The sequence below is a fragment of the Akebia trifoliata genome, chromosome 13, assembly GCF_017979445.1.
Source record: "Akebia trifoliata isolate Shusen 1 chromosome 13, ASM1797944v1, whole genome shotgun sequence".
Lineage (NCBI taxonomy): Eukaryota > Viridiplantae > Streptophyta > Magnoliopsida > Ranunculales > Lardizabalaceae > Akebia > Akebia trifoliata.
In genome coordinates, this window is record NC_141387.1 from 19,484,039 (window position 1) to 19,556,127 (window position 72,089).

The window sequence follows — 72,089 nt, forward strand, 5'->3', positions numbered from 1 at the left end:
ACTATGTGTTCTAAGTCATTCACCTAGCCTCGATTTGGCACTTATGTCTCTAAGATGCATTTAATGAAAATACACTTGAAATTTAATCATTCATTTAATTATGTCATTCAATGACACATTCATATACGATTTACCTATTTGGCATTTTATGATATCGCATGACATTCAAAACATTCAAGTGTAAATTGCGGAATTATAAACACATGCACAAAACATACGTCATCTAATGGATCGACAATGTGCTTACATCCATTCTTATGGCAAGTCTCTAGTTTGTAATGCAATTGAAATTTTCTTAGAATATAAACATTCATCGTATGACATACTTAGCATAGTATTCATTCATAGCATACATTCATCTAAGTATAAACTAATAGAAGCATTTTCACAAACACGAGACAAGCGTTTTATAGTGGTTCGGCAACTTGCCTACATCCACTCCCAAGGTTCCTACCTAGGAACTTGGTGTTCACTATCAAAGGGGTTTATGGTTCACCTCAAACCTTTTACATAGAATTTTTATACATAGGCTAAATTCTAAAACCTTAAGATCGAGAGAACGCATTCTCTCAAAATTGTGAGTTTTGTTCCTCGGAAACTCACAAACCTCTACTCTTGTCAAGAATCCTCGATTCTAATCAAAAGCTTGGTTTTTGAGGGCTGAACCAAATAACCACATACATATATTTTTAAAATTAAATAAGATTTGTCAATGGAGATCTTGAGTTCTTGGAGTCCTTGAGCTTACAAGTACGTCTCGACGGTTGGATCTTCCAATCAAGCTTTCGAGTTCGTCGGCTACTTGTAATTACTCCTACCATCATCTCCTTTTTGGTCCTTGCTCCATGAATGTACCAATGTGTGTGCAAGGTGACGTTTAATGGGCGAAGAGGGATCAAATGAGAAGTCTAGGAATGTTGAAGGGTTCACCTAAGTTAGACTCTCATGAAAGTAGAGAAGACTCTCAAAATGCGGAGAGAGTAGAGGCAATGTTCTCTAGGATTGATCCAAAGGAAGGGCTAAGGGTCAAAAGGATTTTCAATGAAGTTTGAGCCCTTCCATGGCTAGAGAGAGGGTTAAAAGTATGTAGAAATGGAGGGTTTACTTCTCTCAAGCTTCAACCAACCCAAATGAATGAGTTGGAGTTGTTATATATGAGAAGAGAGCAAATTCGTGGCTCAACGGTCATAAATATGACCGTTTGAGCGCTTGCTGTCGGTGGCACCGTCAGCCACAAGTGAGGCACATCAGTAAATTACCAAAATGCCCCCACAGAGTGTTTTGACCATAACTTTCAAACGGTAGCTCTCCGTTTGTATGCTGTTCGGGGAGCTGATAGATATTACTATTTAGAATATCCCCAAACTCCACCAAGGGGTGGGTCATGATAAAAATGGGTAAAATGACCAAAATACCCTTTTTATCATTTTTGGTCAAAACGAGCTTTCGGGAAGTCCGATGTCGAAACGGTTCGAAGGTGTGCTAGATTTTACCTATATAATAACACCTATAAAACACCAAGGACAGAAAATGGTTTTAGGATGGTCAAATCTTTAATGTCCCCTCTATGTCCATATTCGATTCTCAAAAGGTCCGATGAGCGAACGGGTCGAGGAAAGAGTTTTCCTAGTTACAACGGGTCGACCTATCAATCATCTAAGTGTTGGAAAATGGTATTAGGTAGTCTCATTACCTCTTAGGCTTTGTGCACACACATGGAAGCTTTTTGTCGAGGTATGTACGGTTGAGCAGCTTTAACGGAGTCTTCATATGTCTTCAATGGTAAATCGATCCGACACTCAACATGTGTCTCGGGATTGACAAAATATGGAACTTACAATCTCCCCCTTTGTCAATTACGAGACAAAATCCTAACTAGACCAAAAAGGCTGGGAAACATTCCCGGAATGACCAACACAACTTACATCAGATTAGAATCTTACAAAAGTGTTTAAAATTAAAAACCTAAGATTCTAACTGTTTCGCTCCCCCTTTGGTACTGCTCCCCTGCTAATGATTTACCTATAAAATTCAATTGAGACAGGACACAAGGGTGGAAAGTACATTCTCCCCCTTTTTGTCAGTATTTGACAAAGGGCGTAATCAACCCAATGTCGATACAGATTATATACCAATAAACACAGGGGAATAGTACACATGCACGCAATTAATATGACTATCAGAGCGAAATGCATGATGGAAGCAAACAAGGACATGCCAAATAAAAATATAACTATGAGGCATAGGCATGGCATGTTGATTGGCACAAAGAAAATATAACTAAATAAAGCAATGTCAACCTTGAATATAAGCGTGCATAATTTAAATGATATGCCAATAATCAATCAAATGCACACAAAACATAACAAAATGTTTTACTATTAAGCATTGGCATGGCATGATAAACGACACATAAAGATATTACTCAATGACTCATGGTCGTAACATGCCAACATGTGCAAAATAATATAAGATATGCAAATGAGCGATCGAATGCACACATGACAGTTGTAACTGATGTTACTATTAAGGAACAACTGTATGAAAAATAAATGCCAAAATGATTTAACTATTGAAATATTGGCATAGTATGCTAGCAAGATAATAAAGTATGCAAATAAAAGTATAGGAGTTGTAGCATAATAAACGTGTGAGCAGATTTAAAGAATTACCAATTTGAATACTCACACGAGGCAGTTAAATGCATGAATTGTGCCACGTGACCACATTTGATTATTATGCTCACCAAATAATTAAAATATGAGGAATATATGTAAGAGAATTAAGTTTGGGAGCCCAAGAGTGGAACAAAATATATTTGCCAGTTTTGGCTCAAATTTGGTGGACCAACGGAGTTCCGTGGTGCACACAAGCATCCAATCAATGTTTGATGCGAAACAAGGAGGCTTGAAATCCTCAAATATACTAATAGACACACGAAAGTGGTTTTCACTCAAGATTTACAAGGTTGATGTAAAAATTGAGAGTCAAAAATTGTCCATCATATGTATGTTCACTAGGGCAATGGTTGACGGGAAGCAATGAGGCTCCATCATCCTTAAATAGTCTCATTTTAAGAACAATATGAGGATACATGTATCCAAATTTACCAATAAACAACACATGTTCTTGAAATAAGATGGATTTCTGGATAATGTGGCCACACTGACTCCAACAATGTGAAAATTTCTAAAAAGAAGAAATTCACGGAAATAAGGTTTGAACCTCAGATATACCAATAAAAGTACACATACTCGAGAGTCTCGAACTGAAACCAAGTTTAATGTTAGGGAGAAAAAAGTCTTTTCAATCATTGAATGAGTCTATTTTAGAACAAATATGGGTCTATGATCCCAAATTTTCTTAAAAGAACTCGTTCGAACAATAGAACATAAGTTTGGAAGAATAACACACACTACTCACTCAAATTTACCAATTTGGATCAACTTGTGAGTTTTTGGACTCAAGAGTGAATGTCTCCAATAACTATGAGATTTTGGCACGAGAGATGGGGATGACGACAGGAAAGAGATCGAAAATATCTTCTCATCATTTATCGTCGAATCAGTAGAACATGTCCTTCATTGGTTGATCGTCAACCACAACATCTATTGACTATTGAATGGAGTAAGTTCTCTGATTGGAGATTCAATAAAGACCACTATGAATATATCAACATATAGTCTTGTCATTTCTCAAGTCAATATTTGACACCATAACTGGACCTCGTCAACTTGAGCCACATTACTCACACACAGAATGGTGGTTTTTCTGGTGTCTTCAATAACATAACAGTCATCGGATGTGCAGAGATCTCTCATGATCAGTTTTCAATTATCTGAGATCTTACACACCTGGCAGTTGAAACTCACCGATTGTTCTCTGTCGCACATTTGAGATGTGCTGAGGAAGTTATATGTCAAACCATCCACACAGAAAACAATTTCAACCTTGGGCATTGCTGATCCATTGACCATATCACCCAACAATCCTACCGATACAACAATCACCAAAGGTGACAGAACCTCCATTAAAATTTGCCAAGAGACTGAATCAACTTTGGCATTGGTCTTGTGTTTGGAGTCACCACTATCCAAATACCATTTTGTGAAATATCTTACCTTAAGAAGGGTGTGAATCACGTGGTACTGGTTATCCATTGATTTAACTTTTCAGTTTAAAACACATTCTTTGGGATGGAGGATTGATTTTAGGAAGAGAAAGGATTTACCTATAAAGTTCAGATTTCAACTTCCTTAGTGAGTATTAAGTGGGGGACCTACTTTTCTTTGGTGATCTTAAACTTGAATAAGTCCCTCATAAAATTGTTCACTTTAGGAGGTGAAGAATACCACACTCTCGTAGACATGGATGACTTTTCTTATTCTACAGATGATCCAACTTTCTGTAAGGGAGTTATCCTAACCCATGCAACTTTTACTCTACCACTGAAGATATACCAATAGAGATTAGGGTGGTTCTGGAGTAAATGGTCTTGAATTCAATTTTAATGTGACCAATTTATCTAGAGAAATTGCAGGTGCCTTTCTCGACTTCTTCATCAGAAAAAGAGGCTACTTGAGGACAAGATTGATTTACCAATATCTGTTCATCCCCAACTTCATCCAGAAAAAGGATGGAGACTGTGGTAGATGCCATATGGATCCTGATGTGTTACAGTCTTCAAATTTTGAAGATGCTTGTTCAACACCCTCTGACTCATTTGAGTCAACCCACATAGTTTGTGTAGCCAGTTGTTCAGTTGAACCTAGATATTTGGAAATCGATTGTTCTAGGCTACGAGAAAGAAACTGTGGAAAATTAGCCAATACCTCCACAGTGATAGCATTCAGTATCATCCTTTGACATATATGGAGGTCTACCAATGGATCGCCTTCCGTTATCAGAATAACTCATTTTATTGAAACTATGTGAACCTCTCTTCATATGGACAAAATTTGTCCCCATCAAAGTCATGACCTCAACATCTAGATTACTCTCACTATTTTCCTCAAGGATGGGAGAAGGAATGAGATGACATGAAATTTACCTATTTAGAGGATAGCTTGTTAAGGAGTTGTTGATCAAGAGCAAAGAAGCCAAGTGCTTCTAATTTATAGAAATTGCATTTCAACTTGCTTCTTGTCGGTGGCACCTGAATCCCGTCGGTGGCACCGACCAAAAATAACGGTCGAAAATCTTACCGTTGAACACTATCGGAAGTACTGTCGGTGGAACCTCCAAGGGTCATCGGTGGGACCGATGAGCATTATAACGGTGGAACCGGCAGAACTATGCTTCTGCTACCGAAGGATGATTTCTCAATTAGTTTTGGCGGTGGATGGCGGTGGGACCGACAAGTTATTCATTGGTGGAACCGATGACTATTCTGTCGGTGGAACCGACGAGTTAGAGCTTCTGCCACCGATAAAGGTTTACCCATTCTGATCTGTCGGTAGATGACGGTTGGACCGATAAGTTGTTCATCGGTGGAACCGATGACCATTCTGTCGGTGGGACTGACAGTGTTAAGCTTCTGCTACCGACAAGCTGACTTCCAGTTTGTGCTATCGGTGGCTAACGGTGGATCCTCCACTTCTGCCGACAGCCTCAATTTCACTTGAAATCGAGCCATTCTGGGGTGAGCTTTGAACACAAAGTGATGTACAATACTGGCATGTTCTAAAGCTCCACTTATATGTATAAGTGATTTCGATGATGGTCCATGTCTTTGATTGGGTTTGACACACGAATGATTTGTCGCTAGGTTGTTTCGTGACGATGTGTCTCTATGTGACTTGAACATGGTTTACCAATGATTGCAACTCGACAACATACGACTAACTCGGGATTGACAAAACGAGGTACTAACAAGGACCACCGTCTACCCCTTTTAGGGAGGACTTCAAGATGGAGCTTAACCATGGTGAGCAAACCAATGAGTTCTTCAATACTCATGGTTCACATCTCGGAACTATATTCGAGGTCGCAATAGGACCAAACCTCCTAGGAAGGGACCTAAGAATTTTCATATAAATTCTTCCTTCCGGAACAAGTTATCTTAGGAAGTACATGGAAATACAACAGTCTTTAAGTTTTACATAAAGTTCTCAGACAAAATTGTTTTATTCCATCCTAATGTTCTCAAAACAATTTGTAAACATTTGAAGTTTGAAGTTTTGACAACGTAGGTTTCTAAGGAAGCCAAGTTTGTTTAGCCGGTCGATATGTGACAATATGTTTGAGTTTACTTGGGGCAATGCCAACGTGTATAGAATTTAGTATTCACATATCATGACAAATATCGATTTTTAATTGTTTGGGTGGCTCATACCCTTCCTCTATTAAGAATCAAAAATCACAACTCAAGGGAATTGATGAAGATCATCATCCTCATTTACATATATGCATAACGGAGCTGATGGATGGATAGAGGTCTAGAGAATGACCATTGACAGACTTAGACATGGTTCAAAGACTTGGGATCAACTCTAGGATGTTAAGCCTATTAAGAGTAACCCGCTCTGATACCAATTGAAAATACGTGCTTCGTACCATATCTAGTCCTAGAGGGGGGGTGAATAGGATAATTAAAATTTCTTTCGATTTATCCAATTTTAACTTAGATTGATAATTTGACTATGTGTTCTAAGTCATTCACCTAGCCTCGATTTGGCACTTATGTCTCTAAGATGCATTTAATGAAAATACACTTGAAATTTAATCATTCATTTAATTTTGTCATTCAATGACACATTCATATACGATTTACCTATTTGGCATTTTATGATATCGCATGACATTCAAAACATTCAAGTGTAAATTGCGGAATTATAAACACATGCACAAAATATACGTCATCTAATGGATCGACAATGTGCTTACATCCATTCTTATGGCAAGTCTCTAGTTTGTAATGCAATTGAAATTTTCTTAGAATATAAACATTCATCGTATGACATACTTAGCATAGTATTCATTCATCTAAGTATAGACTAATAGAAGCATTTTCACAAACACGAGACAAGCATTTCATAGTGGTTCGGCAACTTGCCTACATCCACTCCCAAGGTTCCTACCTAGGAACTCGGTGTTCACTATCAAAGGGGTTTATGGTTCACCTCAAACCTTTTACATAGAATTTTTATACATAGGCTAAATTATAAAACCTTAAGATCGAGAGAACGCATTCTCTCGAAATTGTGAGTTTGTTCCTCGGAAACTCACAAACCTCTACTCTTGTCAAGAATCCTCGATTCTAATCAAGAGCTTCGTTTTTGAAGGCTGAACCAAGTAACCACATACATATATTTTTAAAATAAAAAACAAAGTCAAAGACTCACTCAACTTCATAAGATTTGTCAATGGAGATCTTGAGTTCTTGGAGTCCTTGAGCTTACAAGTACGTCTCGACGGTTGGATCTTCCAATCAAGCTTTCGAGTTCGTCGGCTACTTGTAATTACTCCTACCATCATCTCCTTTTTGGTCTTTGCTCCATGAATGTACCAATGTGTGTGCAAAGTGACGTTTGATGGGCGGAGAGGGATCAAATGAGAAGTCTAGGAATGTTGAAGGGTTCACCTAAGTTAGACTCTCATGAAAGTAGAGAAGACTCTCAAAATGTGGAGAGAGGAGAGGCAATCTTCTCTAGGATTGATCCAAAGGAAGGGCTAAGGGTCAAAAGGATTTTCAATGAAGTTTGAGCCCTTCCATGGCTAGAGAGAGGGTTAAAAGTATGTAGAAATGGAGGGTTTACTTCTCTCAAGCTTCAACCAACAAATGAATATGAATGTTGGAGTTGTTATATATGAGAAGAGAGCAAATTCGTGGCTCAACGGTCATAAATATGACCGTTTGAGCGCTTGCTGTGTCGGTGGCACCGTCAGCCACAAGTGAGGCACATCAGTAAATTACCAAAATGCCCCCACAGAGTGTTTTGACCATAACTTTCAAACGGTAGCTCCGTTTTGTATGCTGTTCGGGGAGCTGATAGATATTACTATTTAGAATATCCCCAAACTGCCACCAAGGGGTGGGTCATGATAAAAATGGGTAAAATGACCAAAATACCCTTTTTATCATTTTTGGTCAAAACGAGCTTTCGGGAAGTCCGATGTCGAAACGGTTCGAAGGTGTGCTAGATTTTACCTATATAATAACACCTATAAAACACCAAGGACAGAAAATGGTTTTAGGGTGGTCAAATCTTTAATGTCCCCTCTATGTCCATATTCGATTCCCAAAAGGTCCGATGAGCGAACGGGTCGAGGAAAGAGTTTTCCTAGTTACAACGGGTCGACCTATCAATCATCTAAGTGTTGGAAAATGGTATTAGGTAGTCTCATTACCTCTTAGGCTTTGTGCACACACATGGAAGCTTTTTGTCGAGGTATGTACGGTTGAGCAGCTTTAACGGAGTCTTCATATGTCTTCAATGGTAAATCGATCCGACACTCAACATGTGTCTCGGGATTGACAAAATATGGAACTTACATACACACCAAATGGTATCAGAGCCTAGGCAATCTAGGGTGTTTGCAATGACGAAAAAAGGTACAACGGTGATCAAAAGTTCCGATGGAATGAAGTTTGAGGTGAAGCCAATTGATAGAAAATCAAACATTATATTGTGGGAAAGGAAGATGAAGAATATTTTTATCCAACAAAGGCTTCATAATTGCATTTGAGACATTAAAACGAAGATGGAGAGCATGCCCAATGAAACATGGAAGGAATTGGATTTAAAGGTTCTTAATTCCACTAAGTTGCATGTTTCCAATGTTGACATGTACAACGTCATTGAAGAAAATACCTCAAAGGGAACATGGGACAAACTTGAGAAAGATTTTGTCCAACAAATTATTTCTTAAGGACCAACTCTATAGTCTAAGGATGGAGAAGGAACTAGATATTATGGAGCACTTAAACACATTCAATCAGTGTTTTACTGATTTATTAAAGGTAGAAGTGAAGTTTGAAGAAGAAGACAAAACAATGCTTTTTTTGAAAATACTTCATAACTCCTTCAAACTCTTTTGGACTACATTTATGTTTGGCAATGAAATCTTTAAGTTTGAAGAGGTGGTTCAAGACCTTATCTCTCACGTGACCATAAACAAGTGAAGTAAAAAAGATGATCAAGGGAAAAGACTCATTGCAAAGGGTTCTAGTGAGTAAGGCCAAACAAAAGAGAAAGAAAAATCCAAATAAAAGAACTCTAGATCCAAATTTAAAAGTAATAATGAAATGGAGTACTATTATTGCGGGAAGAATGGACATTGTAAAAGATATTATAAAAAGTAGAAAACATAGGTAAGAGAGGGAAGAAAACCGGATCAAGTTCCACGACAAGCATAGTTTCAAAAAGTCATGGAGAGTTCTTAGCGGCATTTTGGATTTTAGATTCCGGGTGTACTTTTCGTGTGTGTTCCAATCATGATTGATTTGACTCTTATAAATCTCATCATGATGAAGATGTTCTAATGGGTAATAATGCGACATATAAAGTCATTGGAACGGGTACCGTGAAAATAAAAATGTATGATGGGGGTTGTTAGAACCTTGGGTAATGTGAGGCACCTGCCGGCATTCAAGAAGAATTTGATATCCTGGGCATATTTGACTCAAATGGATGTTCTTTCCTAGCAAAGGATGGAGCACTCAAGGTGTCTAAGGGAGCCATAGTGATTTTGAGAGGTGTGAAGTTTGCAAATAACCTATACAAGTTATTGGGGAACATAATTATAGGTGGAGTTGCAATATCCAAGGAGAAATTTTCTAGCAAGAATAAAACTCAACTTTGGCACTTAAGACTTGACCATATGAGTGAATGAGCAATGCAAGAGTTACACCGACAACAATTGTTGAAAGGTATTAGATCATGCAAACTAGAGTTTAGCAAGTTTTGTGTGATGGGAAAGTAAAGAAAGGTGTCATTGCCAAAATTTATGAAGGAGAAATCCGATGCCTTTGCCAAAATTTTGGAATGGAAAATCGGGGTAGTAAATCAAATGGGAATAAAAACAAATACTTGAGAAGTGACAAGGGGGTGAATACAAAGATGGCAAGTTCTTGAAGTTTTACAAAAAACAAGGCATTTTACTGTGAAGAAAAATCTTCAACAAAATAACACGACCTAGAGGATGAATAGAACTCTCATAAAGATAGAGAGATACATGAGGCTACTGAAAGCGCCCTCGATCCGTGGGGTTCGCGGATCCGATTTTGACCTTTGAAGTTTGGGAGTCGCTACCTAGTTATTACGGTCTAGGAACCAAATATTGACTTTAAACGGATAAAAATAACTAATCTACTAAAAGAATAATTGAGTCTGGGGATCACATTACAATGTTGGAAGGTGTTAGGCACCAACCCCGCCAGGCAAACACCGGTTTCTACTAATTCCCAAAAACTATTACATTGCTAAAAAGACCTAAATAAAAAAAAATAGTTACATTTTCCGAATGCAATGGTTTTGTTCCCTCAGATCTGATAGAACAACTCATTATACAGTATTCCTCACTTTGTTCTATTGTCGGATCTGATTTCTGATCTCTAAGTTGAAGTATCTCTTTCTTAGATCTGAATTCTTCAAATTTTTTTATGAATTTATGGATGTTTTTAAAGTGTTTTTAGGTATTTTTTGAGCTAAATTTGAGGTATGGGTGTTAGGTAAGGAGTTAGGATTTCAAAATTAGGGTTTATGGGAGGCTAGGGAAGCTTTTTGACCTACTTCTCTTAGAGTTTATTCTTGGATACGAAAATAGGGTGTAGAGACCCCTATTTATAGATTTTTTTAAGTGCCTTTTAGATGGAGTTAATGTTTAATTATAATTCTTTTAGAGAGAATTATTGTTTAAATATAATTCTTTTAGAAATAGTTATTATTTAGTTAGAATTCTATTAAATAGAGTTATTATTTAATTAGAATTCTATTAAATAGAGTTATTATTTAATTAGGATTGTTTTAAATAGAATTGTTACTTAATTAGAACTCTATTAGGGTTTTGACTTTTAGTCTCATTAGATTGACTTTAGTTTTACTTGGTTGACGTTTAATATCTTGACTTTAGTCTTACTTGAGTGACTTTAAGATCTTGACTTTAGTCTTACTTTAGTGACTTTAAGATTGACTTTAGTCTTACTTGATTGACTTTAATTTTTAGGAAAATCCCCTTTATTATATCTTTAATTCTTTGGGCCCCAAGATAGAGGGGTCATTGAATAAATATCTTGGCAACCATCAACAATTTTGTGTGAGAGCCTGATTGATCAATTTTTTTGATTCAAAATTTTAAATTAATTTTATTAATGTCTCATTTTACATTATTTAATATTTTATTTATTAATTTCAGAATTTTTAATTATTAAAATTGTAAAATTACCGTTTTGCCCTCTAAGAGGACTTTTTGTGTTTTAAGCCATTTTTCAATATTCCAGGATGTTTTGGAATCGATTTTTCGTAAGAAATTTAATAGGAATGTTGGTTTTTATCATTTATGAAGTTTTTTATGTAAAATGATCGTGAACTTTATGTGGGGCATTTTAGTAATTTTGTCAAATTTTGTGAAAATTGGCAAAATGATTTATTTGATTTTGATTTGTTGTTTTATGTGTTTGAAAGGATTTTCTCAAGCGTAATGTAGGCTCTAGGAATATTTTAAGGTTAGGAGTATTTTGGTAATTTGATTATTTTTTAGTGATTTTTATCGTGAAGCTTCTTTTTGTCTGCAAAATGATAATTTCTATGTTTTTGGGGTCATATTTTCCTAGCGTAGTGTGGTTTCTACAGTTTTATTAGTTTGAGATACCTCATCCGAATTTCTGAAACATATCTAGCAACAAAATATAGCAATAGAATAATCATCCATCATTGGGAACCGTTGCAATCGGGTTAACGAGTTAATTAATCAAGCGAATGTAAAAATGGGGTGTCTACAGCTACATGCGAGGTTACCCGAACCATTTTGGGCGGAATCGGTTAACCATGCTTGCTAATTGATCATCATTTAAGCCACTCGAATTTAAATGTGCCGAAGAGGTTTGTACGTGAAAGAAATTGACTACTTTATATTGAAGGTATTCGGATGCAAGGCACATGTTCTCATTCCTAGTAATGAAAGAAACAAGTTGCAATCAAAATCGCTCATGTACATCTTCCTCAAATTTCAAAAAGGAGTAAAGTGATTCAAGTTTTGGGATCCAATAAAGAAAAAGAAAATCTTTAGTAGATATTTGGTCTTTGATGAAAGTTCCATGGCAAAGAAAGAATTTAAGGAAAGTGATATTGAGAAGTCGATTGTTAGTGACAAGGTAATTGTTATTGAAGTTCCTACTAGGATAGAAAAGATTACAAGGGAAGAACTTCAATTTCAATTTAAGGAGGGTAGCACATCCAGTGGCGAAGAACAAGAACAATAGAGAGTTCATGATGAGACTTCTAGCTTAGCACAAGGAGGCCAATAAGAATTATCATACCACCTCGAAGCTATGGATTGGCAAATGAAGTGCAATATGCACTAGTAGTAAGTGGGGAAGATCTCATTAAATCGGTCACAAGAGACAAGTTTGAGCATTGCTTGAACTTTCTTAATTTGATTGCTTGTTGAGATTGGAGGGCACCTCCCCACTTGTGGTGCATGGAGATGAGAGGTTTCTCATCAAGGTGAAGGTGTTATAAACACATTGAGGTTACAACATATCTAAGGGTCGAAGAGTTTTTGGCCAAGATGAAAATCGCTGAAGTATGACTCAAAAATCAATTAGGCCTGGTCCAAGAGTGTGTATTGTTGGGTTGGTCTAAGGTAATTTGGGTTGGACTTGTAATTTATGTACGTGGTCCGCTTTTGTTGTGCTTCTAAAAAGGGTTTTGTTCTTTTATTATAAGAGTCTAACTTCAAGTCTATGTTTTTTCTAGAAAAGAGAATAAAAGAAAGAAAGAAAGAAATCCAAGAAAGGAAAGGTTGAAAGGTTTGGGAAGATTAAGATCAAGAAAAAGGTGAATCTAAGTGATAAAGGGAGTCCTTGTATCGATTTGCCCCATTTTCTTCATAGTGAAATCAAGTTCCAACGCTCATACCTCCACGGTTGTAGAATTTGAGTGAACCACGTAAAATTTCATGTTATGGGTATTGTGTTCTTACTTTTTTTCTTTGTGTGATTATTTATTTTCTTTGCATTTGCTACTATTAGTTGGGTTACCCTTCATTACTATTATCAAACAAGGTCTTGAAAGGTATATCATATAAGGTGTTTGGTTAAGTACCCAATAGGTATTTGATCAAATTACTAAATGAACTTCACAAAAGTGTTCACATAAACAACAGGAGGATGGTTTCAATACTCTACTTAGGGTGCATACAATCTGGATTTGTGAATTATATGTAGTGCAACACTAGAGATCGAATACCGGAGATCCCACATTCTCATTGGTCCACTTGTACTCTTATTCCACCCGTTGAGTTGCCTTCAATACACATGGACCAATGAAAATATGAAAGCTCCTGGAGGTCTCCGAAACATAAGTCTCCATAAATGAACTCAATTATATGATATCCTTTTTGTTCCAAATATTAAAAAAAAATAAAAAAATTCTATCAATAATCCTATAAATTATGAATTAAATATTTTTTAAAGATCTTCCAAATCTTTTTTCTTCATCTATTTGCATTAGTTGTCTATTTGAGAAGTACATCGAATCCCTCTTGGTCTCAATCATAAACGTTTTAGATATCTTGAAAGCTGTAAGATATATTATCGAAATGAACATGCGAAGTATTTTATTTTATTTTATTTGAAAGATATAAGATGTATTATATTGATTAGGTGAAATGGTTAGTTGAGCTGACTATCACAAAGAAATAAATTTTCCCATTAATATTAATGATTCATTTTGATTTTTGGTGCCCATTATAAGTATATTCATTTTTTATTTTCAACCTTATCTCCTTCACCCATAAATTTCACCAAAGCTCTACCACATATATGCACCTCAGGAGCAATTTGAGAGATATCCGAAGATAATGGCATATAAATTTGAGATCAAATTAGATGTCAAGTGGCCTGCAGACAAGTACTATCGGTTGATTAAGCACAATCTCATGGACCTCACAAAGATCCATCCGGAGATTTAAAAGAGTGTTGAAATAATTCAAGGTCTACCCTACTTAAGTGATCGAATAGACCAACAATTTATTTGTCTTCTCTCTTTTTTTTTCTTTTTTTTTTATTATAATTTGTTTGAGTATGTAAAGGTAAAGTTGTGGCCAGATTTATTGTACTCATAAAAAAACAGATTTATCAATAAAAAATAATTTGGGGATAAGAAAAAAAATTTACTCATAAGTACCAATTAAAAATACCTTGGAACTCAAATTAATAGTTATTTTTTCATATTATTTTTGTTGATTATAATATATTTCTGACCACCGGTAGTTCACTTTGATGACTACTTATCTAGAATGATCATAATGCTAGATAAGTAATATATTACAATGTCTCATAAATTCACTTGGATCTGTACTATCACGTCACCATAATGCTTATAAAGAGATTTTATTAACATGCCACTTTTTTGCTTATTACACACCAAATTATATGGAAACAACCATTTAATTTCAAAGGATAGGTGTATTATAAGTAAAAGTTGACGTAATAAGTTCTTCCGAGATTTTTTTTTATTAGATTTTAAACTTCTATGGTTTGGCTTTGGTTATTTGATCGCAGGAGATAAACTTTTGTTTGTCAAGGAGAAGACCACATCCATTGATGACGAAAAAAGGTCAATTGCTTAAAGTGTCATGGAAGGAGATCTCAAGATTCATTATAACTGTTTCAATGTCGAAATTCATGTGACTGCAAAGGGTGACGGGTGGGCTGTGGAATTTGATAACGTACAAAACGAGGTCCCGACTCTACATCACTATATGGATTTGTTCACTAAGGTCTGCAAGGGCATCGGTGCTCATGTTGTCAAGGAATAAAAATAAGTCGCAACCAATGACAATGACGATGACGATGTTGGCGCTTATATGTAGGTCCTTTCATGCTCCTAAATGGAGTGGTTGTAGTGTGTTCTTCTCTATGGTGGGGATGCCCTTCGATAAATGAAACTTGTGTTTGAGATATGATAGGGATCTCTGGGATTCAGGTTATGTATTCCAAGGGAGGTATGGCCCCTTTGCAATGTGAATTATTTTATTTTACAATATTTCCTTGTTTGTTTTAAAAAATAATAATAAATAAATAAAAACGAAAATATGTAGTTAATAGGAAATTCCTAGTATGAAGAGGCATTAAAAATACAACTGATATGGGGGTATATTTCTAGGGATTCCAAAGAAATTGGATGTTCTTATAGATGAAATTTGTACATCATTTGAGTTCAATTAGAAAAGTTTGAGACCATTCCCTACGTGAGAAAATGGGTAAATTCGACGCGATCCTTTTAAACATTATGTGAAAAAATGAATAAATTTGATGTCAAGGTCCATCGAATTAACTCCTTTTTCCAAGTGCTGTCCCTTTATGTTCAACCTTTGATATCCTTCTTTTGGAGTTCACGAGCGAGGTGCTCACTCTTCTTGGGCCGTTAGGTAGCCCATTACCATGGCCTCCTCTTTTAATGTTAAACCCTAGATGTGGTAATAACTTTGAAGTACCAACACGCCAAAAGCACTAGGTGTCATTAGAAGTGCAACTTGGTCCAATTCAAACCGAGAATCGAATCAAACCGATACTTTGGGGTGTTGTTGTACGGTTTGGAACAAGTTGTGATTCTATTCCGAGTTACGAAAATGGAGAACCAATCAATTTTGTTCAGGTCATGGATCAAGCTTGTTTAGAACCGAACCAAACCAAAAACTGAATCCTTGAGCAATAAATAAACATATATATATATATATATATATATATATAATTCTTATGAGTTATTTTAGGACTTAGGACATATGCTAGTGATTTTTATGGATAAACTAATGAACTTTTATGGAAAGATTAGTGATTATTGATTATCTTAGGTTTTTGTAGATTTTCTTATTTCTGGACTTCGCGTTTTATTGTTTGAGAAGATTTTCTTGACTTCTGAATAATGGCTTTGAGTTTGATCTTCTATATAGGTTTTTGTAGATTTTTTTCTCCTCGAGTTTCACGTTTTATCAATTGAGAAGGATTTCTTAGATTCTAAAAAAGATTTTTGAGTTTGTTCTTTTGTAGAGATTTATGTAGATTTTCTTCTTTTTGAGCTTCACGCTTTATCGATTGGGGGAGATTTTAGTATTTATAGACTTAAAAATAATTTAACTTTCCAATTATACCCTAACTTAAAGAGATGTGATTGGCTTGTTTAAAAGCTAAACTTGTCCAAATCCAATTTTAGGGATTCTATGAACTGTTGGTGGCCTTAAACTCATTTATTTGAGCATAAGGCCCAATATTTTATATGGATCAACTGGAACTATTGGATCATGAGCTTTATCTACAAAAACTCAAAACCAAGAAATTTGTAAGAAGCACGTTCCAAGTGAAAGAACTCAATTTGGATGCGAGGCCCATTTATAACTTTAGGGACTTCATTTTTATTTATAATATTTGCAAAGGCCTCCTCAAAATTTTGATGCCTACAATTGTGTTAGTAAGGGTTTTCACATTCCCAGTAATTAAAATTGATTGAGACATAATCAAGCCTATAAGAGGATTAAGCACACTTGTTTTATTGTATTCTATTAATACCGATTAATCAGGTTTAATCTCTTTCAATAATTCTAGAAACTACATGTGAAGTCTTTTGTTCCTAATATTAAAACAACACCCTAATCTTGTAAGTCAAATTTTCATTGATTTTGATTTTATATTGAATTCTCAACTACTAATTTTGTGATCGAGGAAACACAATGCTGAGATGCTAATGTAGAAAATAAAACAAAACTTTCTACATTAGGGTGAATTATGTAACATGCTCATAGTTGACACTTCTATTCTATGTTTATTTATGTTAATTATTCATCTTGAGTGCATTTTGATGAAGATATTAGATCTTAATAAATCTAGTGTGAAAGATCTTCCAAATCTCACCTCTTCGTCAACATGCTTTAGTTATCACCTTGAGAATGACGTATGTTTCCTTTCGGCCACAATGATTAATTACTAATTAATATTTAATGATAATCTTTTTTTTTTAAACTTGGGGTTGTTCACCCGCCTCATTCATTGTTTTTTCCCGAATACACATACATTTAAAACACCACCATGCACTGAAGTTGACATCGCTTGCAAACCTTCTTTGTAGTAGATTTCACTACACTTTGGGGGCAACAATTACTCTTGTACCCTTCTTTTTGGGTCTCTAGGTAGTCTTCTTCCCATATCGTTCCTCATGAAATTTGAAATGAGTCATGGAGCTAGTTCTGATTAAGTACACGAACCCAGCCAATACACCAAACTAAAAACCCCTAAGTGTAATTAATGTCACCCACCCACCAATTTAGTGTTTGTTGATAGACACAAAATGTATGCACATAAAACATTTATCATCCTACTCATTTCATAGTGAATTAAAATTCACATAAATTTTTTTCAATGACTTCAATTGGGGTTGGACCTATAGCTTTTGGTTGATAGTCTACGTATTGCAACGTAAATGTGGGTTCGTGAGCACAAATCCATCTAATACCACTTAAAAAAGATTATTAAAAGTATTGTTGTTATTGTTATCTACTCAGTACTGATTTCTTATGAACAGAGAGAGAAAAAGTGAAGAATTCTGATTTTAAAATTGAATGTAATAGAAGAAATTTTACTTAAATAATGGTTGAGGCGTGAACAAAACACTATCCTAAAACGAAATTCGCCTCTGCTACGGTACCACAGTTTGTAGGCATTCATTCTGCAGGATTCAACAACCCACGTATCCAAAAGGGTACTTTAAATTGGAACGTAACTTCGAACTCGACGATGTTGTTTGCTCTCATAACGAATAATAAATTATTGATAGTTAAGAAAATAAAAATCAGAGATCAAGTGGTTTAAATCGACTAAACATTTGATATAAATAAAAGAGAAAGTGATTGTTTAGAACAATCACAAACTTATTGAATGTGCTGGTTCCGAACAGACACATTGTGCTGGTTTAGAATAAACACACTGGTTTAAAACAAAATTTAAATTTAAAAAAAGTGGGCCTTGAAAATTAAAGCAAAAACGGACCTTTGCGCGCACCCACATTAGGCGTAAATCCGAGATTTTGCACCCCCCTGCATGCACGCATTAAGGTTTTCGGACCGGTGAATCCAAATTCCAATTAGAACCTTGGATTTTTCTCTTGAGCCCCCATGTACGTGCGTGAGCCCGCCCACTACTTCTATCCACTTTAAAGTTATTAGAAGCACAACTATTTAAGAATTACAAATCAATCTTCTGCTAGTCGATGTGGGACTAAAATTACTCAAGCCAAAAACAAAACTATCAACTAAATAAAAAGTAATAAAGTAAAAGCATAGAGCATAAAGCAAACATGGGATTGAATTATCCTATGGTTAAAAGATTGAGTTACCATATGGTTACTAATTGAATATTAAAGGATTTTCAAATTTAACCCTCTAAATTCCAACAATCCCCCACATGAATGCAGAAAACTCAAATAGAAAATATATATAAAATATATAAAGAGAGAGCATTTTGAAAAATCGTGTTTCAATATAGGTGTCTTTTAGACTTGAACCTTACCTAGTATAAGTCTATCGGATTTACAAGTCGATCAGTGGACTTTAAGCCTTGAACTGTCAACCTTTAGTGTAAACCAAAACAGTGGACTATACACATAGGTTATTCAATCAACTATCAAGTTCTATCGATGGTGTTCATTTTGGCCCTGAACATAACTTGGTATCATGAGTGCTTTAGAGAGCTTAGCCTAACCTTTCATAGAATCGGTCCAATTCTACACCAATTTAGGTGTGCCTATGAGAAGTATCCTATTATACTCCACTTTTACAAGTATAGGCAACATTAAGAATTATAATTCAACATTTCTGCTTTATAGGCAACATTAAACACTTCATAGGAATGGACTTGGAACTCTCTATTCCATTAGTGTTTTATTTTCAATTACATTCAACTGGTTTTTCCATTGAACCTATTTTTTGGGATCTCCAATCAATTAGGTTGGGTTTCCATTGAAGTAATTTTTAATCAATAGGCTTTAGGCCCATTCCCCTCGAAATCGATGCAACTAACTCTCTAGATAATCATTTTGTTAAAAGATCCGTCAAATTTTCCTTAGACTTTACAAAATCAATGGAAATAATTCCATTAGAAAGTAGTTGTTTTACAGAGTTATGTCTCCGTTTAATATGCCTTGACTTGCCATTATATACATTATTTTTTGGCTCTTACAATGGCAGCTTGGTTGTCACAATGAATAGATATAGTAGATACTGGTTTAGGCCAAATAGGAATGTTTACAAGAAAATTCCTTAGCCACTCAGCTTCTTCACCAGTCTTGTCCATGGCAATAAACTCAGATTCCATAGTGGAACGAGCTATGCACGTTTGTTTGGTGGATTTCCATGAGATTGTTGCACCTCCAAGTGTAAAAATATAGCCACTAGTGGATTTCGACTCTTTCGAGTCTGATATCCAATTGGCATCACTATATCCTTCTAATACGATAGAATACCTATTATAATGCAATATGTAACTCATAGTATACCTTAAGTATCTCATGATTCTCACCAGAGCTTCCCAGTGATCATGTCCTGGGTTGCTAATGTATCTGCTTAATCTATTTATTGAATACGCAATATCTGGCCTAGTACAGTTTATAATATACATTAAACAACCAATAACTTGAGAATATTCTAATTGAGAAACACCTTTACCAATATTTTTCATCAATTTACAATTTGGAACAAAAGGTGTTTTTGCAGGAATACAATAAAACTGATTAAAACGTTTCAGAACATTTTCAATATAGTGAGATTGTAATAAATCAAATCCATTATTATTTCTAAAAATTTTAATTTCAAGAATTACATCAGCTTGACCTAAGTCTTTCATGTCAAAATTTCTAGACAATAATTTCTTAATTTGATTTACAACATTTATATTAGATCCAAAAATTAGCATATCATCTACATATAGGCAGATAATCACATAAGAATCAAATATGATTTTATAATAAATACACTTATCAGGTTCATTGATTCTAAATCCATTTGATATCATTATATTATCAAATTTTTCATGCCACTATTTTGAAGCTTGTTTTAAACCATATAAGGATTTAATTAATCTACAAACTTTATTTTTATGTCATTTAATTATAAATCCTTCCGTTTGGTCCATATATATTTCTTCATCAAGTTCTCCATTTAAAAATGCAGTTTTTACATCCATTTGATGAATTTCTAATTTATAAATAGAAGTTATAGCAATAAGAATTCTAATAGATGTGATCCTAGTAACAGGAGAGTAAGTGTCAAAAAAGTCAATGCCTTTTTTTGTTTATACCCTTTAACCACTAATTTGGCCTTTATATTTATTTATAGTTCCATTGAATTTTAATTTTCTTTTAAAAATTCATTTACAATCAATTATTTTATTACCAGGAGGTAGATTAACTAATTTTCAAGTGTTGTTACTCATAATTGAATCCATTTCACTATTTATAGTCTCTTTCCAAAATGAAGCCTCAGGTATTGAAATTACATCTTTAAAAGTTTGAGGATCTCCTTCTAAGAGAAAACTAATAAAATCAAGTCCAGAGGATGTTGTTCTAGTTCTCTTGCTTCTCCTAGATTCTTAATCAGATTCTTGTTCTCTAGGTTCATTATTAGATAATTCAACGTGAGATCTTTTTAATGATTTTTCCATTTTATCCTTACAAGGATACGCATCCTCAAAAAATTTAACATCTCTGGATTCAATTATAGTGTTAGGATTAATATCATTTATATCAGATTTAAATACAAGAAATCTGTACGCACTACTATTAATTGCATATCCAATAAAAATACAATCTATAGTTTTAGAACCTAATTTTGTTCTCTTAGGTAAAGGGACAGTCACTTTGGATAAACACCCCTATACTTTCATGTATTTAAAAGTTGGTGTTCTACCTTTCCAAAGTTCATAAGGTAATTTATCATAATTCTTTAATGAAATTTTATTTAAAATATAACAAGATGTTAAAAAAGCTTCTGCCCATAAATTTAAAGGTACACCTAAACTAACAAGTAATGAGTTAACCATGTCTTTTAAAGTTCTATTTTTCCTCTCTGCTACACCACTCAGTTGGGGAGAATAAGGAGCAGTAGTTTGGTGTATTATACAATTTTCTTAACAAAATAAAGTTAGAGGATTAGATTCATATTCTCCTCCTCGATCAGATCTTAAAATTTTAATTTTCTTTTCAAGTTGATTTTCAACTTCAGATTTATAAATTTTAAACATTTCTAATGCTTCATTTTTACTACTTAAAAGATATATCATAAAAAATCTAGTGCAATTGTCAATAAAAGTTATGAAATATTTTTAACTGATAAAGGGAGTCCTTGTATTGATTTACCCCGTTTTCTTCAAAGTGAAATTAAGCTCTAACGCTCATACCTCCGTGGACATAGCATTTGAGTGAACCATGTAAAATCTCGTGTTGTGGGTATTGTACTCTTACTCTTTTCTTTGTGTGGTTGTTTATCTTCTTTGCATTTGCTACTATTAGTTGGATTACCCTTCATTGCTATTATCAAACAAAGTTTTGGAAAGTGTAGCATATAAGGTGTTTGGTTAAGTAACTAATAGGTATTTGATCAAATTACTAAATGAGCTTCACAAGGGTATTCACATATACAACAGGAGGATGGTTTCAATACTCCACTCAAGGTGCATACGATCTGGATTCGTGAATTATAAAATGTGCGACTCTTGAAATCGAATATCGGAGACCCCACATTCTCATTGGTCCACGTGTACCCTTATTCTACCCGTTGAGTTGCCTTCAATACACATAGACCAATGAAAATCTGAGGGCTTTTGGAGGTCTCCAAAACAAAAGTCTCCATAAATGAACTCAATTATATGATATCTTTTTGGTTCTTGATATTAAAAAAAAAAAATCTATCAATAATCCTATAAATTATGAATTAAATATTTTTGAAAGATCTTCCAAATCTTTTTTCTTCATCTGTTTGAGAAGGACATCTGAATCCTCATGGTCTCAATGATAAACGTTATAGGTTTCATGAAAGCTTTAAGATATATATTACAAATTGAGCACGTGAAATATTTTAATTTATTTGAAAGATATAAGATGTATTACATTGATTAGGTGAAATGGATAGTTGAGCTAATCATCACAAAGAAACAAATTTTCCACTTAAGAGTAATGATTCATTTTGATATTTGGGGTCCATTATAATAATATTCATTTTTTATTTTCAACCTTATCTCCTTCACCCATAAATTTAACTAAAGCTCTATTATATATATGCACCTCAGGAACAATTTGATAGATATCCAAAGATAATGGCTCATAAATTTGAGATCAAATTAGATGTCAACTGCCCTGCAGACAAGTACTATCGGTTTATTAAGCACAATCTCTTGGACCTCACAAAGATCCATCCGGAGATTTACAAGAGTATTCAAATAATTGAAGGAGATGGAAAGAGTTTGGGCACTGTCAGGCTGTGGAAATATGTCCTAGGTAAGATGACACTAAATCAAGGTCTACCCTACTTAAGTGATCAAATAAACCAACAATTTATTTTTCTTCTGTTTTGTTTTTTTTTTTTTTAAATTTATTTGAGTATGTAAAGGTAATATTGTGGCCAGGTGCTAACTAGCTTAGTTGATAAAAGTTGACGTGCCAAGTTCTTCCATAATTTTTATTAGATTTTAAACTTCTATGGCTTGACTTTGGTTATTTGATCACAGGAGATGAACTTTTGTTTGTCAAAGAGAAGACCACATCCATTGATGACGAAAAAAGGTCAATGGTTTTTAGTGCCATGGAAGGAGATCTCAAGAATCATTACGACTGTTTCAATTTAGAAATTCATGTGACTCCAAAAGGTGACGGGTGCATTGTCGGGTGGGCTGTGGAATTTGATAATGTACATGATGAGGTCCCGACTCCTCATCACTATATGGATTTGTTCGCTAAGGTCTGCAAGGGCATCGGCGCTCATGCTGCAAAGAAATAAAAATAAGTCTCAACCAATGACAATGACGATGTGGGTTTTGTAATAAAAAGATGTGGTGCTTTCATATATAATTAATCTATGTTTGTAGAAGCTTATATGTAGGAGCTTTCATGCTCCTAAATGGAGTGGTTGTAGTGTGTTCTTCTCTATGGTGGTGATGCCCTTCTATAAATAAGGCTTGTGTTTAAGATATGATAGGGATTTCTGGGATTCAAGTTATGTATTCCAAGGGTGGTATGCTCCCTTTGCAATGTAAATTATTTTATTTTATAATATTTCCTTGTTTGCTTTAAAAAATAATAATCAATAAATAAAAATGAAAATATGTAGTTAATAAGAAACTCCTAGTATGAAGAGGCATAAAAAATACAACTGAGATGGGGGTATATTTCTAGGGATTACAAAGAAATTGGATGTTCTTATAGATGAAATTTGTACTTCATTTGAGTTCAATTAGAAAAGTTTGAGACCATTCCCTATGTGAGAACAGGGGTAAATTCGACGCAACCCTTTTAAATACTACGTGTAAAAATGGATAAATTTTACGGCAAGGTCCATCGAATTTACCACCTTTTTCAAGTACTGTCCGTTTCTGTTCAACCTTTGTGCTGATCCGCTTTGCAGTGACTTTCATTTTGATACACTTCTTTTGGAGTTCACAAGTGGGTGCGGGCTGTTAAAATTAGGTCCGCTTGCCTAGGACTCGATCTTGGTACCAGTCCATAACGATCAAAGTCGAATCGAGAGCCTATTAATGAAGCAAATTCAATGAAGCAACAACTGGTACCATAGAGAAGCGGCCATAAACTGGAGAGTCTTGACCAATTCGAAAGATCATTTGATGTAGTTGAAATAACGGAATTGTGGGTTGTTCGATCAAGTAACGGAAACTCACTCTTCTCGGGCTGTTAGATAGCCCATTACCATGGCCTCCTCTTTTAATATTAAACCCTAGATGTGGAAATAACTTTGAAGTACCAACACGCCAAAAGTACTAGGTGTCACTTGGTAGGTACAAACAAAGAATCGAATCAAACTGATACTTTGGGGTGGTTTTGTTCGGTTTGGGACAAGTCGCGATTTAGTTCCGGGTTACGAAAATGGACAACTGATCAATTTGGTTCGGTTCATGGATTAAGCTTGTATATAACCAAACCAAACCGAGAATTAAATCCCTGTGCAATAACTATATATATATATATATATATAGGCACTATGTGAAAAAGGCTCATATTTGACGGTCTTAGCCCGTCAAATTTTGAGAAATTTGACGGACCCTCCTGTCAAATATGCCCGTCAAATATTCTCTTGTAGAATTTTTTTTTTGACGGCCCTGAACTATCAAATTATTGGAGAATGGACTTTAAAAAAACAAAAAAAAATCCATAGAGTATGACCGTCAAATTTGGAGGTTTAACAAACAATAACACGGTCCTCTAATTCACCAATCACAATGAACAAAATAATATAAAAAAAAAATCAGAAAAAGAAAAAACAAAAGATCGAAAATTAATATACATGTAAACCTCTTTATTAAGATCGAAAATTCTGTCGAAGCTACAAATAACTGACAATAAAACAGTATATGATATGTATACAACTATTTATGTCACACTCCTGATTTAATTTAGAACACAAAACACAAACAATTGACGATACCAAGAACAAGGATGGAGTATCCAACAATATGGTGGTAAAATTTCCAGTAAATCCTGTACTTGTGCTCCTTCTTTGGCCCAAGGAACAATGCGAAAATTTGCACAACACAAAGAATGATAAACTCGTTATGATTGATTAAGAAAATGTGCCTAAAATAAGAAACAATGAACAAATTTGGAACGTCTCATTAAAGCAAATCTATGTGCTACAGTAAAGGTCTCTGTCCTGAAGATAAGGGTATCTACCTGATGATGATTGCCTCCAACATTATAAAGCAATGTTGATTCAGCAAAGCTTAGCATCTCCATTGCTATTCTCACAAAGGAAACCCCCCAAGAGCTAAAGACCATTTTCTTTCTTTCTTCAAAAAAATGCAGGCACCAACATTACTCACTCAGAAAGACAGCATGTTGGCTAATTATGTCCCTGTATTTGTCATGTTACCAGTAAGTATCATTTAAACTTTGGAACATAAGCATTTAATATTTACTATATGCTAAGGTTGGTCATGAACATATATCATCAAATACTAATGTTGTCATGTTTTTTTGTTTTGTTTTGGTTATGTTATTGGGTGTTGTGGAATAGTTGGGTGTGGTGACAGTTGATAATGTTTTTGAAAACAAAGACGAAATTGAGAAACAACTCAAGCAACTTAGAGGGGTAGATGTTGATGGGGTCATGGAAGATGTGTGGTGGGGTGTAATAGAAGCTAAGGGTCCTAAGCAATATGATTGGAGTGCTTACAGGGACTTATTTCAAGTAGTTCAAGAATGTGGGCTGAAATTACAAGTGATGGACATGCAGAGAAGTGGAACCCATTACCAAAAAGAGTAAAACAAAAGGATCTTCCAGAGTAAAAGTGGTAGCTTATATTTGGAGGGGAAAGCTCACTTCAACACAATCTCCTGCCTTGGCTACAATTCTTTTGATCAACACATCAAAACCATTTTCCTGCACAAAGTAACTGAATGATGTCATTTCGAAGGGCTTTATCACATATATCGCACGAATAAGGCTGCATAGTAAAGTTGCATATTGTACCTGCAGGCCTGGGGGAGCCTTGAAGATCACTATATCTGTAACATCACGGTTTTTGAAAAAATATGACACCTGAAACATTAATAACAGAAGAAAAAAAATCGGCTTCAACATTTACACTCTCTGGTCAAATTGTTGCTGTGAACAAGCAAGAAATAATGATACTTATTTAAACTAGGACAGGATTTGAGAACAGACATTAATGACTATTACATGAAAAGCATTCCCACTAAAGCAGGAAAAAAAAATTTAACGAAAAAGTGATGTATGCAAATAGCTCTATGAAATAGGTAATTCATATGCTGGCCCAAAAACCAATGATATAGGAACACTGTAACCAACTAATCTCCTTTGCGTAAAAAATTGGGAACCCGTGTTGCTTGCTTTAGAACAATAAATATTAAAAAAATATATGGACAGCAAGCACTACTTGAACTTTGACTACGTGTGCGTGCGACTTTGGGTGACTCCCGATCCACAACACTGTCCCGTTCCTATGATGACAACGATTGGAATTAAAAGACATCGGGGATTGACAATCCGATTAGGAATTCGGAAAGTTAGGTTTTAAAACCATACGATTCAGATTTCAGAAGTTTAAGAACTAAGAAAAAGAGAATCATCACACGAAGTTTAAGTTTTAAGATGTGTACCTGAGGCAGGACAAGTCGTTAAATAAGCTTCATCGTTGCAAAAACAAATCGGTTCATTTGAAGTCCAATTGTAGCCACAATGTCCTCCAGATTCGATGCAATCCCTAGAAAATGTTTTGTTCATGAACCACTGCACATCAAACCCTTGGTTTAGAACCTCACCCAGACTAGATTCATTGCTCCTAAGTGCCTCAAAAGATGATAGAAGAACTGGAACCAAAACACTAACATTACACTTCCCTAAGCCATCAATTACTGGAATTGGACCAAACCCAATCACATAAACATCACTAATAACACCATTAATTGAACAAGTAAAATTGGGGGCTGGTGGTGCAGCTATAGCTATAATCAAGCACCCATAGAACAGAGAGTAAAATTGAGACTAGTGTTTAAGGATTTTTGACTCATAAAAATCAACTTAAAAACAAAGCTTACAATTATTTGACTCATAAAAATCAACTTGTGACTTTACTCAATTTAGATCGATGAGTTTTAAAACATGTACAACGATCTATGCATATACTTACCACTAGCTTGTCGTTTCTTCAGGTTTCAGTCCGTTAGGCTCAAGGTGAAATCCACAAGCAGTTTTCTACCAACAGAATGTCTTGATGAATCAACCAAAGCTGAAAACATAGAAACACTATTTCCATTTCCCTCACCATGTCCATTTGGATAGAGCTCAATCTTCCTACAAAATATATACCAATTAATTGCAAACAAATTAAATTAAATAGTACTAATATGTATGTATGTATACCATTCGTGATTTCCAGCCATGAATGCTTCAGACTCCAAATGGCGTTGCTTAAATCTTTTTTCATCTAAAAGGTTATCAATCTTCCAAGTGTGCTTACTAGTTCTAGCTCCCTTTATCATCGAGAGACACTCTCCTACGCCTCTACTTCTTTCCTTGCAGACAAAAACCTCTACTCCAAACACACACACATCATCTACAAGGTATCCATTAGAAGGATCATTGAAAGTTCTTAGTGTGATGGATTGAAAGCTGATATTGTAACTTACGACATCATTATAGATAATTTATGCAAAACTGGGAACATAAATGCGGCAAAGGAATTCTTTTGCAATCTTTCAACCAAAGATCTTCGACCTAACACTATAACATATACCACAATGCTCAACGGTTTTCTTAAGGGAGGAATGTTGAAAGAAGCTGAAGATTTGTTCATGACAATGGAAAAGAAGGGTTCTATTCCAAATGATGTTACATTCAATATCATGGTTCAAGGATTGATCCAAAATAATGCTATCCCTAAGGCAACACATTTTCTCAATGAAATGGTTGAGAGAGGCTTCTCAGCAAAGGTTAAGCCTAGCGTGCAAAAATCTTAGCCCACATTTCTTTGGGGAAACTGGGAAGGGGTGGTCAGTAGCAGTTAATTTCCCAGAAGAAAGATACTAATCCAATTTCTCTTCTTGTATCATCTACATTGGTATTTACCAGTCCTAATTTATCCATGCAAAGCCGACTGTGGTACATCCATGGGAAATGGTTTCATGGATTTTGAAGTGTATATAAATGGGGAGATTTGGTTCCATGTTTCAGAATTAGAGACCTATTGATGTATTTGACTGATAAAAGACACCATCAATGCGTCCCCATTGTTTTGCTCAGAGTATGTCTAAAAAGCATATTTTAGATTCTTTCAAAATTGAATGGCCAGTGCCCTGTTAATAGGACTCACTTTCCACCCAATGAGACAAGGCAACAAAGAGCACTGAGGATATGTCTGATTCCTCAAGGTTGTACTTGTGAGTTCTGAAAAATTAATAAAAATTGTACTACTCTGAGTTCTGAAAATTGAACTGGTTTAATTACAAATCCAATGTAAATTGGAGTTGTAGAGAACTCTTAAAACTCCATGACTTTGGTCAATTTAGACTCATTGGATTATTACTCTCAAAGACGTTGGAGAGCTACAACTATATTAAGTGGTGCATTCCAAACATGAATAGATATAGCAACTTCTGTAAATTGCCAAGTTTGGCTTTCAACTCTGCTTCCAAAGACAGGTACCACTTGGTGCCACAAAAACAAAAACAAAAAACCTTTTCCACACGTTTTGGTAATTGGGCTAGAAGTTGTGTTAAGGGCAAGCAGGATAGCATACACCTGCGTTCATTTCCCATCATACTTTTTCTATCATTAAAAACATGCTTACACACACACAAAAGAAAAAATAGTGCCTATTGTATTTGTAGGGGGAAGAAATGATAAGTACACGGGGGCTAGCAAATAATTAACTGCAACTATAGACACCACAGAAGTAGCAAATAATTAATGTTATGTTACCAATGCCATGCTGCCTATGATAATCAAACATCAAAGTTTTCAGCTACACGCTTCCCCTCATCATAGCAACTCCTAACTCCTGCAACACATCATAGTATCCTTCAATGTCAAGACAACACATCATTATACCTGAATTTGATCATTTCTGTCAAAATTTACTGTTCACCTAGATATTTCATGAATAATAGTGATTGCCATTGAAATGTATACAAAAATAAACTATCAGCTAAATTTGATATTGGCCCTTGTGGAAGTGGAAATAGTTCAGAATATTTTGTGGAAATATGTCGAAATTCAATACTATGATCCTTATAAATGGGTGAAGTAACATGTCAACAACATTATCAAAATTGGATGATACACTACACAGGCACAAAGATGCTTGCAAAAGACAGAAATTTACATTTATCATAAAAGTGGTAAAGGAAGGCAGAATTCACCACCATGCAAAAAATTAAATAAAATAAAAAATAAAAACAAATAGTCTACTGCAAGTAAGAATCAATATTGCAGCAAAAGATGTATGCACTGACAGAGCTGTGAAATAGAATCATGTGGCTTAAATTTGGAAACTAGAGAGGGTTAGCATTTCGTGTACAAGAGAAAATACATAAATGCGTACCTTTACAGCATTATATTTGTAGAAAATTGGGGAAACAGGGCAAGCAAGATGGTATATCTTATCAACTTCTATTAACAGTGGCTCTGTGATGTCTACAAGAAGAGTAAATACAAAATTATCAAGGGATGAGCAAAAATTAAGAAAATAATCATTCACCTTAAGAAAAATTCCTGAAACTCGAGACATAAGGATGAAAAAAAACCCCTTACAATGACACGAATTTGGGTGAAGACAGTAGAGGATATAAGTAAACCATTTTGAGCGAAACATAATAACAAGAAGCAGGAAGTACAAAACATTAATAAATCCAGAGAAAATAGCTCTAGAGAATTGCTAGATCCAACCTAGATGATTTATCCCTCAAAACCATTTACGAAAGTTAAAACGTAGTGGGAACATGTATCTTCTTATTCACCAGCTAAGTTTAATTTAATCTTTTTGAAGTGAATCTAAATAAAACTGAATTTTAAATGCACTTTTATTCCTCTGCATCATTCTACCAATAGAAGAAAAAGAAGAATATGATGATGGAATGTTTGTATTTGTAAGATAAGATTGGCACCACAACTAAAGCATATACTCTAACTGGATGTGATATGCTATTTTGTACAGTGAAATATAAGTTAAGAGAAGGAAGTACCATGCCGAATAAGCTCAAATCTTGGATGACCAATCCATTTTTTGAGGTTGTCCTTTGAGCCAGTGAAGTAGTTATCAGCAACAATAACCTGCGAAAGAAGACAGACCCCTACTATAAATCTTATGGAAGAAAGATACTCCATTTGTCTAAAAGATTAGACACATATCAACTCATCTACCTACTTTTTTGGCATTAGTATTTGCATACTACAAGTTTTATTTTTTATTTACCTAAATATTTTATGCGGGAGTGATATCACCCAACACTTGGGTGATATATAACAATCAAACAAAGAAAATAATTATGAAAATAAAGAAAATTAAGAGTATCTCATTTTTTCATTTTCCATCAATCTATCCACTAGGTGAGAACCAATGAATCCGGCGCCCCCAGTAACCAAAATTCGCATATTGGACTATCATCACAATTAGAGTACTCATTAGATCATGTAAATAACTAAAAATAATTCAACGAAACATTTTATGTTTCAAAAAGCACCAAATACCCATGATCCATTTTCCCAAACTATGACATCTCACTTGAGCATATAAGTTAGTAAATGTTGTGCACAAGAAACAAAACAATAACAACCAATTTAAACTTAAAAGAGGAAACCTGAGGAAAATTCAAAAACATTCCAATGTATGGAGTCATGGAAAACAAGTGACACACTTAGAGGCTAGGAAGAATCATCTGGTGTCGTTTTCCCTGAAAATCTCATAGGGTACTACAGACTGGTTCACAAGGCTGATTTTTAGTGAGAATATTCTCCTCACTAAGAAGGTCACTTCCATCACAAATATCAGCTCATTCTTAAACTTATCAACCTCATCAATTGTGAACTTAAAGTAGATTAGGATTTCAATAGTCCAGATTCTTTTAAATTATATGTTTGATATGTTACAATGAGCTATTTTAAAAAATTGAAGGTGAAATAGGCAGTCACAAGGTTAGAAGTGTTGGGTTTTTTTTTCGAGAGGATGGTTTCCTCTCCAAAAATCAACAAACAGAACTCCTAGTCCTATGAGAAATGAACTCAAGGTTAAGGGTGAAATGTGCAATACAAAATGTTCAATTTGTGCTGATATATATGTTGTGATATATATATATATAGAATACATAGAAAACAAATAGATAAAGAGCAGAGAAAGATACCCCTTTGACATTGTTGATGTCAAAATGTCTATCCAAGGGGAGCTGTTTGATCTTGTTAGGAAAATTTCTCTCAAAGTTGTTTAACTATCAGTTGAAAAAAGTGTGAAAGATTTAAAGTGAAGCTTAACAACATAATAACTACTCGTATGACTAAATTGAATTTTTTTCAAGAACAAATGCTGGTTTCCTATGACTAATCCACTTGTAAAGGAAATATATAAGAGATCAGGGACTGCAGAATCCCACATCACAAAGTCCATTGGGACAACTTGTATCAAATGGGAGACACAAAAAAGGACAAGAGAGAGAGAGAGAGGCAAGTTACCTTAGCTCCAGGCAGAATATATATAGTTCTTCCTAGTAGAAGGCAATTACATACAGAAAACATAGTGAACTGAATTTTGAAAACTACATCAACATCATCCATACTCTATACAATATTGGGTGAACAATGGCATTTGCTTATTGGGAATTAATCTCATATCAACCACCACCCATTTGCTTGCTTTATGTGTTAAGTCAAAATACAAAGCAATTCAAGTTTGCACTGCAATGAAGGCCACAAGTCTCTTAAACTCAAATAGAGAAAAAGAAAAAAAATTCAAGGAACAAAAAGTGATCAATTGGATTTTTTTTCCGGTCAAGAGGATCAAATCTTAATCTCCTAACAAACCAAGAGCTTTCACTCAAAATAAAAAACTTACAATATCAATTAACAAGGATAATTACATCCTTATTTGAAAAATGATTTCATTTAATCCATACCTTCAATTATAAAATCAATATGTGTGTGTGTGTACGTGTGTCCATTAAAGAAGACTAACAAGGGAATAAAAAATTATATATTTTTACCCCCAACAGTTCTTTTTATTCTCTTTTATCCATGAAATCAGGCAGATTATACACTTTGATGAAACCTATAGCAAAATTCCAATCTACAATCTACATGGCTATAATTTCTCAAGAATCTGACCATCTAATTCAACATTTGGAAACCAATTTCACAGAAACAAAAAATAGAATCAAACCAATTGCTTTAGAAGATCAACAAACACCTGAAAACACTAAAAGATGTTCATTGTACGACAAAAATTAACCAAAAACCCAACTTTCCACTTCATATACCTTCAAAACCTCAACAAAACAGAATAATCTCACAATTTCATATCCAAACTCTCATAATCCTCATAGAATCCACCATTAAAACCATCAAAATAATACAAAATGAATCACTAAAATAATCGAAGATAGATTTAATCGTAAGACGCACTAGTAAACCAACAAATCATCATCGAATTTACAGTCGATCATACCTAGAAAAGTGAGAATACCTTAGCAGAAACTCAGCTTCCAATCTAAGACAACGGATTGTGACAAAATCGAAACCTTAGAGAGTTCAATCCGACTGCGTGAGAGAAATCGAAACCCTAGAGACTTCAAATCTAATTGCGATTACGTCAGAAAGATATGGAAGTGAGAGAGATCTATCGAGGGAGACAGATCGAAAGAGAAATCGATCGAGGGAGAAACTGTGAGAGAGAGAGAGATGGAGAGGTGGATCGATCAAGAGAGCGACTGTGAGAAAGAGATGAAGAGGTCGATCGATGGAGATAGAGAGATATAAAGAGCAAGGTCGATCGATCGAGAGAAACTGTGAGACAAAGACAGAGAGAGACTGAGAGAGAGAGAGAGTGAGATGAGATCGAGAGAGACTGTGAGAGAGAGTGAGATGAGATCGAGAGAGTGAGAGAGAGAGACTGTGAGAGAGACAGAGACAGAGAAAGAGATGAGATCGAGAGACAGACAATGAGAGAGTGAGATCGAGCGAGGATGGGAAACGTGGTCCGAGGGCCGCGGAATTTTGGTATTAAAATTTGACAGGCCAGGCCCATCGATTTTTTTGGTTAAAATTTCGTTTTTTCACGTAGTGAGGGTACGTTCAAGGCCAACTTTTTGCAAAACATTTTTCAAAAACATGAGTTAGAACTTTGCAAATGGGCTGATTTTGGTGAGGATGATCTCTACGGTGAGGAGATCGTCCTCGCCAAAAATCAGGCCCATCCAAAACTTCCAACCCATGTTTACAAGTTGAAAAATCGGTGGACCGTCCATTTTTTGTAAACTATTTTTGATGGGGTTAGAAGTTTTGGAATGGGATGATTTTGGTGATGATGATCTCCTCACCAAAAATCAGCCCATTCCAAAACTTCTAACTCATGTTTTTTGAAAAATGTTTTGCCAAAAAGTTGGCCCTTGAACGTGACCCTATACATATATTTATGAATTGTTTTAGGAGTTAGGACTTATATTAGTGATTTTTATGTATAAACTAATTAATTTTTATAGAAAGATTAGTGATTATTGTATGAAATTTTATGTTTTTGTGTTTGATTTTCTTAGGCATCTGTAGATTTTTTTCACTCCGGGCTTTGCTCTTTATTGGTGGAGAAGAATTGATTGGCTTATTTAAATGTTAACCTTGTCCAAATCCAATTTTAGGGATTATATGGATTGTTAGTGGGCTTAAACTCATTTATTTGTGTGTAAGGCCCAATATTTTATATGGATCACTTGGAACTATTTGATTATGAGTTTTATCTGCAAAAATTGAAAACCCAGGAATTTGTAGGAGGCACGTTCATAGTTAGAGGACTCAATTTGGATGCGAGGCCCATTTATAACTTTAGGGACTTCATTTTTATTAATAAAATTTGTAAAGGGCTCCCCAAACTTTTGATGCCTACAACAATGTTAGTAAGGGGTTTGACATTCCCAATAATTAAAATTGATTAAGACATAATCAAGCTTATAACAGGATTAAGCACATGCGTTTTATCGTATTCTATTGTTACCAATTAATCAGATTCCATCTCTTTCAATAGTTCTAGAAATTACATATGCAGTCTTTTGTTCCTAATATTTAAAACAACACTCTAATCTTGTAAGTCAATTTTTCATTGACTTTGATTTTATATTTAATTCTCAACTACTTATTTTATGATCAAGGAAACACAATGCTGAGATGCTAATGTAGAAAATAAAACAAAACTTTCTACCTTAGGGTGAATTATGTAACATGCTCATAGTTGACACTCCTATTCTATGTTTTTATCAAAAGAACATTTGTGTTAATTAATCATCTTGAGCGCATTTCGTTGAAAATATTAGATCTTAATAAATCTAGTGTGAAAGATATTCCAATTCTCACGTCTTCATCAATATGCATTAGTTATCACCTTGAGAAAGACGTATGTTTCCTTTCGACCCCAATGATTAATTACTAATTAATATTTAATGATATATTTCTTTTAATATTTGGGGTTGTTCACCCCCTACATTCATTGTTTTTTCCCAAATGCATATAGGTGTAAAACACCAACATGCACTGAAGTTGACATCGCTTGCAGACCTTCTTTGTGGTAGATTTCACTACACTTTGGGGCAACAATTACTCTTGTAACCTTCTTTTTAGGTCATTAGATAGTCTTCCTCCCATATCGTTCCACGTGAAATTTGAAATGAGCCGTGGTGCTAGTTCTGATTAAATATATGAACTCGCCCATACACCAAATTTAAAATCCCTTAGTGTAATTAATGTCACCCACCCACCAATTTAGAGTTTGTCAATAGACTCAAAATGTATGCACATAAAATATTTGTCGTCCTGCTCATTACATGGTGAATTTAAATTAACATAAAAAATTTTCTATGATTCCTATTGGGGTTGGACCCAAAGCTTATGGTCGATAGTCTATGTATTGAAACATAACTGTTGGTTTGTCGGCACAAATCCATCTAATACCACTTAAAAAAAAGATTATTAAAAGTATTGTTGTTATGTTATCACATCTATATATTTTATAATTACAGACCACTCTTGTAATGTTTCATCCTTTTCCAAGTTTTAATTTCTTACCGAGGTAAAATTAAATAAAAATACAAAATTAGAATAATGACCCCTCTAGATTTAGATTTGGTGAAAATTAGAAATATATTATCGTGGCTAAATCCCTAGCCACACATGAAAATTTGATTATTTGAATTAATCCCTTCTAACAACAAGTCAATCAATTCTAACAACCAAACTCCAAGAATGTTTTGCAAGGATATTACAAGTAACAATAAAGAAAGAAAATAAAATAACACAACCACAAAGCAAGATATACATGGTTCACTTACAATAGTGTTACATCCATGAGCAAGTCGACAAGTAGAAATCCACTAATAAAATAAGAAATTATAAGTATAGAGGTTGATGCTTACCACCAACTCTCTAGTGAAAGTCACCAAATCTTTACACCAAATTCTAATCAGAATCCAAACAAGAAATCAATCTCACACTTGTTGTCACAAGCTCGTGATTGCAATGTGAAAATCACCCTCAAGAGCATTGGCCATCTAGATTTTACAAGAAGAAAGATATATACATAGAGACTTAATGTTTTCTCACATACTTTCTTTGCAAAGAGAAAATCCCTTTTTATGAACAATAACAATCATCTAGGGACCATCTTTTATTTTTCATAAGCTGATGAAAGGACATTACCCAAAATACATGTAAAACCCCGAGTTTTTGATTCGTATCTCAAGGAAAAATAAATAATAGAATTTTGAGAAAATCTTGAAAGTGAAACTTAGGGGTAAAATTTTAGGATGTTTCTGATCAATTTTAATGGAATCTAACCTCACCATTAGATTCAAAATTATCGAAAAGCATGCTTTAGCCTATAAGCACGCTCAAATGCAAATTCGAACAAAAAAATTATAAAAATCCTCGATTACCGAGTCGGACCATACGAAAATAATGACTTTTTTCTAGATCTAGAATTGTTAAGATTCGATTATACCATTAGATTCGTAACGAAAAAATTATAAAAAATAGACTATTTACTTGTTATTTTTGGAGATCAAAAAGTTGAATTATCGTCAAAAACGAAAACGACATCAATTTTAGGATCCCATTGGGCCAAAAATGTAAATTTTTGTTAGAGATAAAATTTATAAAAATTAATCACACCATTAAATTTGAAATGAAAAATTATACAGAATAGAGTATTCATTCGTCACTTTTGGAGTCCGGATGGTTAAGTTATCGTCGATCGAAACAATAGGCAAAATACCGATTTCTTCCCAAGACTTTATATAAATAAATTTTTTAATTTTTTTTTTACTATTCATCATCATTCTCATGTGTAAAAAATCAGCCGACTTGTTTTTAAAAAAAATTATTTTTTCTCTAATTTTCAACCTCGGATTCATCGTAAACAGGTTGCCGTTGACTTCCGGTACAAAAGGGAAAAAGGTCCGTAGCCTCGTTCTCTACAAAATTCACTCAAGTTCCTTCTGTTTTCTCTCAATTTTCATCCCGTATCGTCAAAAATCAGTCGTATATATATATACGGGGGTTTCATAACTTCGACTTCAGATTTCATCTATTTCGAAGTAAAATCGTCATCCGTCGTAGAAAGGAGAAAGGACGACGGTGTCAAGATCTTCGAAACCACCGGGTCAAATTGAAAGCGCCCTCAATCCGTGGGGTGCACGGATCCGCTTTTGACCCTTGAGGTTTGGGAGTCGCCACCTAGTTATAAAGGTCTAGGAACCAAACTGACTCTAAGAAAGGTAAACTTTACTAATCTACGAAAGAGAAAAAAAAGGTTTGGGGATCAAGTTACGGGGTTGGAAGGTGTTAGGCACCAACCCCGCCCAGCCAAAGCCGATCTCTACTAACTTTCCAAATAAATTACATTGCTAAAAAAAACCTAGAAAATAAAAAAAAAGTAAGAAGTTATACCTTTCCGATAGCAAAGACCTTGTTTCCTCAGATCTGACAAAAATTGCTCCTTGTACCGTACTCCTTGCTTCGTTCTGTCTCCGGATTTGATTTCTGATCTTCGAGGCAAGGTATTTTTTTTTTTCTGATCTGGATTCTTCGAGTTTGTTATGAATTTTGGGGTATTTTTGAAGGGCGTTTAGGTGTTTTTTAGGCTAAAATCGAAGAAGGGATGTTAGGTAAGGAGTTGGGGCTTCAAAACTAGGGTTTATGGGAGGCTAAGGGGCTTTTTGACCTACTTTTCTTAGGGTTTATGATTTGATACGAAAATAGGGTGTGAGGACCCCTATTTATAGATGTTTTTAAGGGTTGATTTAGATAGAATTAGTGTTTAATTAGAGTTTTTTTAGTTAGAGTTGTATTTTAGTTAGAATTGTTTTAGGTAGAATTGTATTTTAATTAAACTTGTTTTAGGTAGAGTTATATTTTAGTTAGAACTCTATAGAGTTATTATTTAATTAGAACTCTATTAGGATTTTGACTTTTGATCTTATTTGATTGACTTTAATACCTTGACTTTAGTCTTAATTGATTGACTTTAAGATTTTGACTTTAGTCTTATTTGATTGACTTTAATACCTTGATTTTAGTCTTGCTTGGTTGACTTTAATTTTTTGGAGAACCCCCCTCTATTATATTTTTAATTCTTTGGACCCCCAAATGGAGGGGTCCTTAAAGAAATATCTTGCGAACCCTCAACAATTTTGTCTGATTGATCGATTTTTTAGTTCAAAATTTTAAATTAATTTCATTAATGTTTCACTTTAATTACCCCAAGAGAGGATTTTTCGCGTTTTAAGTCGGTTTTTAATGTTCTAAGATGTTTTAGAAATAATTTTTCATAAAGAATTCAATGGAAATATTGGTTTGTGTCATTTATAAAGTTTTTTGTGTGAAATGATTGTGAACTTTATGAGGGGTATTTTCATAATTTTGTCAAATTCTATGAAAATTAGTGAAATGATTTATTTGATTTCGATTTGTTGTTTTATGTGTTTGAATGGGTTTTCCTAAGCGTAATGTAGGCTCTAGGGATATTTTAAGGTTAGGGGTATTTTGATAATTTGGTAATTTTTTAGTGACTTTTATCGTGAAGCTTCTTTTTGTCTGAAAAATGATGATTTCTAAGCTTTTAGAGTTATATTTTCCTAGTGTAGCGTGGTTTCTGCAGTTTTGTCAGTTCGAGATACCTCATCCGGATTTCTGAAATATTTCTGGTAACAAAATAAAGTAATGGAATAAATATCCATCATTGGGAATCATTGCGATCGGGTTGACGGGTTGATTAATCAGGCGAGTGCAAAAATGGGGTGTCTACACAAATTCAAAAATCAGTCGTTTCGAAGTTTTGATCCACCAGAATTTTCGTGCTAATCGTCTAGATTTTCGCACACGCGCTTCGATCCTTTCGCACAGAGATTGTAATGACTCTTAATCTCTATCGGTAACCGTAGATTTATGAAAATTGCAGTTTGGATTTTATCGAAAATTTGTTATATATTTCTAAAATATATAATTCTTTTTCGTTATTTCAAATTCACGCTAGAATTTGCATATTTGATATGTTAATTATATTTTGTAACAAATTATATGTGGGTAGGATATTTCACCAGGTTATTCCTATCAATTGGGTTCTGTGCACTCCTCGGACCTCGTTTTAATCTAAATTGTGTTTTTTTAATGTTATTGATAAAAATGAATTTCATAGTTGGAAAAATTATTTAATATTCAATGAACTCATATTAAGTTGATGAATATCAGAAAGTGGATATTTTATTTGAGAAATTGAAAACTGTAAAAATCAAAAAAAGGGAAAAAGGGTATGAAACGATAAAATGTCAGAGTCACATCTGAAGGGTGATATCTGCATTTACATTATTGTGTTGTGTGTAGGTTGGTGAACGAATATCAAGGGATAATATTACTGTTGCAAGTTTATTTACTTTCTGTTAGCGCGAGGCGTTGTTTACTTTTCCGTTCCGTTATTTATTTAGGCCGGGTGGCCATAGTTGCATGGTAGGAAACTGGATATCCATTTTCAACCTTGTATTGTTAATTTTTTTTTTGTTTTCAAATGAAAATATTATATATATATATATATATATATATGTAGCTATTTTGTGAGTTGTTAAATTGTTTGTGAATGCTTGAAGGGATGGTGCGTCATATCATCCGGAGTGGTGTACTATCCTGGGATGTACGATAGGGACTACCAAGCTCATACGTGGTATGAGACACCTATGAGAGCGAAGTCACAACTAAAATCCAGGTTTATTCCTCTCTATCTTTATTAGTGAACTTGTAATGTAAAGGTGGGTCGTATACGAATGGTTTGTATATTTAGAAATCACATACACGCCTGATAGGCATAGACGAAGATGATTAGTGAGTGATTACTAATAATCTATAGTAGTCGAACGTTCTCATACATCGAAAAGAGACCAATTACTTACGGTTAAGTCAAACGACCAGCCTGAGTTGGATAAATAGTCAACCAAGTGTGGTAAGTGCAGTGATCGGCCACAAAATCAGGAACTAAAAGCTAATAAAGAATAGGAAATATCATGTCCCGACTTGGAGCGATTCAGTCATGAATCCCAACTCTCTAATTCCACTAGTCCACCAGTATGTGTTATGTATTTGTTACCTTATTTTGATATATAAAATGAAATGCATGTTTAATGTTTTCATTTGGTCAATTAGATTTGTATAAAAAGAAAATGTTATAGTGAGTACTGCTGATGAATGTAATGTGAGTTTTAAAATGTTTAGTTGCTCATCCCCGATTATATGTACCCGTTAATCGTAGATTTTTCTGTAAAACTTTATATTGTTAAAATAATTTAGTATGGCTATTCATTCATGTTAGGAGATGTTATTGACAGAAATTGTTTGTTTTCCTACTGGGTAACCATTGTTACTCACCCTTTCCTTCTCCATTTTTTTAGTTTCAGATTCAGAACGTGACGAGACAGGTATAGAACACAAATGAGAATCATCTGGTGGGTCAGATAGACAATCAGAGTCCGTCACCTAGTAAGTATTGAGGTAATACTTGTAGACACCCCATTTTTGCACTCGCCTGATTAATCAACTCGTCAATCCGATCGCAACGGTTCCCAATGATGGATGTTCATTCCAATACTTTATTTTGTTACCAGATATGTTTCAGAAATCCGGATGAGGTATCTCGAACTGACAAAACCTTAGAAACCACGCTACGCTAGAAAAATAAGATCCCAAAAACATAGAAATCATCATCTTGTAGACAAAAAGAAGCTTTACGATAAAAATCACTAAAAAATGACTAAATTATCAAAATACCCCTAACCTTAAAACATCCCTAGAGCCCATGCTACGTTAGGAAAACCCATTCAAACACAAAAAATAACAAATCGAAACCAAATAAATCATTTCGCCAATTTTTACAGAATTTGACAAAATTACGAAAATGCCCCTCATAAAATTCATGACCATTTCGCACAAAAAATTTCATAAATGACACAAACCAATATTCCCATTGAATTTCTTACAAAAAATTAATTCTAAAACATCCTGGAACATTGAAAAATGACTTAAAACGCAAAAAATCCTCTCCGAGGGCAAAATGGTAGTTTTACAATTTTAATAATTAAAATTTGTGAAATTAATAAATAAACCATTAAATAATGTAAAGTGAAACATTAATAAAATTAATTTAAAATTTTGAATCAAAAAAATCGATCAATCAAGCTTTCGGGCAAAATTATTGATAGTTGCTAGGATATTTATTCAAGGACCCCTCCATCTTGGGGCCCAAAGAATTAAAGATATAATAAAAGGGGTTCTCTAAAAATTAAAGTCAATCAAGTAAGACTAAAGTCAAGATATTAAAAGTCAACCAAGAAAGACTAAAGTCAAAGTATTAAAGTCAATCTCATAAGACTAAAGTCAAAACCCTAATCTAAACTAATCAAGTCAATCTTATAAGACTAAAGTCAAAACCCTAAATTAAAACCCTAATGACTAAGTCAATCTCATAAGACTAAAGTCAAAACCCTAATTGAAACCCTAAAAGAAATCCTATTCAAACCCTAATTCTTCTAAAAAACTTTATAAATAGGAGCCTCCACACCCTATTTTCGTGTCCAAGAAAAAATCCTAAGAGAAGTAGGTCAAAAAGCCTCCCTAGCCTCCCCATAAACCCCAATTTTGAAGCCCCAACTCCTTACCTAACACCCATACTTCGATTTTAGCTTGAAAAACACTTAAAAGTCCTTCAAAAACACCTCAAAATCCATGACAAATTCGAAGAATCCAGATCGAAGAAAGAGATACCTTGCCTCGGAGATCAGAAATCAGATCTGGAGACAAAACGGAGCAAGGAGTACGGTACAAGGAGCAGTTTTATCAGATCTGAGGGAATAGAATCTTTGCGTATTGAAGGTAAAATTTCTGTTATTTTTTTTATCTAGGTTTTGTTGTTAGCAATGTAGTCTTATTTGGGATAAGTAAAGACCGAAGTTGCTCGGGCGGGGTTGGTGCCTAACACCTTCCAACCCCGTAATGTGATCACCGGATTCAGTTTCTCTTTAGTAGATTAATTTTTTATCCGTTTAGAGTCATTATTCGGTTCCTAAACTGTAATAACTAGGTGGCGACTCCCAAACCTCAAAGGTCAAAAACGGATCCGCGCATCCCGCGGATCGAGGGCACTTTCAGTGGCGACTCCATTGAGGATTATTGAGGATCAAACTTAAAAAACCCCAAGTATGGGAACATTGCCAATGACCTAGTTTTTTTATTTTATTTTATGTTTTTTAGTTAGTTTCTTTTTATTGATTGTTTATCAGTTTTTTATTTATTATTCGTGTTGGCCCAATCATTAATCATTCGGTTCTACTTGGAGTACCGTGATCGAATGTATTGTTTTTTATGGTTTAATCAAGGGCCATTCAGAATGACCCTAAATAATGTGAGATTTTAAAGGGATAGTTTTATTGTAGATGGGATGACAATGGTTGGACAACGAATTTTTTTATTTTCTTTTATTTGTTCCTTAAGAAACGTGTGTAGTTTCTTTTAGAAAAAAAAATAAAAAGAATTTTAGGTGGGTGTGATCTATGTTTCAGCAACATTTATTGATTTATTTATTTAAAAAAAATAAAAAAAAGGGAAGAATTTGTTTTTCTTTAATAAGTGTTTGATTCGTTGGTAGGTTTGTTTTCTTTTTAGTCGTGCTGTCCATTGACAGCAAGAAGAAAGGAAAACAAAAACAAAAAAAAACAAAAAAAAATATGTGGTTCTTTAGGTTCTGTTAGCAGCAACTCGTGGTTTTAAATTTTTGTTTTTAGGGTGGTGTACCCCCAGTAAAAATCGGTTTTTTACGGTTAAACCCTTAATGTTTGAAATTGGTATGTGGTGTGCCATTAAAAGAAGATAGGTTTTATTATTTTATCTTCTTCTCAACTTGAGAAAGAAGAAGCAACAGAAAATAAGAGACATCTCCCATCCTCTCTCTCTCTCTCTCTCTCTCGTTCGAGTTTTCAGCCATGGCGAACTCTGTTATTTCCCTCCAGGAAGTAAAGGAGTTCTGCTACACCCAGGTCAACGACAAAGAGAAGTAGGCCTTAAGCTGTTAAGGTCGGTTGGACTGTTTGCTGGTTCAATCATTCTGATGTGCAATTTCGACAATCTTATGGCCATTTGGAGATAGAAGAAAGGGTTCATGGGCATCATCAGTTTTGAGTCTGATTACCTTGTTTGACAGTGGGTAGCTATTTCTTTCCAAGAAGATCACATACTTTGTGCATGATTGTTGGCCTTAATATGGGGTCTTATTTTGATATTTGATTATATGATAAAACAATGAGAATAGGACCTCTAGTATGGTAATCGTAATACCATAATTCTCAACGTATGATCCAGGGTACATGTCCACTAATGCAACGTATCTGTAGCATTGTACTTGATTGGTTTAAACATTGAAATAGGTCGAATATTGGAGATTGCCTGTGTGGTTACAGATGGAAATTTGACCAAATCAGTGGAAGGTCCTGATGAAGTTATTCGTCAACCTAAGGTGTTTAGTGTGTTATGTGAGTAAAAAAAAAAAAACAGCAAAAGGTGTGTGCTGTTAAGTAATAGTAACAATGGTAAAAAAGAAAAGAGGGGGGGGGGGGGGTTTTTATGTGAGAGAACTTAATATGGTTTGTATGTGTGAGTGTGCGTATGCTGCCAGCAACATAAAAGAGGAAAAAATGATTGTGTGTGGCAGCAACATTGAAAAAAAAATGTGAAGTTTGGGTGGTGTGAGTTGCATGTGCTGGCAGCAACATATAGTCATGATTTGTGTGTTGTGTGGCAGCAAGAAAAGAAAAAAAATAAACTTAAAAGGGCTGAGTACTACTTGGCAGCGGTACATTTTTATTTTTATTTTTTTTACTCAATTTCTATGTTGTAAGTGTGGTGTGCTGGGTGTGCGTTGGCAGCAATACAAATTTTTTTGTGGTGGCAGCAGAAAAAAACAAATAAAAAAGGGGCTAGTCATACTAACTTAGTAAGATTTCTTATTAAGAGTCATTGATCTTACCACGTGGCATTCAAGAGGATGATCCAACGCCATGTGGCAGACGAAATTCTGAAAAATTTTAAAGGAAAATTTTCAAGAAATTTTTTTAAATTAACTCTCATTCAAACTTAGATTTTTAAATTTGAAATTCAATGCCATCCACTTTCAAAACCTTGGATCTAAAAAAAATTGAATTTTAATTTCCGATCCAAATTTTTTCCAATCAAAATTGTAAAGGCCATGGAATTTGATTATCAATGCAACGAACCACGTTGGCCTAATGACTCTTAGTTAAATTTGAAATCTTATAAGTTTGCCAAGTTAGCCTATGTCCTCAAAGGATCTGTCTTGCATGTTAAAAATAAAAATAAAAAAATTTATTGTGCCTGCTTCAATGTTGGATATGATTGATTATTGATATCTTGATTGATTGCCAGTCTGATCTGCCATGATCTTAATTGATATATGTGTCTGATGTGCATGCCTTAATCATGATCTTGATGCTTTGGATATTTATGTTATATGATCATATATTTTATAATATCTATGTTTCAGTGATCTGATTAGGCCCATGTGTTTGAAAAGGCCCCGGGCACACCCCATCCTATTTTGCATACACCACTAGCACGTTTATATTATTGCATTGCACGTTGCATGTCCCTTATAGCCAACGTGGCACTAGAGAGTGGCCCGATCTCTTCGGAGACGCGACATCATTCATGAAAACCACAACTCCAGTCACGTACCTTAGGGTATATCAAATTGGGGCAGCAATACCGTCTGATCAGGTGATTCTGAGAGGTATATTGATGCACCCAGGCTGGAGCGACCTTAGCCTTTGACCTATTGTGAGCCACACAGTCACATGTCCCAATTGCCAACATAGTACTAGTACGTGGTCGGTCCCCTCGTGCGATGCCAAACCATTTATGAAAGTTACAACTCTTGACTCGTACCCATAGGTATGTAAAAGATAATCTAAGTATATCAATTGCACTTCTTGGTCAAAATCGGTGCCTAAGCGAGATCTTGCCCCGCTGTACCCTACTGTACGAGGGGGATAGACTATGTCTATTCTAGACGAGAGGTATTTAAGTGGGCCTTTGCTCAGCATCATACGACACCTCTCAACTGGAGATCAAACTGACTGTTTTTGGCTTCAGAGAAGTGAGTTGAGGTTTTAGATTATCACCTATACGGTATATCAAACCTAGTCACCACGTATCGAGAGGTATATAGGTGTATTTGGGCAAGGGTGGCCAGATAAAATGCATTGCACGTAGTAAGCTTAGAGTCTAAAAACCTTCCTTGTAGGTCACGATTCGAACTTATCGTGGGTGTTCCCAGGTTGTTTATTGAATGGAACCTTTTGATTGATGAGTGTATGTGAATGATATGAATGATGAGATCAGAGTGTAGGATTGTCCTTAAGAATAAAAAATGTTGTTTTTGGAAATTAAAATGGGTGCACCAACCCAATAAAGAATCCATTTCTTGCAATAATTCATAATGACCCAGTCTATCTTGATCCAACAATCATAATGTGCCAGGCCATTTAGATCAAAATGGAAATCAAATTTTTTTCTAAATTCGGGTTCCCACCCATTTTAAAAGAAGAAAAATGTTTTTCAGAAAAAAAATATTTTCCAAAAAAATATTTTCCAAAAGAATAGAGAAGGAAGGAAAAATGATTTACAAAATATATATTTTTGCATGAACCTTGAAAATTTTCTTTTTTGCATGGACTTTGAAAAATTACTAAAATATATTTTTCTAAAAATAAAATGATTTGCCAAAAAAAATAAAAAATCAAATTTGTGAAAATTGTTATTCAATAAAAACATTATCTTTCAATAATTTTCAAGAGTGCAATAAAATTATTTTCCTTCTGAGTAATCATTGAATGGATGAATTGTTTAATGGATTGGTGCACAGAATTTAATAAAATCTCAAGGTTCATTTAAAATGTTATCAAGGGGGTGACACTGAAATTGGTTAAATTCACCTTCAAAGAGGTTTAAGGGTTATCATTGTAGCTAAGCTCAATCGTCTATCATCTAGCTAGGATTGTAAATCCTGTTAATTGGAACAAACGTCAATATCAGGTCAATAGTTAGAAATGACCTCAAAATTTCTCAACATCGCCCAATTGTTCCTTAAAGATTCCTACTGGTTGTAAGTAATATCTCGAGTCCACCGTCCGTAATCAAGTCTGTTGTGGGTACTTGTCTCAAGTTTTCATGAATCATGTAGTGTAGCTTGAGTTCAATTCTTTTTATCAATCCATCAAGGTAATGTCTTCTTTAGATTGAGTCTATTTTTTTTCTATGAGTCGAGTTCGTTTGCTAAGTCTAGAACGACGTCTGTCGCCCCATTTGAATAAAGGAAAATTTTGAATACCTCGAGCGCATTAACGAATTAACCAATAATCTAACTTTAAGGATAGATTTCTTTCGTGAACAAGAAGATAAGGGTCGGGCTCAACAACTTTCAACCAGAAAGCAAAGGTCATTGACCTTGGAACAGAAAATAATTCCTAAAGAGATTCAAATAGAAACCCTCCTATCCCTAGAGGAACACGAGGGGATAATGAATTTACTCAGAAATTTCAAAAGACTTGTTCGCGTGATCCAATGAGGATGTGTTAGGTGCAAGCTTGGGTGCTGTTCAACACAGAATAGATACTCGCTTGATGAGATGAAAATATCGATAGAGATGTTATAAAATGTATCAGTGCTATCCTCCCTACATCTTGAGTTGCAAATCACATATTATCAATCGATATGGGGGTACCATTTGAATTGATCCTTGATAATGGGTCGTGCTTCAAAGCTTAAGTCATTATTCTGTGTACAAAGTTCAAGATCCGGTATCATAGATCATCCCCCTACCGTCCTCAAATTAATGGAGCGGTCGAAGCAGCTCGTAAGAATCTCAAGATAATTATCGTGAAAATGTGTCAATCGCACCAAAATTAGTCAGAAAAGTTACCATTCACACTAGGGGCACATCATATTTCAATACAGTCTTCTACTGGAGCTATTCCCTATTTTCTAGTGTATGATATGGAAACAATCTTACTAGTTAAAATGGAAATCCCGTATCTCAAGACCTTCAAGGAAAGTCAATTGTTAGAAATAGATTGGGTTAGTCAATGGTATAAAGAATTAAACTTGATCGGAGAAAAATGACTAAGAGCTTTGTACCACTTGCAAGTTTATCAAAGAAGAATCGCCCGTGCGTTTGACAAAAAGATCAAGACCCGTCACTTACAAGTCGGGGATTTCGTACTCAAAGATAATCGGGCACCTATCTTTGATCCTAGAGGGAAGTTCAAACCAAATTAGAGAGGTCTGTTCATCATCAAGGAAATATTACCAGGAAAAGCTGTCAGACTTCGAGACCATGATGAAATTGAATTATCAGAGTCAACCAACTTTGACCAGATCAAGCGATACTACATTTAAGGAGGCCATCTTTGGTCGAATCAATTTTTCTACTACTCAGTTCAATATCTCCTTTCTCAGCCCTTTGCAACATTTTTCAAAAAAAATATAAATTATGCCTTTTTATTTCTCAGCTTGATTACCTAACCTAAGGGAGGGAAAAATTCGAACTACGTCTTTATCTGATCCCAAAATTCTAGGGTATGTAGGCAACCTGAGAAATTACTTCAGGCCCGACCACATCAAAATAAAAAAATAGATTCCTTGATAAAAAAAATCTAAAAAGAAAAAAATTCAAAAGAAAAAGAAATATTGTCAGAGTGGGGAAGAACATTCAAGGAAAAAGAAAATAATTTAAAAGGAAATGCCACACAAGGGGCATTTGGGTTTTTGAGCCTCAAGATTCCTCTCTTTTTATACCTAGTCCTAGGCCTACCCATAAAAGTCCTCCTAAGTACTGTGCGAAAAAGTTAAGGAAGATAGTAAAGCTGATGAGACAGTAACTCCAGAAGTTTATAATGAAAAAAAAAAAGTAAAAAGCCTTCTAAGTTGAAAACCCGAAAAGGACGGCTTAGGCAAAAATTAAGGCAAGCTCGTAAGGTTGAAAATCTGAAAGGACGACCTTGGCAACAATCAGAGCAAAGAAAAGAGACAAAATTGTAAGCTCGCTAGATCGAAAATCTAAAAAGGCGATCGAGGCAAAAGTTAGAGCATGCTCACTAGATTGAAAACTTGAAAAGGTAATCTAGGCAAAACTTAGAGCAATCAAAAAAATAAAAGAAAATCTCAGTTGACTTGAGAAGCTGAAAAGACAGTCCGAACAGAAACATCAGAAGTCCGAATGATCAAGTTTCAGTATCCAGTTTGAACCAAATATAGACTCAGTGGATACAAGTGTCTCGTCTATGATTGATTTGAAGAGTTTCATGTCCCTAAGTGAACCGACGGGGAGAAAGAACAAATTCTGTGATGAATTTTAGAAAGAAATATTTTGTTCCAATTTCTTTAAGCCTGACTTAAAATCTTCAATATAAAAAGTCAAAATTAAAAGTTAAACCTTTATTGCGCTTGCGGTAATCAAGGATTTCAAATTTTCATAACAAGGGCACTTCCTTTTTCTAAAGAGTACAGTTTCCCCCCTTACACTAGGGGCATTCGTTTTCAGATTATGTTCAATTATCCCCAGTGCAATGTTCCCTATCAAACTAGGGGCATTTTGGTTATGAAATCTGGTCAATTCCATCCCCAAAGGATAAGGTTAACTTTGAATTAAAAGTTACCCTCTTGATAGTAATTTTGAAAACTCCTAAGATTCAAATAGAGTTAAATTGTTTGCCGAACCTTCATAAAATCCAGCTTTTTATTTAAAAAAAAAATCAAATGCAAGGTTAATCCCCTGTTTGTTCCCTCAAAAATTAGTTCATTACTCTTTCACCCTGGGCAGGTAAAGTAGAACTCCCAAAAAACTTAATTCATTACTCTTTCACTCCTAGAACTTCCCAAAAAAATTAGTTCATTACTCTTTCACCCTGGGCAGGTAGAGTAGGACTCCCAAAAAGCTTAGTTCATTACTCTTTCACTCCGAGTAGGTAGAGTAGAACTTCCCAAAAATTAGTTCATTACTCTTTCACCCTGGGCAGGTAGAGTAGGACTCTCAAAAAGCTTAGTTCATTACTCTTTCACTCCGAGTAGGTAGAGTAGAACTTCCCAAAAAATTAGTTCATTACTCTTTCACCCTGGGCAGATAGAGTAGGACTCCTAAAAAGCTTAGTTCATTACTCTTTCACTCCGAGTAGGTCGAGTAAAACTTCCCAAAAAAAAATAAAAAATTAGTTCATTACTCTTTCACCCTGGGCAGGTAGAGTAGGACTCCTAAAAAATTAGTTCATTACTCTTTCACTCCGAGTAGGTAGAGTAGAACTTCTCAAAAAAATTAGTTCATTACTTTTTCACCCTGGGCAGGTAGAGTAAGACTTCCCAAAAAAAAATTAGTTCATTATTCTTTCACTCCGAGTAGGTAGATAGAACTTCCCAAAAAAAATTAGTTCATTACTCTTTTACCCTGGGTAGGTAGAGTAGGACTCCTAGAAAAATAAGTTCATTGCTCTTTCACCCAGGGTAGGTAGAGTATAACATTAAACTTTTTCTCAACTTTTGTTTTACTCAGATTTTACTCAGTTTCACACAGTGCACACACTTGCACACTTGTTCTTTTAGTCAGGGAGAATTCTTTAAAATTCAAGGATCTGATGCCGTCAGTGAGAGCTCTCGCTCGAGGACCTGACAACCTTTTAGTTCGGGAAGAGTTTAACCCTCAAGGATCCGAACGCCCCAACGAATTGCTAAATCAGGCTGTAAAATGAACTGTCACTAGCTTTGGCATTCGGATATCGCATTATCTACCAAAATAGATTTGCTATCTAGTTTGCTTCAACCCTCTGTCAAAGAGGGGCATCTGTAGACACCCCATTTTTACACTCGCCTGATTAATCAACTCGTCAACCCGATCGCAACGGTTCCCAATGATGGATGTTTATTCCAATGCTTTATTTTGTTACTAGATATGTTTCAGAAATCTGGATGAGGTATCTCGAACTAACAAAACCTTAGAAACCACGCTACGCTAGGAAAATACGACCCCAAAACATAGAAATCATCATCTTGTATACAAAAATAAGCTTTACGATAAAAATCACTAAAAAATGACCAAATTACCAAAATACCCCTAACCTTAAAACATCCCTAGAGCCCATGCTACGCTTAGAAAAACCCATTCAAACACATAAAATAACAAATTGAAATCAAATAAATTATTTCGCCAATTTTCACAAAATTTGACAAAATTATGAAAATACCCCTCATACAATTCACGATCATTTCGCACAAAAAATTTCATAAATGACACAAACCAATATTTTCATTAAATTCCTTATGAAAAACTGATTCCAAAACATCTTGGAACATTGAAAAATGACTTAAAACGCAAAAAATCCTCTCCGAGGGTAAAACGATAATTTTATAATTTTAATAATTAAAATTTGTGAAATTAATAAATAAACCATTAAATAATGTAAAGTGAAACATTAATAAAATTAATTTAAAATTTTGAACCAAAAAATCGATCAATCAGGCTTTCTAACAAAATTGTTGATGGTTGCCAAGATATTTATTCAAGGACCCCTCCATCTGGGGGCCCAAAGAATTAAAGATATAATAAAAGGGGGTTCTTAAAAAATTAAAGTCAATCAAGTAAGACTAAAGTCAAGATATTAAAAGTCAACCAAGAAAGACTAAAGTCAAAGTATTAAAGTCAATCTCATAAGACTAAAGTCAAAATCCTAATCTAAACTAGTCAAGTCAATCTCATAAGACTACAGTCAAAATCCTAAATTAAAACCCTAAAGACTAAGTCAATCTCATAAGACTAAAGTCAAAACCCTAATTGAAACCCTAATTGAAACCCTAAAAGAAACCCTAATCAAACCCTAATTCTTCTAAAAAACTTTATAAATAGGAGCCTCCACACCCTATTTTCGTATCCAAGAAAAAACCCTAAGAGAAGTAGGTCAAAAAGCCTCCCTAACCTCCTATAAACCCCAATTTTGAAGCCCTAACACCCATACTTTGATTTTAGCTTAAAAAAAAAACTTAGAAACCCTTAAAAAATACCCCAAAATTCATAACAAATTTGAAGAATCCAGATCTAAGAAAGAGATACCTTGCCTCGGAGATCAGAAATCAGATCCGGAGACAGAACGGAGCAAGGAGTACGGTACAAGGAGCAGTTTTATCAGATCTGAGGGAATAGAATCTTTGCGTATTGAAGGTAAAATTTATGTTATTTTTTTTATCTAGGTTTTGTTGTTAGCAATGTAGTCTTATATGGGATAAGTAGAGACCGGCATTGGCCAGGCGGGGTTGGTGCCTAACACCCCCGTAATGTGATCCCCGGATTCAGTTTCTCTTTAGTAGATTAGTTTTTTATCCGTTTAGAGTCAGTATTCGGTTCCTAGACTGTAATAACTAGGTGGCGACTCTCAAACCTCAAAGGTCAAAAGCGGATCCGCGCACCCCGCGGATCGAGGGCACTTTCAATACTCGATTTGTCCAAGAGTATTATAAATTTGTGCTGAGCGTTAGGACTTTTGTTGGAGTCAGAAATTTTTGTATAATCCTGTATATAAATATTTTTTGTACTCTGACCTATCATACGTTATTAGATGTATATAGGCTTCCACTTGTATTATATTTTGTATGTATATATACAGGATAATGTATGTCATTTATCAGGTGCAGGTTGAACACTTTTAAATGCTAACATAAACAGAAGAGACCATGCCGAAATTTTGAGGCGCCACCTAGTACCTCGAGATCTGACATGGGATTTTGTGTTAGCATTTGGTGGGACGCCACAATACCCACATAAGTGGAAAAGCCAATCGACATATAAAACTAAATAATGTGGTGATTTTATATCACCAAACCTAACAAAGGCCATGGATATTTTGGGAAACATCAAAGAATTTTGGCAATGGAAGGCAAGGGGATTTCAGTCATTATATGGCAATCCCTTATGTAAGTTTAGAGTCAATTGGGTAAATTTGAAATTATTTATTAATCTACAGATATATTTAAATAGTCATAATTTTTCTTCTTATTATAATATTGATTAGATTCTGAATTAAAATTCTTTTTTTGTTCATAAATAACAAATATTTAAATCACAACAAAATTATTACTCTGAAGTCAAAAGCACAAAACCTAGTTGACTCTCCCGAGTTTCCATTTACTCTAGTGATATTTTCAAACGAGTCATTTACATTGACTGTCTTGGATGGGTAGTCTGCGAAAAATGATGACTTGAGTAAGTCACCCTTGTAGCTGAGTTTTAAGTTTTAAAACCATGCACACGCTTGAATTGTTCTTAGTGTAATATTGGATCACTATTCACCAATATAATTGTCAAAAATATATATATATATATATCGAAAGAGCTTTATGTAGCTTATAGTGAGTTGTGCAACTTTCCTTCTTAAATTTATTAAAAATTATTTTCTAAATTATAAGTCACTAAGAACATTAATTAATAAGGTAGGTTTCCATTAATTAATAACCCTCATGAAGTTTTTCTGTCCATACAATTGACACTTGTGAATTAGATTCAATTTCTATTACCTATAGTTCAAGGAAATTTTGAAAGAGAGAGATTTTAGGCATTAATTCCTTGGATTATGACCTACGTGGCACGTGTTGAGGTGTGGGAGGTGTTGAAGTATAGCTCAAAAATCAATTAAATCCGGTCCAAGTGTGTATATTGTTGGGTCGATCCAATTAATTTGGGTTGGCATTGTAACTTATGTAAGTGGCCCACTTATGTGGTGCTTCTAAAAATGATTTTGTTCTTTTGTTGTAAGAAGTCTAATTTTAAGTTTATATCTTTTCTAGAGAAAAGAGTAGTGAAAAAAAGAAACACAAGAGAGGAAAGGTTGAGAGGTTTGGGAAGATTAAGATCCAGAAGAAAGTAAATCTAAGTGACAAAAGGATTCTTCGTATTGATTTGCCCCATTTTCTTTAATGTGAAATCGAGTTCCAACGCTCATACCTTCGTGGACGTAGCCTTTGGGTGACCCATGTAAGATCTCGTATTGTGGGTATTATGTTCTTACTATTTTCTTTGTGTGCTTATTTATCTTCTTTGCATTTGCTATTATTAGTTTGGTTACCCTTCATTGCCATTATCAAACAATGCCTTTGAAGGTGTAGCATATAAGATATTTGGTTAAGTATGCTATTGGTGTTTGATCAAATTAGTGAGTGAGTTTCACAAGGGTGCTCACATACACAACAAGTGGTATCAAATCCTAGGTAATCTATGATATTTGCAATGTCGAAAAAGGGGATAACGATGATCAAAAGTTCCGGTGGGGTGTAGTTTGAGATGAAACCATTTGATGGAAAATCAAATTTTATAAAGTAGCAAATGAAGATGAAGAATATTCTTATCCAACAAGGGTTTCAAATTGCATTCAAGACATTGAAATGAAGCTGGAGAGCATGTCCAATGATACATAGGTGGAGTTAGATTTAAAGGTTCTTAGTTCCATTGTGTTGCTTGTTTCCAATGAAGTCATGTACAACGTCATGGAAGAAAATACCGTAAAGGGAACATAGGACAAATTTGAGAAGTTTTACATAGGAAAGACTTTATTCAACAAATTATTCTTTAAGGACCAATTCTATGGCCTTAAGGATGGAGGAGGAACAAGATATCATAGAGAACTTAAACACGTTCAATTAGTATTTTACTTATTTGTTTAATGTAGAACTGGTGTTTGAAGAAGAAGATAGAACATTGCCTTTGTTGAGATCATTTCCTAATTCCTGCAAACACTTTTGAACTACACTTACCCTTAAGTTTAAGGAAGTGGTTCAAGACCTTATCTCTCACGTGACCATAAACAAGTTAAGTGAAAAAGATGCTAAAGGGGAAGGACTCATTGCAAAGGGTTCTAGTTAGCAAGGTCAAAAAAAGAGAGAAAAATCTGAATGAAAGAATTCTAGATCCAAATCTAGAAATAAGAAAAAAATTGAGTGTTACTATTGCGGGATGAATGGATATTACAAAAGAGATTATAGAAAGTACAAGATGGAGGTAAGAAAATGGAGGAAAACCGAGTCAAGTTCCACAATAAGCATAGCATCGAAAAGCGATGGAGAGCTCTTAGTGACATCTTTGGGTAATTTCATCTCCAACTTTTGAATTTTAGATTCCGGGTATACTTTTCATATGCGTTCCAATCGTAATAGATTTGACTCATACAAACTTCATAACGATAGAGATGTTCTAATGGGTAAGAATGTAGTATACAAAGTCATTAGAACGGATACCATGAAGATAAAAATGTATGATGGGATTGTTAGAACCTTCGGTAGTGTGAGGCATGTGCCAACATTCAAGAAATATTTGATATCTTTGGGCATACTTTACTCAAATGGGTATTTTTCTCCGCAAAAGATGGAGCACTCAAGCTGTCTAAGGGAGCCATGAGGATTATGAGAGGTTTGAACCTTGTAAATAACCTCTACAAGCTTTCGGGGAACACAATTATAGGTAGAGTTACAATATCCACGGAGAAAAATTCTATCAAGGATGAACTCAACTTTGGCACTTAAGACTTGGCCATATGGGTGAAGGAGAAATGCAAGAGTTACACTGAGGACAATTGTTGAAATGTATTAGAACATGCAATCTAGAGTTTTGCAAGTTTTGTGTGATGGGAAAGTAAAATAAGGTGTCATTTAAGGTTGCAAACAAAGAAATCAAGTGTAAGGGATTGAAAAACTACATTCATTCCGATGTGTGGGGGTAAGAAAGATTTGAGTCTACTTTATAAAGGAGAAATCCGGTGTCTTTTCCAAATTTGTGGAATGAAAAATTGAGGTAGAAAATCAAATAAGAAAAAAATTAAATACTTGAGAAGCAACAATGGGGGTGAGTACAAAGATGACAAATTCTTGAAGTTTTGCAAAAAACAAGACATCACAAGACATTTTACTATGAAGAAAAATCTTCAATAAAATGGCGCGATCGAGAGGATGAATAGACTCTCATAGAGATGGAGAGATGCATGAGGCTACATGCGGTGTTACCCAAACCATTGTGGGAAAAATTGGTTAACCATGTATGTTATTTGGTTAATCGATCAAAATCAAAGCTACTTGAATTTAAATGTGTCGAAGATGTTTGGACGGGAAAGAAATTGACTACTCTACATTGAAAGTATTCGGATGCAAGGCACGTGCTCTCATTCCTAATGATGAGATAAACAAGTTGCAATAAAAATTGCTCGAGTGCATCTTCCTCAAATTTGAGAAAGGAGTGAAGGGATTCAAAGCTTTGTGACCCTGTAAAGAAGAAGAAAATCTTTAGTAGAGATGTGGTCCTTGATGAAGGGTCCATGGCAAAGGAAAAATTTAAGAAAAATGATGATGGGAAGTCGGTTCTTGGTGACAAAGTAATTGTTACTGAAATTCTTTTTAGGACGGAAAAGACTAGGAAGAACTTCAAATTCAATTTAATTAGGGTAGCACATCCAGTAGGGAAGAACAACAACAATAGAGAATTCATGATGAGTCTTCTAACATAGCACAAGGAAGCCAAGAAGAACCCTCATGCCACCTTAAAGGTATGGATTGGCAAATGAAGTGTATTTTGCACTAGTGGCAAGTGATTGTACTAGACATCATTAGGGTTCAAATCCCGCGGGTACAATTTACTGTACTCATTAAAAAAACTGATTTATCAATAAAAAATAAGTTGGGGATACTTTTTGAGAATTGACCTATACCAATCAAGATCAGAGCTAAAATTACTCATAAGTACCAATTTAAAATACCTCGGAACTCAAATTAATAGTTAGTTTAATGATTTTTCATTAGTAAAAATAAATTAATTGACTATATTCGTATTAGTAGAATATTTCTTTATCTTACAACTCAAATAAAGGGAAAGTTTCCTTATATATATATATAGAGAGAGAGAGAGAGGGTTGGGTTCCATGTACACATATATCCATTCATACATCTACAACGTGTTTTGTCTTATGTGGCTAAAAGTTTCAGATTGAGCAGATTTTTGGTGACGATGATCTCTATGATGAGGAGATCATCCTCACCAAAAATCAGCTCAATCTGACAATTTTAACCTCATCAAAAGTGATTTACAAAAAATGGACTGTCCACGATTCTTTAACTCATAAATACGAGGTTAAAATTTTCAGATTGAGCTGATTTTTGGTGAGGATGATCCTCGTCATAGAGATTATCCTCACCAAAAATCAACTCAATCCGAAACTTTTAGCCGACATAGGACAAAACACATTGTAGATATATGAGTAGATATGTGTGTACACGGATTCTGATCCATATATATATATATGGGGAGCATTCGATAGGCAACGTTAGGGAGATAATGTTTTTTCTATATAGCTTAAAAGTTTTGGATTGGGCTAATGTTTTTTTAGTATGTTCTTTATGGTGAATAGATCATCCTCAAAAAAAATCAGCCCAATTTAAAACTTATAACCACATCAAAAGTGGTTTAGAACTGTTAATTGTCATTTTTTTTACCGTTAATTTGTAAATAACTTTTGATGGGGTTAGAGATCATCCTCACAAAAAATCAGCCCAATCGAAACTTTTAAGTCAATGTAGAACATATTTTATCTCCCACTTTTTTCTCCCTACAGATCTTCATGATGTTTGTAGTCATAATTGATTTATTTTTTCATATTGTTTTGGTTGATTATAATATATTTCTGACAACTGGTAGTTCACTTTGATGAATACTTATCTAGAATGATCCCAATGCTAGATGAGTAATATAATACAATGTCTCATAAATTCACTTGGATCTGTATTATCACGTCCCCATAATATTTATAGACAGATTCTATTAACATGCCAATTTTTTTCTTATAACACACCAAATTATATGGAAACAACCATTTAATTTCAAAGGATTGATGTATTATAAGTAAAAGTTGACGTGCCAAGTTCTTCCATGATTTTTTTTATTAGATTTTAAACTTCTATGGCTTGGCTTTGGTTATTTGATCACAGGAGATGAACTTCTGTTTGTCAAGGAGAAGACCACATCCATTGATGACGAAAAAAGGTCAATTGTTTTAAGTGTCATGGAAGGAGATCTCAAGAATCATTATGACTGTTTTAATGTCAAAATTCATGTGACTCCAAAGGGTGATGGGTGCGTTGTCAAGTGGGCTGTGGAATTTGATAACGTACATGCCGAGGTCTCGACTCCACACCACTATATGGATTTGTTCTCTAAGGTCTGCAAGGGCATCAGCGCTCATGTTGTCAAGGAATAAAAATAAGTTGCAACCAATGACAATGACGACGCTGGTTTTGCAATAAATATGTGGAGCTTTCATATATAATTAATCTATGTTTGTAGAAGCTTATATGTAGGAGTTTTCATGCTCCTAAATGAAGTGGTTGCAGTGTGTTCTTCTTTATGGTGTGATGCCTTTCTATAAATGAAGCTTGTGTCTGAGATATGATAGGGATCTCTGGGATTGAGGTTATGTATTCCAAGGGTGGTATGCCCCCTTTGCAATGTAAATTATTTTATTTTATAATATTTCCTTGTTTGCTTTAAAAAATAATAATAAATAAACAAAAATGAAAATATGTAGTTAATAGGAAACTCCTACGAAAAGGCATCAACACTACGTGAACCTTTTAAACACTACGTGAAAAAATGGATAAATTTGATATCAAGGTCCATCGAATTTACCACTTTTTCAAGTAGTGTCCTTTTTTGTTCAAATTTGGTGCTGAAACACTTTGCAACAACTTTCTTTTTGATAACCTTCCATTACCAGGGCCTCCTCTTTTAATGTTAAATCCCAGATGTGGTAATAACTTTGAAGTACCAACACGCCAAAAGTACTAGGTGTCATTAGGGGTGCAACTTGGTCCGATTCAAACCGAGAATCGAATCAAACCGATACTTTAGGGTGGTTTTGTTCGGTTTGGAACAAGTTGTGATTCAAGTGCGGGTTACGAAAATGGAGAACCGATGAATTTGGTTCGGTTCTTGGATTAAGCTTGTATAAAACCAAATCAAACCGAGAACCGAATCCCTATGCAATATATATAATAATTATTATTATGAATTATTTTAGGAGTTTGGAAATATATTAGTGATTTTTATAGATAAATTAATGAATTTTTATGGAAAGATTAGTGATTATTGTATGAAATTTTATGTTTATTATATGTTTATTTTTTCATTAAAAAATATTGCTTACAATTTATAAAATATTGACAATCCATAGAACCGAACCAAAGTAAACAGACTTTAGTTCAGTTTGGGTTGGTTTTGTTCCAATTGAATTTGGTTCAGTTTTGGTTCTTATTTAGTGGAATCAACCTATTTTGGTTCGGTTCCAATTTGACCTCAAACCAAACCAAACCGAACCAAGTTGCACCCTTACGTGTCATTTGTACAGAAAGTTAAGCTTCAACTTGTTGGAGTTGCCACAAATGCAAGCTCTCTAGCTCTTTCTCTGAAACACAATGATCTATTGTGTTAGCAAATATGGTCGAATCAACTGATTATTGGATTAATGCCCTGAAAAGTCCTTTTTAATTAATTTTTTAATCAATAAAATATTTTTGAGTTTATTTAATTAATTTATTATTCAGTTTTAATTTTCATCACACTAGAATATACAAGAAAGTTTCATTAATCATGAGATGGTTGATGAGGTGTGAGATATCATATGGTCTTTTAGATAAAATTATAATATAACTAAGTGATCAACTTAAGAATGATATGGGAGAATTAGTTATATAATACAATTTCTCTAAAATTTTCATGGCTATGAGTAAAGTTGGGATTCCATTTATATTGCTACCATGTTGTTAGAGTGTATGCATTTAATGTATGACATTTTATTCTCAAGATATAACATGTCTATCATGCACTTAACACATAATCGCTTATTAGTACATTGATTGATTGCACATTCCGTTCTTGTTGAAATCTATAATAAAAAAAGAAGTGAACTTATAATATAGACTAAGTTTAGAAATTCCTTAGATCTAAGAAACTTATCTATCATTTACTAGCAATCCGTTCACTTTGATTTTATTAATAGTAGTTCACAATCATGGATTACATGACATTAATTGTGTAACTGATGAACTACTAAGATGAGGATAACTATTAAACAAGGAATTAACAATCATTAATTTGAGGAATATTCAAGATTGAAAAAAGGATACTCATGAGATACAAAATCACGATCAAGTGGATTTTTATCATTGATTAATCAATAAATACATATTTTATTTGATAAAATATCTAATATATATTACATGTTGAAAGAGAGTTTCTCCTATTATCCATTGATCATCTTAGAGTCCCAATGACATGCACAAAGACTAAAGGGTTAAATACCAGAATAAATTCACCAAGGTTTTTGTATGGGATATTGATTATTGAAAAAGAAATTATCTAATGAAAATTTGTGGCAAAGACCTATTAGTTAAATATCTAATTCCAAGGATTCAATTATAATATACATATCCTATGTCAGTTACAATTATTTACCTATAGATTTAGGGTTAGCTGATTAGTACAACTTAATTAGCTTGGAATAGGATATCCCAGAGCAATCTGAGTTAGTGCTCAGATCGAATGGATTTATCATTTTATCTCAATAGTGCGTATACACTTGACAAGTCCAAAGTTCATTATTCAATGTGTTTTTCTTAAGCCCATAAGGTTAAAGGGAGGTTTGGATATTTTATTAAATGTTTACTTGGATAAGTTTAAATTAGTGCTTTAAAAATCGGATTGGACCGACGGTTTGACTAGGTCCGACTGGATTTTATCTAAAATCGGTTTGGTTCTTAATGAACCGTTATTTAAGTAACTACTAGTCTTTCGAAAACCGATGGTTCAATCGTACTAAACCCGTGGTCTTTAAGAAGTAATTCTTGAAAAATGTAAATTTTCTAATGCTTCTCTCTTGCAAAATTAGAAAATCTGGAAATTTTGGTAATTAGTTTACATGCAGATTTTTAATACCAAATAATATAGAAATCTACCATAATTAAAATTCTAACAAATAAAATCTATATCAATCTAATATTTAGTACCAAATAAATATAGAAACCTACTATAACTAGAATTCTGACAAATAAAATCTATCAATCTATTAAATAACATTTCTTTTAAGAAACTTTATATAAATAAATAAAAAATATTCCTAATTAGATAAAATCTTTGAACATTTTGTTAGGGTCTTTTATTTTTCATAAGGATAATGATGAAGTAACAATAAAATGTACATCACTTATACATTCTGATGTGGTGGTGCACAAATTACCGTCCATGCTTTTCATCTAGACACAAGTGACAAGCATCTATGATTTTGTGTGAACCACCACATCAGAATGTCAGAAACGATGGACATTTCAATTTTACTCCAGCACGACTCTTTTCATAAAGTAAAGATTGAATATTGAAAAACTTTAAAGCTTTGAAGAAAATGAAATATTAGGGGAAAAAGAAAAATTTTCAGAAATGTTTGTTTCATAATTATTTATTTTGTTGATTTTATTCTCAAGAATTTTTATTTTACTTTATATATTTTACTTTAATTTCATGAACGTTCCTCATCAAGATTTGTTTAACAAAATAGGTTAATGTTTTGGTATTTTTGTAGATGTAGATTTACAAAGTGAAATTTAGATTTTAGATATTATATTTTTTCTAGAGAGCTACTATTGCCACACCAACTTTTACTAATGCCATGCCAATTCTTATATAAATCACCAAAGAATTATACACACTTGGTGTGGCGTTAGCAAAAAATTGGTGTAGCAATAGCAACTTTCCTTATTTTTTCATCATGAATATTTTATGATCCTGCCCATGTATACATGTAAAAATCAGTTTGACCAAATTGAACATTGAAAAATTTTGGTTCAATTTTCAGTTCAGTTTTTAAAAAATTGGTTTCAATCCCTAAATGAAGACTAATGTGAGGAACGATTTTCTGGAGAGGGCCCACTAAACTCAAATAAAAATAGAATCCAACTAATGAGATTCGTTTGATATGTTCTCCCCTTCTTTTATTAGGATTTGTTTTTTTCAAAATACACATACTAATGAGGACGGTCTAGAGAGCTTGAGGGGGTACGATTCCAATTAGAAGAAACCGAGAAAGAGTAAATCACTAAATCATCGACGAGAGCAAATTCATTAATATCTATGGTTCTTATCAGCCTTATCAAGCTTCTTATATTTTCAATTCCAAGTCAGATTTACCAAATTCTGCTAGAAAATCATTGTGGACTGATAAACTAGAACTCCAAATGATAAGAGTTTTAAATTAATTAATCTGGGAATTCCTTGAACTTTTTCAGTTTAATTAATCCACTTTGCAAGCTGAGCAAATAAATAAATAAACAATAAAATAGCTATGTCTGGATTATATCTCTACATCATCATTTTCATCAAAGCTATGTCTCTTCAATTATCTAGAAATAGATTTAATGATGATAAACAATAAAAGTGATATTCAAAGGTCTGTATTAATCTATACTTCTGCTAAAATGATGATTTTCTAAATTTAACCCATTAAGAAGATCAAAAATCGAGGTTTGCACTCTCCTATTTTAACTAAATTTTTCTCCATTACATACATATTCAAATTATTAAATTTATTCATCACTTACAAGTTAATCCTATTATTAATTTTCTTAATCACAATTAAATTGGGATAATCTACGTTTTGGGAGGATTTTATGATAATAACATTTTCTCACATAATATGTGGGGAAATATAATTTATGCACCCACCTATTAGACTGGACTTTGGAACTATCAATGCTTATTGGGTTATGTCTTCTATTCTCGATATATGAAGAGTTGTCATAAATTCAACCCGGATCTTTTGATGATCAGCTAATGACCCATTTGATTTGGACTTGGATCCGACTCGTTTACCCTCTTTGTAACCCTAAGTATATAAAGAGTAAGAGACGAAACCCTAAAGGGATTAGAGAGAGATATAGGAGAGTTAGAGAAATTTTAACTCTATTCTTCTTTGGTTATCATAGTGAAATCACCGTTTTCACCCGTGGACATAGGTCAATGCTTTGACCGAATCACATATATCTTGTGTCTTGTGAGATTGTTTATGTTCTTATTAATTTATATTTCGGAAATGAGGGTTTATTTCTAACAATGCTTAAAATAAGAATCCATTTGGGCACATTTATTGCAAAAAAAAAAATCCATGGAAATTTATTTTCCGAGAAATATATTTTTTGTCCATGTTTATTTGCAAAGAAAATCCTTATTTTCTCATAAAACCGTTTGCGCCTTAAAGTATATAAATTATTTTTTACCCTCTCTAAAAAATCAATGTATTTCGATACCAAATTTAATAAAATTTGCATTAAGGGTCCTTATCTTTAGAATTCTAATGAGAGAAGGTGCAGTAAAAGTGGTTCAAACACCAAAATTTGAGTAGCCCAAAACTGCCCCCTTTAAAATCAATATAATCAGTACCATTTTAGTAAAAGAAATTACAATTGTATGGCCCTATAATCACGACGTTGGTTTTCAAAATTACGAAACATATCCTTTTCACTATGTAATCTTCAAAAACCCATGTAATTAATATTTTAAATTACAAATCAGCCCTTTTGAAACATGTGGGTTGCACATGCCACCTTGGAGAATCTCATAAATTAAATTTAAAAGAAAAACCCTCTAAAGTTATAAATTAACTCCACACATCCAAATTGGGCATGATATTTGGGAATGGGCCTCCAACAATGAAGCGTGAGATTAAATTGAGTAAAGTCAAGGCTTGAATACATCGAAATTATCTAGGTAGGATTGATAAATTTGGGGGTTGAAATCAAAACCAATTGGTAATGAGTGGAGAGGCCCAAAAGCATAAGGAGATAGACAAGGCAATGAGTGTCCGATGTGGGACTAAACTCAATATGCCCCGCACGTGTGCCGAAGCATGTGCATATATGAATTGGGTGATGTGGGGAAGAGAAATGTCTACTATGATACCATGATAAATTTGGGGCTGCAACTCAAAACTAATTGGCAATGAATTAAGAGGCCCAGGAGCTTATAAGGAGAGACAAGGCAATGTGTGTTCGATGTGGGACTAAACTCAACATGACCCCGCACATGTGGGCCGAACTGGACCAAAGTATGTGAAGATATGGATTGGGTGACGTGGAGGAGAGAAAGACCCATTTTGATACCATGATAAATTTTGGGGTCCAACTCAAAACTAATTGGTAATGAGTGGATAGGCTCAAGAGCCTATAAGGAGAGAGACAAGGAAATGAGTGTTCAATGTGGGACTAAACTCAACAAAAACCTTGTGCTCACACACCCAACTAGAATAATTGACTTATAATTGAGTCCACAAATCCATTAATTTAAGATGGTCATACTCCGAGTTTCAAGAGAAGATCAAGCACATACGAATTTTTTTTTAGTTCCCGTACATTGGTGCTTGTGAATTATGTTCAATACTCAATAATCCTTCTAGAAACAATGAATTACATGATGTGCCTTGCTCTTGATATGTTTAAAATAGAAGATCAAGAAAATCCCTCTGTGAGGGATTTTGATTTTATTTGGAATTCTCAACCACTAAATTTGTGGGCATGGAACACAACACACACTAAGGATGGAATAATTCAAAGTTCACATTAATATTGATTAATTGTCCTCAAATCATTATAATAAGATGGAATAAAAAAGCTCAATAAAAATTCTATAATTAATATAAAAATATTTTTATATTAGTATATAGCATCAGATTCAGGTTAAGTTGGGTTGCTTGTACCTAAGTTCAACCCAAATTGAAATTGGGTTAAGATATTCTAACCCAAACTCAACTCATCTTCTACGTAACTCAGCTCAGGCTTGCCTATCGATCGAGTTGAGCCCAGGTAGAGTTCAGGCCAGCCCACCCATGTTGTAGCCCTACGTTATAGTTAACATTTCAATTCCCTATATTTCACAAGAACAATGGGATAATCATCGGACACACACTTCAAGGGAGACTATACCAGCTCTTAATAATTATATTGAAATCTATTTTAAAAGTTATTTCAAATATTTTTTCTTCTATTATTTGTAGTTAAATTCTTCCTCTTGATTGCGATAATATATATATACAAAATCAAACATTGTGTCAAATGGTCATCCAAGCATGGTATGCTAGACCGGCCACAAAAATTAGATTATGACGATGGGATTCCACATCGGATTGGAAGTCTAAAATATCGAATTGCTATAACCACGGTGGTTATATCGACATGTTATTCTGCTCTTATATCGACTACACTGCCGTGTTCGTAGTACATATATTTCTTTATTTTGTAATGTTGATAGATGTTTTTCATTTGAAAGTTGTATGTATTATTTTAAATGATAAAAATAATAAATTGAAGTTTATTATAATTTTTATTGATTATGCTTAGACATTTATCATATGTTTCATTATGAAAACCTACATTATTTAACTGTAAAAATATTTACTCGTGCATGTATGACTCGTTGTTAGAACGACGTTTATCCTGTTGAGTAACATTCTCCCTATTACTCACCCTATCCTTCACCTTTACAGATGATTCAACTTTTGAGGAGCCGTTCTTTAATGAGTAATTCGAGGAGGTCCTTGAAGAGGATCAGGTCGATGTTTTACCACTACCATCGATTTGAAGATTATTAGCTGATTTTAATGGTTACGTGATTATAGATACGAAACATGTTAGTTTAAGAATTTTGTAATCTAATGTATTATGAGATTGAGGATTTGGATTATGTCTGTGTTTCATGACAGTTTTCGCATACTCTAGATTTGTATAAATATTAGTTATTTTGTTGTTCCGCTGCGTATGTCTTCATTCCATAACTATTGTTTGTGTTTATTTTATCAGGTTGTGTATATGTATCTCATACCTTGAGATTCTAATCTAAACAATTTTTTTATCCTCATTTATCAATGAAACTCTCATGAATAATCTAATTTGAATCAAGAATCTCTCACAACTTTTTTTCTTATATAAGCAAATCTAATTTCTGTAGTGACATATTGTAACACCCCGAAATCTAATTAGTATCTCGAGAAAATAAAATAGTGAAATTTGGAGAAGTTTTAACAGAGAGACTTAAGGTAAAATACTCAGATTTTGTTATGTCCATCTTTAACGAAATTTGATTTTTCCATTGGATTCAAAATGATCGAAAAACATACTTTACCCTATAAGCACGCTCGAATTCAAGTTTAGACGGAAAAGTTACAAAATCCTCAAATTTCGCTTTAGATATTTACCAAATAGGTAAACGATACTTTAGAGATATAATTTGAGGAATCCGATCATACCATTAGATTTGTATCGAAAAATAACCCGAAATAGAGTATACGATTATCTAAATTGGCATTCAAAAAAAATAACTCCCAAAATGACGCTTACGTCCCACTTAAGTTACAAATATCTAATTTTTTTTATTAGAAAAATCTTATTTCTTCTTATTCTCCTCTCCATACAAAATCCATCTATTTTCTCACAAAATTTTTAACTCAGATCTACATCAAATTAGAACGATTCAAGCTTTGCCGCAAGAAGGAAAGTCGTGCACGTCGTCAAGGACTATGCGTAGATGTAAAAAAATTCGATTTTCGTCGGAGGAAAATTTTGGAGATTGGCTGGAGGCGATCTTATACTCCGTTCAACCGTCGAATATAGCTCAAAGTAGGCTGCCTTCCCTTCTACGTTGTAGTTATGCAATAATTTTATAAAAAATCCATGTGATCTTCGATAGATCGATTATATCATCACATTTATACATATTTGAACGTATTGGATCATGTTTACATGGTTATTTTTTATTTATTTTAGTTCATTTGATCTATTTAATGTATTTAATGTATTTTATGAGTAGTGTAAGGTTTGTATCGATTTTTGTCTAGTTTCGACAAAAAAATCAGTAATTAGGAAAAAAAAATTAAATGAATAAATAAATTCAAATGTTGAGTTTAGTTCAAATTTTTATTTGTGTTGCTTCTATATAGTATGTATACCCATTTCCTACTTTTATTTCGCTAAAGACATTGAAGTAATTTCTAATTACTTTAAGTTTTCTTTTATAGAGTTAAGGTTTTACCTTCTATTTTGAAATGTTGGGAATATTTTTAAGATCTAAATCTCATCGTATCAAAATGTGATTTTTGATTTCAAAAACAAAACGTAAAATTTGATATTTTCTCCTGATTTTCAAAACACGATATTTTAAGCGATCTTTTGAATTAAGTAATAAAAATTTTATGGTGTTTCTCATGTCGTAGAGGACTTTTCAATTTCGACAACTTTGAAAATTTATTTTTTTAACATTTAGTTAAATTTTCACAGATTTTCAGCTTTTACGTCTTCCGATTTCAATACTTTTTCCGAGCCTTTTTACTCAACCAAAATCATCGAATGGAATTGGTTGATGCTTTATGGATTTCAAACAACTTTAAACTTTGATAGATATATAGGAAGTTAGACGATTGATTGATCGATTGATTTATGGACGGGTAGAGAGAATATATGTTCTCGACTGATTGTTGGGATAGTGCCTCCAATTTTACGTAGTGGTCATGCTAGGTAAAACGTGATAGATAGATAAATGGATGGGATGATTGATAGATAAAAATGACAAATGGTTGTTACTAGAGAGCACTACTAGACCTTGTTTGTAGTTTTGATACACAGAAATTAATATATAGTATACAAAAATAAACTATTTTGTTTATCAAAAAAGGTTCGTAGAAAACCCATAAAGAGTGACGCATTGCTGTGCATCCGGAAGCTGCAAGTCAATTTAGGATAGTGCTAGATGTCATATGCTCTTCGGTAGTATGGGATACCTTAAAGCATATTACAACTTATGAAATCCGGGAATTTCTCCTACTTATTTTCTGGGGAACGTTGTGTGTAAAAGCGATCTTTGTATAATATAGAGATAGACGAGGTTCACATGCATTGCCTTTTGATAGGCTTTGACACGAGGGGTCTCCTGTGCTAGTTAGTGATTACTGTTAGTCTGTAGTCGTCAAACGGTTGACCTCACCGTTAGTTGAACTTAATATTGGGTTCTTAGTCATCGAACTATGGTATGTTAGACTGGCCACAAAATCAGATTATAACAATGGGATTCCTCGTCGGATTGGAAGTCTAGAATAACGAATTGTCATAGTTGAGATGGGTTATATTGGTGTGTTTCTCTGCTCTCTTATCGACTACACCGCCGTATTCTTATTATGTATATTTTCCTTATATTGTGATGTTTGATAGATGTTTTTATTTGAAAAATGCAAAAGTTACAATGATAGAAATGATAGGTTGAAATTATTTAACTGTTTATTGAGTATACTTAGATATTTATCATATGTTACATTATGAAAAACTTGCATTATTTAACTGTTCAAATGATTACTCGTACATGTATGACTCGTTGTTAGAACGGCATTCATCCTGCTGAGTAACATTTTCCTGCTACTCATCCTATCCTTCCCCTTTCAGATTATTCAACTATTGAGGAGCCGTTCTTTGAGAAGTCTTTTGAGGAAGTCCTTGAGGAGGGTCAGATTGATATCTTGCCGCCACCGTGTCTTTGAGGATTAGTAGAGGATCCTAGCGGTTTTAGCTTGTAGATAAGAAACATGTTAGTTTAGAAATTTTTGTAACCTGATGTATTATGAAATTGATGATCTTGACTTATATCAGTGTTTGTCGATTTCTTCTGCTTACTCTAGACTCTTGTATAGATGTTAGTCAAATATTTTTTTCCACTGCGTATATTTTATTTTCCATAAGTATTATTACTTGTGAATGTTCTATCAAGTTGTGTGATTGATTACCTCACACCTCGAGATTCTGACTGATGAATCATAGGGATTCGTGTTGGGATTTCGGGGCGTGACATATATACTTAGGCATATTTATGAATCAAACTTCTATAGTATTTGTAGAATTGGATTAAAAAATCCCAAATTTGAAATATAAAGGACAAAAAAATTTGGGAAAAAAACTTAATTTTCCATAAACAAAATAAAATGCAACAAAAAAATTTCATTACAAACAAAATTTTTACTTAGGAACCTTAACCACTATTGGCCACATACGGGCACCATCACAGTGCCTCATTTCTAGAGGATTCACTAACCAATCTTTACCCACTTATCACTATAAATAATTCATGATCCAATGCATTGATTCTAAAATAACCCTGAAGATGACTTTCCACCTAAATATTAAAAAAAAATGCCATAATAATTGCAAAAAAAAACATGAGAAAACATAGATTCAATATGTTTGAATTTGAAGCGAAAACTTTAAAATACTATTTCTTTCCCCTAATAAGTGATCTAACTAGAAAGCTTTAAACAAGTTAACAATTTAACTAAATTTTCTAGAGAATGGAACTTTGGTCATCATTGTGGATGGCAATGTTGTAGACACCCCAATTTTCACGAAACCGTTAGGAAAATCCAAATTTCCTCGAATTGATTCCGATTTAAAACTCAAGCTTTTCGATGGACCCACATTGCCACTTGGCATCATTTTCATGCATACATGCATTATGTTATATAATTTTTTATGCTCAACCTTGTCCCTAATCCACTCTAATTTCCTACCCTTATTATGAACCAACTCGGATCCATATCCCTTCCCCATTAACCGATCCATCACCTATACCCTAACCATAGTCCACTTCCTAACCAAATCTAAGCCCAAGACAAAGTCCACCTTTTAACTAAAAATTCAAGTCCATTCTCTAAACCCAATACCATTCTAAACTCATAACCCAAATCCATTTCCTAGTCCAACCTAAGCCCAAGACAAAGTCCATTCTCTAAGTCCAAAACCAAATCCACTCTAATCCCAACACTAAGCCCATTCTCTCACGCCCCCTCAAAAGATGACACACGTTGATCTCTCATAAGCCCCCAATACCCAATGCATTATCTAATTGGAGAGGTAACCCCCTTGTGAAAATCCAAGAATGTCCTTCTCTAAAAAAGTTGGTTAAACCAAAAAGGTTCTTGGGTCTTTGGCAATAATCCATAAAGTTGAGAGAACTTCCAATCATACCCTCAAAAGGTCAGAATCTTCAAGTACATACATGGAGTTCTTCCATTAGTCCATTTCAAAATTATACTTCCTGAAAATGCCCTCAATCCGTGGGGTGAGGGGATTCGCTTTTGACCCTTGAGGTTTGGGAGTCGCCACCTAGTTATTACGATCTAGGAACCGAATACTGACTCTAAACGGATAAAGAAACTAATTTACTAAAGAAAAACTAAATCCGGGGATCACATTACGGGGTTGGAAGGTGTTAAGCACCAACCCCGCCCGGCCAATGTCGGTCTCTACTTATCCCAAATAAGACTACATTGCTAACAAAAACCTAGCTAGAAAAAATAAAAGAGATTTTACCTTCGAACGTAACGATTTTATTCCCTCAGATTTGATAAAACTGCTCCTTGTACCGTACTCCTTACTTCGTTCTGTCTCCGAATTTGGTTTCAGATCTTCGAGGCAAGGTATCTCTTTCTTAGATCTGGATTCTTCGAATTTTATTATTGATTTTGGGGTGTTTTTGAAGGGCTTCTAGGTGTTTTTCAGGCTAAAATCGAAGTATGGGTGTTAAGTAAGGAGTTGGGACTTCAAAATTAGGGTTTGTGGGAGGCTAAAGAAGCTTTTTGACCTACTTCTCTTAGGGTTTTTCCTTTGATACGAAAATAGGGTGTGGAGGCTCCTATTTATAAAGTTTTTTAGAAGAATTAGGGTTTGATTAGGGCTTCTTTTAGGGTTCAATTAGGGTTTTGACTTTAGTCTTATGAGATTGACTTAGTCTTTAGGGTTTTAATTTAGGGTTTTGACTTTAGTCTTATGAGATTGACTTGACTAGTTTAGATTAGGATTTTGACTCTAGTCTTATGAGATTGACTTGATTAGTTTAGATTAGGGTTTTGACTTTAGTCTTATGAGATTGACTTTAATACTTTGACTTTAGTCTTTCTTGGTTGACTTTTAATATCTTGACTTTAATCTTACTTGATTGACTTTAATTTTTGAAGAACCCCCTTTTATTTTAATTCTTTGGGCCCCCAGATGGAGGGGTCCTTAAATAAATATCTTGGCAACCATCAACAATTTTTCCTAGAAGCCTGATTGATCGATTTTTTTAGTTCAAAATTTTAAATTGATTTTATTAATGTTTCACTTTACATTATTTAATGGTTTATTTATTAATTTAAAAAATTTTAATTATTAAAATTGTAAAATTACCGTTTGGCCCTCGGAGATGATTTTTGCGTTTTAAGTCATTTTTCAATGTTCTAGGATGTTTTGGAATTAGTTTTTCGTAAGGAATTCAATGGGAATATTGGTTTGTGTCCTTTATGAAATTTTTTGTGCGAAATGGTCGTGAACTTTATGAGGGGTATTTTCATAATTTTGTCAAATTTTGTAAATATTGGCGAAGTGGTTTATTTGGTTTAGATTTGTTGTTTTATGTGTTTGAATGGGTTTTCCTAAACGTAGTATGGGCTCTAGGGACGTTTTAAGGTTAGAAGTCTTTTGGTAATTTGGTTATTTTTTAGTGATTTTTATCGTAAAACTTCTTTTTGTCTGCAAGATGATGATTTCTATGTTTCTGGGGTCATATTTTCCTAGTGTAGCGTGATTTCTACAGTTTTGTCAGTTCGAGATACCTCATCCGGATTTCTGAAACATATCTGGCAGCAAAATAAAGTATTAGAATAAACATCTTTCATTGGGACCCATTGCGATCGGGTTGACAAGTTGACTAATAAAGCGAGTGCAAAAATGGGGTGTCTACACTTCCACCCTTGCTTTATGTGTTATTTACAAATGAACCAAGGTCTACTTTTCACCTACCACTTCACCTTTACACATGTCATTCTCTTACTCACCCTCCTAAAAAGTCCTTTTGTTCTTCCATTGGTCCATTTCAAAAATACACTTCCACCCTTGCTTTATAAGTTATTTACAAATGAACCAAGGTCTTATAGACACCCCATTTTTGCATTCGCCTGATTAATCAACTCGTCAATCCGATTGTGACGGTTCCCAATGATGGATGATTATTCCAATGCTCTATTTTGTTACTAGATATGTTTTAGAAATTCGGATGAAGTATCTCATACTAACAAAACTGTAGAAATCATGCTACGCTAGGAAAATATGACCTAGAAACGTAGAAATCATCATTTTCAGACAAAAAGAAGTTTTACGATAAAAATATTTAAAAATGACCAAATTACCAAAATACCCCTAACATCAAAACATCCCTAAAGCCCACAATACGCTTAGGAAAATTCTTTCAAACACATAAAACAACAAATTGAAATAAAATAAATTATTTCGTCAATTTTCACGAAATTTGACAAAATTACGAAAATACCCCTCATATGATTCGCGATCATTTCATGCCAAAAAATTTGTAAATGACACAAACCAATATCCCACTGAATTCCTTATGAAAAATCGATTCCAAAACATCCCGGAACATTGAAAATCGACTTGAAACGCAAAAATTATCTTTGGGGCAGAACGATAATTTTTCAATTTTAAAAATTTTAAAATTTGAAATTAATAAATAAAACATCAATTAACGTAAATTAAAACCTTAATAAAATTAATTTAAAAATCTAAATCTAGTCAATCTCATAAGACTTAACTCAAAACCTTAATTAAAATCCTAATCTAAAGAAGCCAATTCAATCTCATAAGACTTAAGTCAAAACCTTAATCTAAAGAAACCTAGTCAATTTCATAAGACTTAAGTCAAAACCTTAATCTAAAAAGACTAAAGTCAATCTCATAAGACTGAAGTCAAAATCCTAATTCACCTTATTGAAAAGGAGACCTAGTCAAATCCTAATTCTTCCAAAAAACTCTATAAATATAGAGCCTCCACAACCCAATTTCGCAGGTCGAAGAAAACCCTAGAAAAGGTAGGTCAAAAAGTCTTCCTAGCCTTCCCAAAACCCTGATTTTGAAGCCCTAACCCCTTACCTATCATCCAAACCCTAGTTTTTGTTCACAAACTCCTAGAAACTCTTCGCAAAACACCTAGAAATCCATCAGAAAAATTTAGGAAACGTTTAGATCTAAGAAGGAGGTACTTCATCTTGGAGATCTGAGGCAGATCCAGTGAAAGAAACAAAGCGTGGAGTATCTTACGAAGAACCATTCTAGTAGTTCTGAGGGAACAAATTGCTACGATCCTATAGGTATATTTTTTTTTATCTTTTTTTATTTATTTTTATTTATTTTAGGTTTTTTTAGTAATATAATCTTCTTGGAAA

The 72,089-nt window shown here is 34.0% G+C and overlaps 1 protein-coding gene and 2 long non-coding RNA genes across 10 annotated transcripts; 1 reads left to right on the top strand and 2 right to left on the bottom strand.

The window, feature by feature from the left end:
• Positions 1-22,489: 22,489 nt before the first annotated feature.
• Positions 22,490-23,467, top strand: LOC147388055 (major latex protein 146-like). Its single transcript, XM_086421379.1, has 2 exons — positions 22,490-22,700; positions 22,931-23,467. The coding sequence occupies exons 1-2, from the start codon at positions 22,520-22,522 to the stop codon at positions 23,197-23,199; spliced, it is 450 nt and encodes a 149-aa protein (XP_086277505.1). The 5' UTR covers positions 22,490-22,519; the 3' UTR covers positions 23,200-23,467.
• A 1,621-nt stretch (positions 23,468-25,088) lies between these two features.
• Positions 25,089-27,101, bottom strand: LOC147388056 (uncharacterized). Its single transcript, XR_015171388.1, has 5 exons — positions 27,083-27,101; positions 26,553-26,682; positions 25,903-25,971; positions 25,684-25,812; positions 25,089-25,284 (listed from the first exon to the last, which is right to left on the bottom strand). It is a non-coding gene; the product is annotated as an uncharacterized LOC147388056 (long non-coding RNA).
• A 6-nt stretch (positions 27,102-27,107) lies between these two features.
• Positions 27,108-33,206, bottom strand: LOC147388057 (uncharacterized). Of its 8 annotated transcripts, none has more exons than XR_015171385.1 (5): positions 32,621-33,206; positions 30,135-30,222; positions 29,495-29,586; positions 28,873-28,971; positions 27,232-27,246 (listed from the first exon to the last, which is right to left on the bottom strand). It is a non-coding gene; the product is annotated as an uncharacterized LOC147388057 (long non-coding RNA). The 8 variants fall into 8 exon arrangements; XR_015171383.1 differs by having other exon boundaries at positions 28,873-28,951; positions 32,621-33,205; XR_015171380.1 differs by lacking the exon at positions 28,873-28,971 and having other exon boundaries at positions 27,108-27,246; positions 32,621-33,196.
• Between the last annotated feature and the right edge of the window lie 38,883 nt (positions 33,207-72,089).

Coding starts and splice junctions, on each gene's coding strand:
- LOC147388055 (XM_086421379.1), top strand. CDS start 22,520: ATGGCTCATAAATTTGAGATCAAATTAGATGTCAACTGCCCTGCAGAC. Junction 22,701..22,930: donor GCTGTGGAAATATGTCCTAG/GTAAGATGACAC, acceptor ATTTGATCACAG/GAGATGAACTTTTGTTTGTC.